This window comes from Pristiophorus japonicus, chromosome 8 (genome assembly GCF_044704955.1).
Source record: "Pristiophorus japonicus isolate sPriJap1 chromosome 8, sPriJap1.hap1, whole genome shotgun sequence".
Taxonomy (NCBI): domain Eukaryota; kingdom Metazoa; phylum Chordata; class Chondrichthyes; family Pristiophoridae; genus Pristiophorus; species Pristiophorus japonicus.
The window spans coordinates 63,033,604-63,105,692 of NC_091984.1; the positions used below are offsets into that span (position 1 = coordinate 63,033,604).

Here is a 72,089-nt window from a genome sequence, read left to right on the forward strand (position 1 = left end):
CATTGCAAACTCATGCTGTGGCTGCTTTTCCTTCGGCATTATGATTGTATAAAGCTTCCATGTGCTGACAGCTTCTTATTTTCTCTCATCATCATAGCCAGTCCCTCGGAATTGAGGAAGACTTGCTTCCACTCTAAAAATGAGTTCCTACGTGACTGAACAGTCCAATACGGGGAGAGGGCGGGTAAGCGGAGCTGAGTCCACGACCAGATCAGCCATGATCTTGTTGAATGGCGGAGCAGGCTCGAGGAGCTAGATGGCCTACTCCTGTTCCTAATTCTTATGTTCTTTAATACGAGAATTACAATTGTTGTCACAGGTGGGACAGCCAGTCGTTGAGGGAAAGGTTGGGTGGGACAGGTTTGCCGCATGCTCTTTCCGCTGCCTGCGCTTGGTTTCTGCATGCTCTCGGCGATGAGACTCAAGGTGCTCAGCGCCCTCCCGGATGCACTTCCTTTACTTAGGGCGGTCTTTGGCCAGGGACTCCAAGGTGTCGGTGGGGATGTTGCATTTTATCAGGGAGGCTTTGAGGGTGTCCTTGAAATGTTTCCTCTGCCCACCTTGGGCTCGTTTGCTGTGAAGGAGTTCCGAGTAGAGCGCTTACTTTGGGAGTCTTGTGTTTGGCATGCGAACAATGTGGCCCACCCAGCAGAACTGATCGAGTGTGGTCAGTGCTTCACTGCTGGCTACCTTTTTGCTCGCCTTCAGTTTGCACCAGTGCAGCTTTTCATCAACCCCAAACTTGCATTGTTTCTATTGCCCCTCCAGTTGCTCTTTTCCTCTGCTTCTAATCTGGTTAACTTCAGATCATATATAAACATCCTGTAATCATTCTAAACACTGCTATTTATTACAGCTAAATATCCTGTATCCTTTAAATGTAAAACTTTCAATCGCCTAATTTTGGTCTGATTGTGATATTCTGATCTCACACTGTTATATTTTTAAGCTTTTATTCAGATATTTCTCTTGCGTTCAACATCAATGGCCACTCCCATAAATCAGCCTTCACTTCCTATAAACCTATTTTATGCCCAATATCTGAAAATGTCGTGATCTCACAGGTTGAACCCTTGTCACCGTATTTAGCTCAGTGGATCTGTCCTAAGCCCTCGTGATTTCCTGGACCTCGAAAGGTGGTAGAATAAATGTTCTATCAGATCGCAGCTTAAACTAAAAACTAAAGAGTGGGTTTATTAATAATAGGTAAACATCAGAATATACAATACAGCAGATTACAGTAGTTTACAGAGCATATCTACTCCTCCATCAAACAATTAACACAGATGCGACATATTGCTAATATTCATATTAATACTCCCAGTTTTCTCTTTATAACCACAGAAGCACAGAAGAATTGATGCAGTGGGAGTGTGCTCCCGGAACTATATTCCCTTCGAAATTCAACCAGAAACAAAAGAAATCAAAGTATATCTTTCAAAATCAAGTAAAGCTGCCAATCATGCATACAATGAAAGACACCGAGAATATCTGCAGTTCCAGGAACTACAGACTGAAGTGACAGCAATGTTCACCTAATAGGTGTCAGAGACAAATCCATTTGTCAATTATTGCAAAATTCTTTTGGCTCAATGAATCAATCACAAAACAAAGCACAATGTTCTGCCAAATGGTGATCAATGGAACTACATATGATCTTAATTCGTTCTGCAAACAAAATGCATTCACAGGAAAATAACATTCCCTGTCAATTCAATTGAATATGAAAGCCATGCATTGTGTCTACAGAGTCTTACATATTTTGAGCCAAATACTGGCCATGGTTGTAACAAACATTTAAAGGGCTAAAAATGTGGTTGCTTAGTGCCACCCATTAATGCCACAGAGAGAGACGCTAACGGGCTGCTCAGCTCTTACCGACTGAGCAGCGCACTGGCAGTACCTCCCGCGACCTTCAGTGGAGGTCTACTGGTGGCACTAAGAGTTAGCGCTGCGCATTATAGCGCCACCCACTTGGTGACGTCAACAACGTGACTGCTTTCGACTGGCGTTACTTCCGACAGGGAAAGCAGGCATCACGGAAAAGCTGCCAGGGTGATATGTCTGACGGGGAGCAGGTGGGCAGTTAAAATGTTTTTTCCCATTAATGCATCTCTCCTACATGCTGCACACTGTTGTTTATCTGCCGTAGCTTTTCTATAACTTTTCGGATGGTCCAGCTAACTTCCCCTTTAGGCGCTAGGATGCCGGTTTCCTAGCGCCAGAACTTCAGCAGCACTCCCACGATAGCACCCCAGGAATCAGGGTTAGCACCCTAAGAGGAGTGTGTAACGCTTCCCTTGGTGCTCCATTCCACTCTTGGGGCACTAAAAGTGAATATCCCATTTGGAGGCGGTAAACATCGCCCGGCGCTAAAGTTAGCGAGCAGGCGGTGTTACCGCCTCAAACCTGAATTTTTAGCCCATAGTATGCATCGATCAGAATTGTGACCCAAAATTCCAGGTTTATCAGAACTTAGCCCACCCATCTCCCAGACTAATCTGAATCTCTGGCAACTTTTCAGGGAATTGAAGAGAAATGAAAATAACTGAAATCATCAAACATCTTTCTCCTCCTTCATTTACTTAGCCTCGCCTTTAATCCTCTCTTGAACCATTATAGTTGCTATTGGAAAACCCTGGGCCATGATTGATGTCTCTCTTTGCTCGACAGTTTCCTTTCACTGTTTATGACATCAAATACATCCCCTCCATAAAATCTGTAGCAGTTACATTCAAAAACATTTTTAATAAAGTTGTTTGTAATCACAGTCTGAAACAGTATTATATTGTAAGACAATTGCACATACACAACTCGTACAATAATTTATTTTGGCAAATTCCAAAATAGAATGGCAAGAACTTCACGAGGAGTCTTGTATGTTAATTGTTGTGACAGTAGCTATGAAACATCTCTGGAACAGTCTGTCAGGTTCAGGTGGCTGATTGTCGCAATCTAATCTCCGACTCTGGAACTGCTTTCTGATTGTACTTGGCCCACTGGACTGATTTGGGATTTCTAAAGTTTGTTCAGTACCTGCAGAAAAACAAAACAGCCATGTAAATGGTTGAACAGTTTCTGGGGTGTCCTTGAAGACTGGGAGAAGCCCTTGTGGCAGGTTATGGGAGTTGAGGCAGTGGTTGTTAGCTAAAACAGTGCTTGAGCACTTTGAGGGGTTTATTTTTGTACTACTCAGCTTTCCTGACACATAGGTGTTGAGTCAGTATCGAGTGACAGCAATACAAGTGATAGATGTGTACTGGCACCAGCACCTACACTTAACTTTGCTAACCTTATGAGGTCATTGAACCTCTTCCTGTACTGTGTGGCAGTTCTTGGCAGATAAGTTGTTGTTGGGATGGTGACAGTAGCACTGACTCTCTCTGCAATGAATGAAGTGACTGTGTGATTACCAGTGAAACAGGTGCATAAACGCAATAGTAAACTCCCTCAAGGACAAATAGAAAAGATGTAGATCAGAAAATCACCTAGCATTTCTTTTTTGGAAAGAGTATCATATGTCATGAAATCCTTGAAAAAGATCACATCCATAAGATCAAAATATAAGTACCATCTTAATTCATCCTGAGAGATCTTTGTTGCACTCAGTTGCTTTTTTATTTTTTTCCAGGGTTTTTTGCCTCTATCACTCTACCTTGAAGTTTAACTCTATACATTGGTCCCTTGTTTTGTGAGGAAGGCTATCCTGATATCAGTCCTAATATTACCTTTTACTAGTTTCAACCCAATCTCCTAGTTCTATGCTCATATTTTAATTTAACTTCTTCTATATCCCTAACTACCTATATACCTCTAAAAGATCACCTCTCAGATACTTCCTTTACAAGCTGAATCCTCAGACTGCTGACACTAGGGATCAGCCTCGTGGCTTTTCTTTGCAATGATTCCAGCACTTGAATGTCTCTCTTATTTCTTGCCAAACACGGTATCCAAGGTGCAGGCCGACCAGAACATCATGAATTTTAATCATTATCTCCTCTGACTTATTTTCTGCTGTTTTTGCGATGCAGTTCAATATCCTATTGGTTTTGCTGATTACTTCTATGCATTGGTTGGACACATTTAGTGCTGTGTCGGCTAAGACTCCTAGCTCTTTTTCGGCTTCATTCTTAGCTATTTTGATACTATTGATGGAGTACATCTGTTGTCAATTTTTCCTTCCTGTGTGCAGTGCTTTATATTTGTCTGCATTAAAATTAATCTGCCATCGTTCTGCTTACTTATTTTATCCAATTTGTTTTATAATTTCGGAGCTGCCTCCTCCAGTTACACTGCCTTTTCTAGTTTGGTATCATCTGAAAATTGATTCAATCAATGATGCCCAGCTTTTAGTGATTGCCATTCTTCACATTTTACAACATGTATTCACACTCAGCAAGAATCAATAATACACAAGTAAATGATATATACTTGAATGATGTGGATGTAATTGGTATAAATCGCAGCTGAGGAGTCTCACAATATTGGTAGCCAGAATGTGGATAGCAGAATGACAATGCTGTGATCTCCATTCACACCTAATAAATTATAGCAAAAAGATTTGTCATGCAAAAACACCATACTGAAGACAATTACTTTGAAGAATTAAACACCCACTAACCTATACATTCACAAATGTTCAATTTTAGACAATTTATTTGGTGCAGCGTCCAGTATTTTGCAGTAATCTTTATTTAGATCTAATCATCTTGTCTATTGCTAAAAAGTGATTGAAGTATATATTAGAATCCACTGAGCAGAACAGCAAACCACAATCACAAATACCGGTTTGTCATGTTTTCAAATATTCAGGCCACCTGATGATTTATCCCCTTGTTTTATCTCCCAGTTTGTGTCAGCCGTGGCTCAGTTGGTAGCACTCTCACCTCTGAGTCAAAAGCTTTTGGGTTCAAGCCCCACTGGAAAAGTTCTGGGGAAAAGCTTGGGACCTGGAGAAGCTGGGGAGATCTTGTGACATAGAGGAGTATTGGAGGAGTGACCAACATCATTTTTTGAATGACTCCAGTCTTAGAGGAGTGACCAAGATCATTTTTTGAGTGACTCCAGTCTTAGAGGAGTGACCAAGATCATTTTTTGAGTGACTCCAGTCTTAGAGGAGTGACCAAGATCATTTTTTGAGTGACTCCAGTCTTAGAGGAGTGACCAAGATTATTTTTTGAGTGACTCCAGTCTTGGACGAGTGCACCTCCACATTCCAGCCTTCATGTTTCAGATCCACCCTCCGTGATATCTCCGTGATATTTAGCATTCTTCGAGCAAAATCTCCAGTGGGATCTGGAGGTGGCCTGGGGACCTGTATAAGGCCTGTCCAAGAACTCGGGTCCCAAAGTTAGCCTGAAGGAGAGCTCTGAACATGGGGGCAGTCCAGGAGAGCTTGGAACTTGGAGGATTCCGGGAGGAGGCCTTGAAAGACCTTTAATGTAGGAACCTGCAGGCAGCCTGGAGAAACAATTCAAAGGTGGAAGGTTATTTGAAATCAAAGCAATAGGCACCTAAAGGGAAAAAACAAGCCCTCCTTTTGACTCCATTCCCGATGTCAAAATGTGCAGTTATGTGACAGATGTATGCAATATATGAACACATACGAAAAATAACAGACTGGAAAAGACCTACTGGTCCATCCAGTCGCACACAATATATATACACCCCACCCCAACAGAAAGCCATGTAATCTCCTGGGAGAGGCAAAAAAACAGATAAAACCCAGGTCAATTAGAGAAAATATAACCTGAAAAATTCCCCTCCAACCCTTGTTAGGTGATTGAAACTAGTCCAGGAGATTAATCTTTCCCTAATTAATGTTATACAGTACCTACCTTTAATATGAAGTGATCTCCGCCCCAGCCAGAAACAAGTCCAGCTCTCGCTTGAGGAATTCAGTGAATCAGGGTTCACCGCACAAGCCGGCAATCTGTTCCACACGTCCATTATTCTCTGGGAAAAGAAGCAGCTCCTGTCATCTAATCTAGTTGACATCTAACTTTGAGTTTGTGACCCCTGATTCTCCCTAACCTATTTATCAGGAAAAAAATGATTTCACAAACACACCCTATTCCTCAGCATCACATAAACCTCGATCAAATCACCTATATGATTCTCTAAAGTGCTCTTTGAGCCTATCTTGGTAACTAAGATGCTTCAAACTAGGATTTAATCTTGTGGCCCTCCAAAGTCTCTATAACACAATTATAGCACCATTTATGGCAACTGAGAAGTCAGCATACGCTTGTCACCAAAAATGAAAAGTAGGTATGCAACGTATACATTTGACTACACCCTGCCGACAAAAATTGTGGGCGTGCTTACTAAAGGGCAAAAAAAGCAACTGACAGAAAAACTAGTGTTTGTAATACAGACAGATCTGCAGAGATGAAACTAACTGAGATTTGAGAAAAATAAAATACAGAGGTAAATAAAACCCAATTAAGTAATTAAATTTGAACAAAGAAAAGAGAGAAGGGAACGGAAAAGCGAAAGATATCACCTGTAATTATGTGACTAAAGGGCTCTTAAAGGAACATATTACGTGTTGCCGGACATTATGCAATTCTGTGGATTTACAGTTTATCCAACAGGAGCCTATGGCTATTATTTGCGAAGAACCTATCAGGTTGTTAAATAATAATCTACTGAATATATTAGCAGCAGATACAAAACCAAACACATATAATGAACATCTTCAAATAAAGTCAACTTACTGGGTGTTTGCAAATCTAATCCAGTATCCAGCCTGGACTGTGGCTTAGTGCAGATGAAAAGGTAGCACAGAACACAAACTGTGATGACAAAAGCTAGAAGAACCACTGCTGCTATCGACAGTCCCACCAGAGCCCCGATACTGAAACACAATGTGCAAGAAAAGATTTATTTTACATTTGATCCTAGGTTACATATCACTCTAATAAAAATTAATTTAGCTCAAGACTTTAGCAATAAGTACTACCTGAAACTCTTCTGCATTTGGATACATTCCTCCACATACAGGAATATAAGAAAATGTGAAATGAGAAAAGGATATCTGACCTATCAAGCCAGCTTCCTTCAACGATCATGTAGAAACTGTACAATTACGGACTCTATCCATTAATACCCTCTTTATCTTACAGGGTTGCTTCTAATGGTAAGTGGGACTATAGCATAAACAATTTGGTATATAGGTATGGCAAAATGCTTCCACCGGCAATGATAAATGACTTGCTACCAGCACTTACACAAGATGTACGATCTTGATTGTGACCACTTTTATCTTTGCTGATCTTTGTGGACTTTCTGAGCCTGACAATGAGGACATTTCTGACCACAGTGACAAATCCTGCTTTGCAGTAACCACTTTGTAATCGAATTTGCAACTTTTGAACAAAGATGCAGTAACAAATCCTATTTTCCTGATGTTGCCAAATCCAGCGCTCAGAATAAACAGGATGAATTTGGCAAAAGAGAATTGGCACAATTAGAGGTTTTACATAAATACTCCCTTTCCCCCCTTGTGTAATCAAGCAAAGCTCCAGGAGATTTTTCCATTGTCATACCTCTACTATTTAACCGTTGTAGTTCCAAAACAATTCTCTCCATCCCAGTATGATAGGAACCATTAAGGAGGATATGCCACTTTAGTTACACTAAGTAACACTCTAATAAAGAGCAAATAATTAATTTAGCGACAAATACTACCTGAGACTGTTCTGCATTTAGACACATTCCTCCACATATAGGCCAGAATCTTCACAACCCTGCGAGTGCGGATTTGGAGGTGGGTCCGCTGTTGAAATTACCCTGAATATCAGCGGGTCAGGATCCCGCTCTAAACCCGCCTCCGTGTGAGTTTCTGAACTGTCATATCTGCGTTCAGACCCGACAACAAGTGGCGGGACAGGTAATTTGAATAATGAAATGGTACTTAAATGGTAGTTAAGATGGTTAAAAGCAGGCACTTACAATTTTACCAACCTTTTGACAGGTTTGCCGTGCTTCGGGTTCACGGCAGGTAAGTGGAGTCGGGTTCTCAGTGACTCTCCATTATTTTGGCTAGCTGACAGCTGCAGAAGTTCTATAAAAGCTACCATTTTACAGCTGTTCACTTTCCAATATCAAAAGCTGAAGCCTTTAAGATTTGGAAGAGACTTTTGAGCTGTATGAAGGTTGGAAGTGTTTGCAGTGACCCCTCTATTCACTGTCAACTCCTTGGAGCAACCTCTCTCACCATTGACAGATCACTTCTGTCACCTCAACCTCACCTGCCATCTATTCTAACAGCATCGATGCCTTTGGAAAAAATCTCAGCTTGGTCCTTAGAATCTCACCACGATCAGCCCCAACACCAACATCACTAAACGCACCAGCATCACTAACAGCAACAGCAACCTTCTCTGCAATCACCTGATGCTGCACAGGACACAGGGCATCAGCACCCAACCATAGTGCTGCCCGGGAGGCCAGTGATGGCCTCACCATGGCCACATTTACTTCACTTCACGCTGTGCATCCTGACTGCCATTTGATGCACCAGGTTGGCACCACCCTACACCAGCACCACAAAGCATCCCTGCAATGCCCAAGCCATTCCTTTCACACTCATCGCCATTGTGGGGGTGCCTTAGGTCTCATCATTTACTACAACTAGCTAAACCACTTCCAAAGGGGCCCAAGAATGCAAAGTGCTACAAATAAAGATTTCAAGGTCTGACAACACATCAACATTAACTATACATGAACATTGGCCAAAGGATCCAAGTGCCTACCCTTGTTTGTTGTTAGTTGGTATGATTGGATAAGGATGAAGATGAGTATGAGGGATGGCTAGTGAAATGGGGAACTGATAATGTAGATAGAGAGAGGGATGGGTGGAGGTGCAAGGTAGTTGGTGTGAGAAAGGATGTGCAGGGGTAGAGTACGGAAGGCAGAGTGATAGGGATGTGATGAGTGGCACAGCAGGATGAGGTTGAGTGTGGCTTTACAGTAACATTTTGTGATCTACTGAGATCATTGAAAGGTTTGCCCCACTGCAGCTTGGTCCTCCAGACAACATCCCTGCTTGTGCCCTCCCGTGCAATATGCAACCAGGCTGCGTTGGTGTCCTGGGGAGATCTCTTCCATTCATGGGAAGGGAAGAGAACCTCCCTGCGTGCTGTGACTCATGGGAGAGCCTGGGTGCAGCCATGCACCTCTGCGCAGTGCTTGTCAGTGTTTGCAGCACCTCAATGCTGCAGAACAGTGACAGAAGAACTGTCAAAACCAGTGTGGGCATGGTCCCTTTAAGGAAACCAGCTGATGATGCGTCATCAAATGACGTTATCAGACCGGCTTCCTCTTAATTGGCCGGGAAGCCTGCAGGGCGGACTTAACAAGCCCAATCATCGGAAGATTCGGGAGAGCGGGCTCGAGTTAGGAGGGGGCTTTCCACATGCCACCAACCCTAGCCGCATCGATCCTGATGCGTGTGGAGAAATCGCGGCCATAGAGTTGCTAGGGTCAGCAAGGCCTTTTAAAAATTAAACAGCCCATCCCAGGTTGTGTAATCAACAAAAGGACAATTAATTTGCACTCTTGTCCAAGCACTTCACATTGGTTCTAATAGAGGTCACATGCTTTTCCCTAGCTTGAAGAAGGATAGCTCCTTTAAATACATTGGTGGACCCCCGTTGTTTTAAAAAAAAAATTGTTCATGGGATGTGGATGCCACTGGCAAGGCCCTTGAGAAGGTGGTGACAAGCTGCCTTCTTGAACTGCTGCAGTATTTTTTTGTAACGGGCAGTTAAGAGTCAACCACATTGGTCTAGCCCTGGAGTCACAAATAGGCCCAATAAGGACAGCAGATTTCCTTCCCTAAAGGACATTAGTGAACCAGATGGGGTGTTATGACAATCCAGTAGTTTCTTGGTCATCATTACTAATATTAGCTTTTTACTTCCAGATTTATTTAATCAACTGAATTCAAATTCCCCAGCTGTCGCAGGATTTGAACTCATGTCTCTGGATCATTAGTCCAGTAACATAAACACTATGGTACCAGTTCCACCTGCACTGCGGGAGCCCATCGGGGGAGAAGGGTTTACAGCAAATTCCTGCCACTGCAGGACTTCGACGCTTTGAATTTATCGCACCCCGGCAGGCTCCTCAGTGCAAGTGGAAACCCCACTGGGAGCCCACCAAAAACATGTGAATTAGGCTGGGCCCTGGTGAATTTATTAAACTCAGCAGCACCACTATTGGGTGGGCAGAACAGCCACCCCAGCACATTTGTAGTGCCATCGAAGTCAAAGAGAAAGATTTCAGTCATTGCACTATTTGATCATCTCAGACTATTCCTCTCCTTAAAACCTTCAATCCCATTCTCAAACAGATACTTATATAATAAAGGGTACAATATTCTTCGCTTCACACTGAGACAGTCAGCACACTGCCATATTCATGCCCACAGATTTTACGTTGGTCAATATTTGTTTATGCAATTTTGATTTAAATTTTCTGAATGTTGCCTATCAAAATTCAAATTAAAAATCTGACCTACCTCATTTATCACTTCTGCAAGTAGTAGCAGTCAGTTCTTATTACAATAATAATGAGTTTGCTTCATTGGATGAAAGGTGAGACATGTAAAACTAATTTCAAATTAAATAAATATTTTCAAAATAAACCTAATTTATAATGTCATATGAACATGTATTAAATGAGAAGTTGTTTAATTGAAGATAAGTTTGAAATCTTCAAATTTTATTAACAATGGGTTTGTAAGGAGCCATAAGCAATACGTATTATACCAGTATTGATTGTGTAGCAAAACTGAATATAGAAGTCCACTTATACATTAAAAGTAAATCAGCCTTCTTCCATCTCTGATTGTTATAAACAACCATTTGATAAACAATTTTCATAGAATGTTGTCAGTGATCACATCACAACCTAAGTCAACAGAATCTCACTCACTCCATTCCACTTTCACACAACAACTTGTATTTATATAGCACCTTTACCGCAGTAAAACGTCCCAAGGCGCTTCACAGAAGTGCTATAAAACAAAATTTGACACCGAGCCACATAAGTAGAAATTAGGGCAGATGACCAAAGGTCAAAGAGGTCGGTTTTAAGGAACGTTTTAAAGGAGGAAAGTGAGGTAGAGAGGCGGAGAGATTTAGGGAGAGAATTCCAGATCTTAGGGTCCAGGCAGCTGAAGGCACAGCCACAATGGTTGAGCAATTAAAACTAGGGATGCTCAAGAGAAAGAAAGACTTGCATTTATATAGTGCCTTTCACGACCACCGGACATCCCAAAGCGCTTTACAGCCAATGAAATACTTTTGGAGTGTGGTAACTGTTGTAATGTGGGAAACGCGGCAGCCAATTTGCACATAGCAAGCTCCCACAAACAGTAATGTGATAATGACCAGATAATCTGTTTTTGTTATGTCGCTTGAGGGGTAAATCTTGGCCCCAGGACACCAGGGATAAATCCCCTGCTCTTCTTCCAAATAATGCCATGGGAGCTTTTACGTCCATCTGAGAAGGCAGACTTGGTTTAATGTCTCATCTGAAAATGGCCAGAATTAGAAGAGATTATAGACATAGGGTGGGGCGAGGCCATGTAGAGATTTGAAAACAAGATGGAAATTTTAAATTGAGCGTTGCTTAACCTGGAGCCGATGTAGGTCAGCTAGCACAGGGGAGATGGGTGAGTGGGACTTGGTATAACTTAGGACATGGGCAGCCAAGTTTTGGATCACCTCTAGTTTACATAGGGTAGAACATGCAAGGCCAGCCAGGAGTGCATTGGAATAGTCAAATCTAGAGGTAAAAAAGGCATGGATGAGGGTTTTAGCAGCAGATGAGCTGAGGCAAGGGCGGAGACGGGCATTGTTATGGAGGTGGAAATAGACGGTCTTAGTTATAGCGCGGATATGTGTCGGATGCACGCAAAAGATGGAATGAGAAAAGGCTATTCAGCATTGGATGTCTGATTATCTTCAGCGAGGCAGGAGTGAAGGCCAATGTTCCCTCATTATTTTTGGGTGTGTGGCCCCTTCAAGGGGCTATGCGGCCCATTCACAGTTTGACACCTGCGCAAAACTTTACATTGAGAAAGCCGGTTGCGGACTGCGCGGAACCAGCAGAAAGGTGCACGATGGTGAAGATGCTATGGCCTCGAAATTCGATAAGGCCTGAAACTGGGCGATATATCCATGGGGTGGAGATTTGTTCACACCCGTAAAAAAATCACAGGCAACACTATTACTTTGGTGCTGCCTGCTGATTTGAATCATTTCAGCACACAGCTGAGCGACCAATGCGTTGCTTCAGGTTGTGAGCTCAGCAGAAGGCTGTCACTTTGGAAAGCTAGCCCTTAAAGGGGAACTGCCTACTGAAAAAAATAATTCCAAAATAGGCAGTCTCTAGCCCTTAGAGCTCAATTGCCTTCTGGGAAAAATAACATTAAAAATCATTCCCAACGAGGCAGTCTTCAGCTCTTAAAATTGAACTGCTTTCTGCACATAAAATATGGTAAAAGTGCTTCAGCACTAACACAAATGGCTCAACAAGCCAGGGAAAGGGCACCCAGAGTCTCAGACACAGCATTCCAGCTTTGTGCAGGGGGTCAACACTGGAAGAGAGGTTGTCTACCCACAGGGGGCCAGGAGGACCTCCAGAAAGAAGGATGTGGGACCAGATCGCCTAGGCCGTCACTGCCAGCAGTGTCACCCCACAACCTGGCTCCAGTGCCCAAAGAAGCTTCATGATCTTAGATCATTAGTCAAGGTCAGTGAATGCATCTTCAAAAGTCGTCTGCTACCAACTGCACCGCCAGTCTCACACACTGCTGAATGCACAGCCCTGCCCCGCCCCGCCCCCCGCACCATCACTCACCTACCAACAATCTGTACCAAACATGAGGCACACCTCCAATTCCTAGCTTCACCTCACCCCCTTGGAGGAGACAGTGCCAGCAATTCTTGGCAGGGACATGGCTGAGCCCTTGGCCAGTGGCGGGGCTAAAAGATGCTGGTTAACTCATACGTTATCTTGCTACTCACATTCCACTTCCCCCCTCATTCCACAATATCTCAATATCTTCTGAAGGTGTAAGCATGCAGCTCTTGTTTTCCGGGGGTGGGGGGGAGGGGGAGAGAGAGAAGACGAGGACGAGGAGGAGGAGGAAGAACACTATCAATCAATTTCACACTTCCAAACACCAGCTCCTCGAGGTTGTCCTGCAAGGCTATCTGTAGTCCCCCCCCATTGAAAATCATCAGCCTTCCACCAGCCATACTGCAGCCACTGAGGTAGCACAGTGTGACATCACTAGGATAGACAAAGGCAGACACAAGACAGTCACTAAGGGAATGCAGAATGGTGATTAGTTGATTTTTTGACATCGTATTGGATGCATATATGGATAAAGTGGGATTGGAAAGTTTGCTTTGTGGTTGCTTTTATTTCAGCATTGTGGTCAAGAGGACAGTGTGATGGTCAGTAACAGAAGGAAGGTCAGGTGTGGGACAAATGCTGAAAGGGGAATTGAGGTTGTGGTCACTGGTACCGCAGGCGGATGATTCGATCCCTGATTTCCTGGCCAGAAAGCGACTGTCTGGGTTGCATCCTTTGTTCCATTTTTTCCTCTTCTGCTTCTCCCTCCTCCCTTTGCGAGCAGCTTATCCCCTTTGCTGCCCCTGCTTCATCTCCATGCGCCCCAGGACTGTGAGTAAGAGTTCTTCTCAGAGGCCAAATACTACGGATGCTGGAAATCTGAAACAAGAACAGAAAATGCTGGAAATACTCAGCAAGTCAGGCAGCATCTGTGGGGAGAGAAGACTTGCATACCACCTTTCATGACTACCAGCCATCCCAAAGCGCTTTATAGCCAATGAAGTACTTTTTGAAGTGAAGTCACTGTTGTAATGTAGGAAACACGGCAGCCAATTTGCACACAGCAAGTTCCCATAAACAGCAATGTGATAATAACCAGATAAGCTGTTTTAGTGATGTTGATTGAGGGATACATATTGGCCAGGACAATTGGTCGATGACCTGAAACGTTAACTCTGTTTCTCTCTCTTGACAGATGCTGCCTGACCTGCTGAGTATTTCCAGCATTTTCTGCCTTCTCAGAGTCCTTCCTTTAACATCCAAAGAATAAGGGGTCGCCCATATAAAACTGAGATGAGGAGGAATTGTTTCTCTCAGAGGGTCGTAAATCTTTGGAATTCTCTACCCCAGAGAGCTGTGGAGGCTGGGTCTTTGAATATATCTAAGGTGGAGATAGACAGATTTTTGAATGATAAGGGAGTCAAGGATTATGGGGAGCGGGCAGGGAAGTGGAGTTGAGGCCAAGATCAGATCAGCCATGATCTTATTGAATGGTGGAACAGGCTCGAGGAGCCAAATGGCCTACTCCTGCTCCTATTTCTTATATTCTTATGTTCAAGCGCCCAGCAGCACTCCCTGCACACTTTAACAAGTTTTTAAATGTATTGCGCCAAGCCATTGCTTCAATAAAATATGAAAGCAGAAATTGAAACTTACCCGAAAGAAGTGTGTGTCCCTTTAATAAGCGCTGACAGTGTATCTGTAGTACTGCTGCATGCACGATCTTCCATGCGTGGTTAGGGGAGGACGTTTTGGCGGCGGTGACATCCAAAATCACAGTTGTGCGACAAATCAGGCGTTGCATGCCGATTGACATCACAATCTGCACATCTGCATTGGAGAGGCGAGCGATGAAGCGGACTGAAGCGAGGCGGCCACCATTTTTTGAAGAAATATGATGTTAACGGTCAGCGCTAAGGTAGGGAATTTCCCAGCCTATATTTTTTCTAAATTGAACTAAGTTAATATGTATTAATATGCAGCTTCAAGCGCATCAAAGCAATATTAATGACTGGAATATATATATTCTGAAGGAGCAAAGACAATCAAGACTTCACTATACGGGATTGTTTATGGTGAAGACAAAACCACAAACTAGTGCATTCATAGAACACTCAGCAAGAAAGGCTGACAGTCAAGCTTGTGTGACTATAAAAATAGTGTAGCAGCAATAATGGGCTACAATCAACAAGAAAATGAAGCTGATATTATGAGAATTTATTTCTACATGAGTCATTCCTACAAGTATTCACACTACAAGCATGTCAGGGTACATTCTGATCTTAGCAATAATGATTTTGTCTGAGGACACTTACAACACAGGAGCCGATTTTCCTGTCCCCACCTCCCTGCGGTTGGCTGTCAGACAGGTGGAGTGTACTCAAAATTACCTGAAGTAACTTGTATTTCCAGATTCAAGTCACTCAAATAGACCAGACATTCCACTAGCAGGGCCTGACGTCTGGACATGGTAAAGATGATATTGGCATCAGGGCCTTCTGGCTGCTGATCAAAAACTGTATCCAGAAAGCCTCCTGTGCTGATCCATGTCCCTTAAAAAAAAAAGAGACTTACTTTGGCCCCTATTGTCTTTGAGTTTGATTGCAGAGAGGCTTGGAAAAGGGTCTTAAGCCCACTTCTTCTGGCTACTCCTCAAATTAGGTACCTTTCTGGCACTGGGCAGATAAATTAGGCAGAAAGGCCAGGAATACTCCCTTTCTCCTCATTACAATGGCAACTATTAGCCTTTGGCTATCCGGGGGCAACAAGAAGGGGCAGAGATCCAGCATTATGAATTTCTGCCCCTTTTTCCTGTACTTGGAATAAGCATTCTTCAGGCACAAAGCACAGGAAAATCAGCCCCATTATCTGGCTTTAGACAGAGATTATCGTCCTCAGCAATTTCAGGTGGGGTGAAATTGTGAAGTTATGAGTGCAAACTTTCTGTAAAAAAAGGATAAGTTAAAACTAGCACAGCAGCATCAATAAAGGAAACACAAGAACATAAGAATTAGGAGCAGCAGTAGGCCAGTTGGCCTCTTGAGCTGCTCTGCCATTCAATAAGATCATGGCTGATCTTCTACCTCAACTCCACTTTCCTGCACTATCCCCATATCCCTTAAATCCCTTAATATCCAAAAATCTATCGATCTCTGTTTTGAATAAACTCAACGATTGAGCATTCACAGCCCTCTGGTATAGAGAATTCCAAAGATTCACAACCCTCTAAGTGAAGACATTTCTCCTCATCTCAGTCCTAAATGGCCGACCCCTTATTCTGAGAATGTGACCCTTGGTTCTAGACTCCCCAATCAGGGAAAACATCCTCCCTCCATCTACCCTGTCGAGCCCAGTAAGAATTTTGTATGTTTCAATGAGATCACCTCTCATTCTTCTAAACTCTAGAGAATATAGGACTAAAATCTACTCAATCTAGGACAATCTCTCCATCCCAGGAATCAGTCTGGAGCCTTCATTGCACTCCCTCTATGGCAAGTATATCCTTCCTTCGGTAAGGAGACCAAAACTGTGCGCAATACTCCAGGTATGGTCTCATCAGGGCCCTAAATAATTGCAAAATAAGACATCTTTACTCTTATACTCAGATCCTCTTGTAATAAAGGCCATTTGCTTTCTTAATTGCTTGTTGTACCTGAATGTTAACTTTCACTGACTCGTGTACACAGACAACCAAGTCCCTCTGAACACCAACATTTTAAAATCTCTCACCATTTAAAAAAGAATCTGCTTTTCTATTGTTTCTACCAAAGTGGATAACTTCACATTTCACCACATTATATTCCATTTGCCATGTTCTTGTCCACTCACTTAGCCTGTCTACATCCCCTTGAAGTCTCTTTACAACCTCCTCACAACTTACATTCTCACTTAGCTTTGTATCATCAGCAAACTTAGATATAGTACAGTTTGTCCCCTCATCCAAATCATTGATATAAGAACATAAGAACATAAGTGTTATGTCTTGAATAAAGAATCTGACCAGATACTGTGAGCTCAAAGTAAAGTGTGACTGTAGTCCTTTATTACAGGTTTCCAGAGTGCCTCTCCAGCTTGTGAGACCTCCTTATGTACAGGTGCTCCCAAGGGATTGTGGGATCCCTTGGGACTTCAGGGGATGAGCCCTCTGATGGTTAAACAGGTATTTACAGGTTTACATATATAACGCTCCCCCAAAAGTCAATAATGTAACTATTTACAATGTGAGTCGATCTGGGACCTTCCTTTCCCTGGTTGGTCGTCTCGGTGCAAATGCTGGTTTTGGTGAGTCGTTTTTTGAGCCCTCGCTGGGCTGCTGCGCAACTGGCCTTGCAGAGCTGCTGGGTATGGTGAGTCCTGCTGGGCTGCTACGGGTGATGGATTCTGCTTCGTGGTCAACCACTGGGTCGGTTACCACTTGTGTGTGTGTTGGGGGGTCGAAAAAGGTAGTCTATTGTGGGTTGCTCTGGATAGTCCGTGAACCTGAGTTTGGTTTGGTCCAAGTGTTTTCTACAGGTGAGCCCATTTGAAAGTTTGACCAGAAACACCCTACTCCCCTCTTTGGCCACGACAGTGCCGGGAAGCCACTTGGGACCTAGTCCATAGTTCAACACAAATACAGGATCATTAATCTCGATTTCACATGACACATTTGCACGATCATGATATGTATTCTGTTGAAGCCACCTGCTCTCTACCTGTTCATGTAGATCAGGGTGGACTAATGAGAGCCTTGTCTTAAGTGCCCTTTTCATGAGCAGTTCAGCAGGGGGAACCCCAGTGAGCGAGTGGGGTCTTGCGCGGTAACTAAGCAAGACTCGGGATAGGCGAATCTGCAGTGAGCTTTCAGTTATCCTCTTCAAGTTCTGCTTGATTGTTTGCACTGCTCGCTCTGCCTGACCACTGGACGTTGGTTTAAACAGGGCAGATGTGACATGTTTGATCCCATTGCGGGTCATGAACTCTTTGAACTCGGCACTAGTGAAGCACGGCCCATTGTCACTCACAAGGATGTCAGGCAGGCCGTGCATGGAAAACATGGCCCGCAGGCTTTCAATGGTGGCAGCGGACGTGCTTGCCGACATTATCTCACATTCAATGCATTTGGAGTACGCATCTACAACCACGAGGAACATTTTTCCCAAGAATGGGCCCGCAGAGTCGACATGGACCCTGGACCACGGTTTGGAGGGCCAGGACCATAAACTTAGTGGCACCTCCCTGGGTGCATTGCTTAACTGTGAACATGTGTTGCATTTGTGCACGCAGGACTCTAAGTTTGCATCGATACTGGGCCACCACACGTGGGATCTGGCTATCGCTTTCATCATTACAATGCCTGGGTGGGTGCTGTGGAGATTACTAATGAAAGTGTCCCTGCCCTTTTTTGGCACCACTACCCGATTACCCCATAGGAGGCAGTCTGCCTGTATGGACATTTCATCTCTGCGCCGCTGGTACGGCTTTATTTCTTCCTGCATCTCTAACGGGACACTAGATCAACTCCCGTGGAGCACACAGTTTTTTACTAAGGACAGTAAGGGGTCTGGCTCGTCCAGGTTCCAATGTGTCGGGCGGTAACAGGTGATTGCTCACTCTCGAATGCTTCCATTACCATAACTAAATCTGCGGGCTGTGCCATCTCCAACCCTGTGGTGGGCAATGGCAGCCTACTGAGAACATCGGCACAGTTTTTTGTGCCTGGTCTGTGGCGGATGGCGTAGTTGTATGCAGACAACGTGAGCGCCCATCTCTGGATGCAGGCCGATGCATTCGCATTTATCCCCTTACTTTCAGAAAAGAGGGATATAAATGGCTTATGGTCGGTTTCCAATTCAAATTTGAGCCCAAACAGATATTGATGCATTTTCTTTATCCCATAAACACACGCTAACGCTTCTTTTTCGATCATACTGTAGGCCCTCTCAGCCTTAGATAGACTTCTGAATGTATCAGCAACCGGTTGCAATTTCCCAGATTCATTAGCTTGTTGCAATACACACCCGACGCTGTACGGCGACGCATCACATGTTAGTACCAAACGCTTACATGAATCATACAACATAAGCAATTTGTTTGAGCATAACAATTTCTTAGCTTTCTCAAAGGCATTTTCTTGGCTTTTACCCCATACCCATTCATCCCACTTACGCAGTAAGGAGTGCAGTGGTTCTAACGGTGTGCTAAGACCTCGGTAAGAAGTTACCAAAGTAGTTCAGGAGACCTAGAAATGACCGCAGCTCCGTCTCGTTCTGTGGTCTCGGTGCATTCTTGATTGCCTCCGTCTTCGAATCGGTGGGCTTGATGCCGTCCGCCGCGATTCTTCTCCCCAGGATCTCCATTTTAGGCACCAGGAAAACGCACTTCGATCGTTTTAGCCTGAGCCCCACAGATTAAGCCGACAAAGAACCTCCTCCAGGTTCTGCAGATGCTCGATGGTGTCCCGACCTGTAACCAAGATGTCATCCTGAAAGACCACGGTGCGCGGGACCGACTTCAGCAAGCTTTCCATGTTCCTCTGGAATATCACCGCGGCTGACTGAATCTCAAACGGGCATCTGTTGTAAATGAAGAGACGTTTGTGCGTGTTGATGCAGGTGAGACCCAGCTCCTGCGTCATGTAGGCCGAGGTCAAGTCCAGCTTCGTGAACGTTTTTCCTTCCACCAGCGTCACAAATAGGTTGTCTGCCTTTGGTTGCGGGTATTGATCCTGCAGGGAGAAACAATTGATAGTTACTTTATAATCACCACAGATTCTGGCGGGGCCATCTTCCTTGAGGACTGGAATGATCGGACTGGCCCACTCGTTGAATTCGATCGGCGAAATGATGCCCTCTTCTTGCAGCCAGTCCAGCTTGATCTCCACCCACTCTCTCATCATGTACGGTACCGCTCTCGTCTTGTGATGGATGGGTCGCACCCCGGAATCAAGTGGATTTGCACTTTTGCTCCTTGGAACTTCTCGATGCCCGGTTCGCACAGCGAGTGGAGCTTGTTTAGAACCTGGGCACACAAAGTGTCGTCGACGGACGAGAGCACTCGGACGTCGTCCCAGTTCCAGTGTATTTTTCCCAGCCAACTCCTGCCGAACAGCGTGGGGCCATCGCCCGTTACCACCCAGAATGTTAAATTGTGCACAGCTCCATCGTAGGAGACCTTTACGGTAGCACTGCCGATTACGGGAATCAGTTCCTTTGTGTATGTTCTCAGTTTAGTACGGATGGGAGTCAGGACTGGCCTTGAGGCCTTGCTGCACCACAATTTATTGAAAGGCTTTTTGCTCATTATGGACTGGCTCGCGCCTGTGTCCAGCTCCATTGACATCAGGAGTCCATTTAATTCAACCTTCAGCATTATCGGGGGACACTTTGTGGTAAATGTGTGCACCCCATATACCTCTGCCTCCTCAGTCTAAGGCTCTGGTTCGTCGTGATCCACAGTGGATCTGTTCTCCTCTGCAATGGTGGTTTGCAGGATTAGCAGGGTTTGCAGCTCGCCTGCACATATGTTGGAGGTATCCCATTGTTCCACAGCCTTTGCAAATGTATCCTTTGAAGCGGCATGAATGGAAACGATGATCACCCCCACAGCACCAACAAGGTGTAAATGGCCCTGCATTCATCACCCTTGATGGTGGACTCTGAGACATCTGCGGACATGCAGCTGCAGGCATGTGTGACCTGCCCTGTACATTGCAATTTAAAAACAACGTTACTTTGTTCACAGTACTTGCAGCAGCACTCATGTGCTGAGAGGTTTGTTTGATATTGTCACTGATGGCGATGAATGCCTGGGCTATCACTATAGCTTTACTCAAGGTTGGGGTCTCTACATTCAAAAGTTTGAGACGTATTACTTCATAGCCAATGCCAAGTACAAAGAAGTCCCTGAGCATGTGCTCCAAGTGTCCTTCAAATTCGCAATGTCGTGCAAGGCGCCTTAGCTCGGCGACTAGCTTTCAGACCTCTTGTACGTGTAGAATCGGTACTTTGCCATCAGAACGCTTTCCTTCAGGTTTAGATGCTCCCGGACCAGTGTGCACAAATCATCGTATGACTTCTCTGTGGGCTTCGCTGGAGCAAACAGATTTTTCATGAGGCCATACGTTGGTACCCCGCAAACGTTGAGGAGGGTCGCCCTTCATTTGGCAGCGTTCGCTTCTCCTTCCAACTCATTGGCCACGAAGTATTGGTCGAGTCACTCCACGAAAGTTTCCCAATCATCTCCCTACGAAAATTTCTCCAAGATGCCCACTGTTCTCTGCATCGTTGTGGTGGGGTTCGTCATCTGTATCTCGTCGCCAGTTGTTATGTCTTGAATAAAGAATCCGACCGGATGCTGTGAGCTCAAAGTAAAGTATGACCGTAGTCCTTTATTACAGGTCTCAGAGTGCCTCTCCAGCCTGTGAGGCATCCTTATGTACAGATGCTTCCTAGGGATTGTGGGATCCCTTGGGACTCCAGGGGATGAGCCCTCTGGTGGTTAAATAAGGTATTTATAGGTTTACATATATAACAATAAGAACATAAGAACATAAGAAATAGGAGCAGGAGAAGGCCATATGGCCCCTCGAGCCTGCTCCGCCATTTAATACGATCATGGCTGATCTGATCATGGACTCAGATCCACTTCCCTGCCCGCTCTCCATAACCCCTTATTCCCTTATCGTTTAAGAAACTGTCTATTTCTGTCTTAAAGTTATTCAATGTCCCAGCTTCCACAGCTCTCTGAGGCAGCAAATTCCACAGATCCACAACCCTCTGAGATAAGAAATTTCTCCTCATCTCAGTTTTAAATGGGCGGCCTCTTATTCTAAGATTATGCCCTCTAGTTCTAGTCTCCCCTATCAGCGGAAACATCCTCTCTGCATCCACCTTGTTAAGCCCCGTCATAAGCTTATAAGTTTCGATAAGCTCCCCTCTCATTCTTCTGAATTCCAATGAGTAGAGGCCCAACCTACTCAACCTTTCCTCATAAGTCAACCCCCTTACCTCTGGAATCAACCTTGTGAACATTCTCTGAACTGCCTCCAAAGCAAGTACATCCTTTCGTAAATATGGAAACCAAAACTGCACACAGTATTCCAGGTGTGGCCTCACCAAAACCCTTTCAACTGTAGCAAGACTTCCCTGCTTTTATACTCCATCCCCTTTACAATAAAGGCCAAGATTCCATTGGCCTTCCTGATCACTTGCTGTACCTGCATACTAACCTTTTGTGTTTCATGCACAAATAACCCCAGGTCCTGCTGTACTGCAGCACTTTGCAATCTTTCTCCATTTAAATAATAACTTGCTCTTTGATTTTTTCTGCCAAAGTGCATAACCTCACACTTTCCAACATTATACTCCATCTGACAAATTTTTGCCCACTCATTCAGCCTGTCTATGTCCTTTTGCAGATTTTGTGCGTCCTCCTCACACATTGCTTTTCCTCCCATCTTTGTATCATCGGCAAACTTGGCTATGTTACACTCCGTCCCTTCCTCCAAGTCATTAATACAGATTGTAAATAGTTGGGGTCCCAGCACTGATCCTTGCGGCATCCCACTGGTTACTGATTGCCAACCCGAGAATGAACCATTTATCCCTACTCTCTGTTTCTTGTCCATTAACCAATTCTCAATCCATGCCAGTATTACCCCTAATCTCATGAGCCCTAATTTTATTACCCGCCACCATCTCAGCAAAACCCCAGCCCTGCACGAGGTAGGAAAGACCATCTGCCAGCTCAAGAACAAGGCAATGGGAGCGGATGGAATCCCCGCTGAGGCACTAAAGTATGGCGGAGAGGCACTATTGGCACAAATGCATGACCTCATCTCTCTCATCTGGAAGGAGGAGAGCATGCCAGGAGATCTCAGAGATGCAGTAATCGTGACCATCTTTAAAAAAGGGGATAAGTCCAATTGTGGCAACTTCAGAGGAATCTCCCTATTATCAGCCACTGGGAAAGTTGTCGCTAGAATCCTCCTCAACCGTCTTCTCACTGTGGCTGAGGAGCTCCTCCCGGAGTCACAGTGCGGATTTCGTCCCCTACGGGGTACAACGGACATGATTTTTACGGCGCGAAAGCTGCAAGAAAAATGCAGGGAACAGCACCAACCCTTGCACATGGCCTTCTGTGACCTCACAAAGGCCTTTGACACTGTCAGCCACGCGGGACTACGGAGGGTCCTCCTCCATTTTGGTTGCTCCCAAAAGATGGTCACCATCCTCCGCCTGTTCCACAATGACATGCAAGCCGTGATCCTGACCAACGGATCCATCACAGACCCAATCCACGTCCGGACTGGGGTCAAGCAGGGCTGTGTCGTCACACCAACCCTCTTCTCCATCTTCCTTGCTGCAATGCTCCAGCTTACACTCAACAAGCTCCCTGCTGGAGTGGAACTAAACTACAGAACCAGTGGGAACCTGTTCAACCTTCGTCGGCTCCAAGCCAGGACCAAGACCACCCCAACCTCTGTCGTTGAACTACAGTACGCGGACGATGCTTGCGTCTGCGCCCATACAGAGGCTGAACTCCAAGTCATAGACAACATCTTCACTGAGGCGTACGAAAGCATGGGCCTTACACTAAACATCCGTAAGACAAGGGTCCTGCACCAACTTGATCCCACCACACAGCACTGCTCCCCATCATCAAGATCCACGGCGCGGCCCTGGACAACGTGGACCACTTTCCATACCTCGGGAGCCTATTATCAGCAAGGGCAGACATCGACGACGAGGTTCAACACCGCCTCCAGTGCGCCAGCGCCGCCTGAGAAAAAGAGTGTTCGAGGATCAGGCCCTCAAATCAGCCACCAAGCTCATGGTCTACAGGGCTATAATGATACCCGCCCTCCTGTATGGCTCAGAGATGTGGACCATATACAGTAGACACCCCAAATTGCTGGAGAAATACCACCAACGATGCTTCCGCAAGATCCTGCAAATCCCCTGGGAGGACAGACGCACCAACGTTAGCGTCCTCGGTCAGGCCAACATCCCCAGCAACGAAGCACTGACCACACTCGACCAGCTCCGTTGGGCGGGCTACATTGTTCGCATGCCTGACACAAGACTTCCAAAGCAAGCGCTCTACTCGGAACTCCTACATGGCAAGCGAGCCCAAGGTGGACAGAGGAAATGTTTCAAGGACGCCCTCAAGCCTCCCTGATAAAATGCAGCATCCCCACCAACACCTGGGAGTCCCTGGCCAAAGACTGCCCTAAGTGGAGGAAAAACATCCGGGAGGGCGCTGAGCACCTTGAGTCTCATCGCCGAGAGCATGCAGAAAGCAAGCACAGGCAGCAGAAGGAGCGTGCGGCAAACCAGTCCCACCCACCCTTTCCCTCAACGACGATCTGTCCCACCTGTGACAGAGACTGTAATTCCCGTATTGGACTGTTCAGTCACCTAAGAACTCACGTTTAGAGTCTTCCTCGATTTCGAAGGACTGCATATGATGATGAATTTTGTTTACCTACTGGGAAAGATTGAAGGTTGACTAATACAATTCACACGTGCAGCTGACAATCACAAAACACTTGATCACTCCTGTGAGAAATGAAGGAGGAGTGCAGAACGCGTAAAGCGAGATTTACCGATCAAGATTTCCTGCAAAGCTAAGGAGAAAACCGCCAAGGTGAAGCAGATGTTTCAGGCTATCACTCAAGTCAATGTGGGGTCATGTATTTAAAAAGCGCCTGCACTATACTTGGAAGAATAAATCAAACTTGAAGAAAAGTGCAAGGTGAGAAATGAGGATGAGCTTGAACAAATGTATCTTGCCATATATGATAGTTGCTGCTGATGAAAAACAAATTAAAGGTTTTAAGACACGTCTGCTTGAGTTTCTAAATATAGTTAAACTGAATGGATCCATTACCCTGCTGCAAATGCAACACAAAGGGAGTTAATGAGCATTATTCAGAACTAGCACAGCAAGAGCAATAAAAGGAAAGCCAGAATGAAGCAACTGAGAAGATTGATGGCTGATTATAATCATTCACACATAAAGCTCACAATTGCAATGCATTCATTTCTCACAAAGCTTCTGTCGATAAGCAATGTTACGTTCAGGTAAACTATGCATAAAGCTCTAAAACTATGCTGTTGACTAAAGTAGACAACACAAAATATTTTCTCATTCAATGCATAGTAATCTTCCCCTTACATAAAAAAGCTGCCTTCAAAGGAAGGCAAGGAGTACAGATGAGAAATGGAAATTTCAGAGAGGCTATCGGCTATGAAGCTGCACATCGTAGGTGGCTGCATGCAGGACGAGAGGAATTCACTCCAGCTTTATGTAATTGTGATCATCTTCCTTTTCTGTGCAAATGCGATTTACCAGCTGTAAAACAGTGACTATATAGCATCATAACCTGTGCTATGTACAATATGCCGAACTATGAGCACTGAATTAGCTTGTTGCATTTTCTTCTTACAGATATATCGCAGCCCAGAAACAGTAAATTGCCACAGTATTCAGCATCACCAGTAGTTCAAGCACACCCAGATAAACTAATTCCAGAGGGTCTTGGTGATTTAGAAGAGGAAGCACAGAGTGAGTCCTCTTTCATAGGCAAGGAAGGGGCAGAGGTAGAGTCTGAAGAAAGACTGTCTACTCTTGAGTAAAGGCATGGCATTGGCACAGGCCTTGCTGAATCATTTTGTGGTTCCAACCTCATGTGGGCAGCCAGCATCAGGAACACAAACAGGTGCAGGAGTCTCTTGCCTCCTTGCAGAGCATAATGTAAACAGCTGGTACACAGCTGGCCAACGATTCACTGCTCTGCAAGCTGCCATTGAGCAACGTGAAATATCATGGGAGGTTTCAGGCACAGGAGTAGTGAGCACAGTTCCATGAACACTTGCAAAAAGTTCAGGATCTGGAATATTAGGTCCTTCATTGAAACACCTGTGAACTCATTGAACACATTCCTTTTTGGTGTGGAAGCAAGTCATCCTCGATTTGAGGGACCGCCTAAGAAGAATTGTTTCTTTAATCAATACTGCGACCCCCTCGTTTTTTATCCCCCTCTCTATCCCATCTGAAAACCCTGTAACCAGAAATGTTCAGCTGCCATATCTGTCCTTCTTTCAGCCATGTCTCAGTAGTAGTGAAAATATCATACTCCCAAGTGTCTATCTGTGCTCCCAGCTCATCTGCCTTATTTCCTATACTCCTTGCATTGAAGAATATACCATTTAGTATTACCAAACTCCCCTGTTGTCTATTTTCCAGCCCTTTTTTCCTCTGTCTTCCAAATTCACTTTCTACTTCTCTGCTGCCCAATTCCAGCTTTGCTTCTCTCCCCACTGAATCTATTCTCCGGTTCCCATCCCCCTGCCAATATAGTTTAAACCCTTCCCAGCAGCACTAGCAAACCCTCCCGCGAGGATACTGGACCCGGCTCTGTTGAGGCTTGTAAGGGTCCCACCTCCCCCAATGCCTCAGGAATCTAAAGGCCTCCCGCCTGCACCATCTCTCCAGCACAAATTCATCTGCTCTATCCTCCTATTTCTGTACTCATTAGCACATGGCACCGGGAGTAATCCGGAGATTACTACCTTTGAGGTCCTGCTTTTTAATCTCTCTCCTAGCTCCCTAAACTCTGCCTGCAGGACCTCATCCCTCTTTCTACCTATGTCATTGGTACCGATATGGACCACGACCTCTGGCTGTTCTCCCTCTCCCCCCCCAGAATGTCTTGCAGCCGCTCGGTGACATCCTTGACCCTGGCACAGGGAGGCAACATATCATCCTGGAGTCATGTCTGTGGTCACAGAAATGCCTGTCTGCTCCCCTACTATTGAATACCCTACCACTAGTGCTCTTCCTCTTTCCTTTACCTACAGTAACACTGCATATAGCTTCACAGCTCCAAGATATTACCAACATTCACAACCTTCCTCCTGGTAAACAAAATTTTGGAATAACTTTCCTTTTTCTTTTTCCTTTACTTCAGATTCACCTTTTTCTATGTTTAAAGTAAACGATTCATGAAACTTTGCTAAGTTCTTTTCTTGCTGAAAGATTGATTCTACACCTGCCACCTCCCCAGCCTCACTTCCATCCTTCCCAGGATTCCTGCTGCTCCTAGATGCCTTTTAAAATGCTTCACCTTGTAGGTTTTCTCTCTTTAGACACTGGTTCCATAGACTATTTCCGATGCTTCCCTTCACGCCTGCAGTTGCACAATTCTACCACAATGATTGTGCGGTTATTGCTGCACATCTATTGAATCACAAGCTAATGTTGATCATTGGAAGGTAATGCAGGCATTATATTATAAATTATTTTAAAAGTGTAATTTATTAGATGTGACTGGAAATCTTAACGCGGATTATGCTGTTGACATATTCACTAATGTATACTTATTTACACTCCATTAGAATTCATCACATATAAGTGATATATTCTGAAACAAAAATATACACTTGAATTCAATGCATATAATTAATGCATATTATACCTGAGTACCCTCATAATATTGATATTCAATATGTCAACAGCATAATCCGCGTTAAGATTTCCAGTCACATCTAATAAATTACACTTTTAAAATAATTTATAATATAATGCCTGCATTATCTTCCAATGATCAACATTAGCCTGTGATTCAATAGATGTGCAGCAATAACCGCACAATCATTGTGCAATTGCGATTATTAATCAACTAGATCACTGACCTCCGCCTCAATGGGACGCAAAACTAAACAGACCCTTTGCTGTAAATTATATAGTTTATATATTATTAGAAAAACATAGAAATATACAGGATTAATCTTAACAATAACAACATGTATTTATATAGTGTCTTTAATTTAGTGAAACGTCCCAAAACGCTTCACAGGAATATTATGTGATAAAAAATTTGACACTGAGCCGCATAAGTAGAAATGAGCTCAAGTGACCAAAAGCTTGGTCAAAGAGGTAGGTTTTAAGGAGTGTCTTGAAGGAGGAATAAGAGGTGTAGAGGGGGAGAGGTTTAGGCATGGAGTTCCAGAGCTTGGGGCCTAGGCAACAGAAGACACGGCCACTGATGGTTGAGCAATTATAATCAGGGATGCTCAAGAGGAGCGCAGACAGCTCAGGGGGTTGTGGGGCTGGAGGAGATTACAGAGATAGGGAGGGGCAAGGCCATGGAGAGATTTGAAAATAATGATGATAATTTTGAAATCAAGGCATTGCTTAACTGGAAGCCAATGTAGGTCAGCGAGCACAGGGGTGATGAGTGAGCGGGACTTGTTGCGAGTTAGGACACGGGCAGCTGAGTTTTGGATCACCTCTAGTTTACATAGGGTAGATTATTGGAAGGAGTGCATTGTAATAATCAAGTCTAGAGGTAAAAAACGCACGGATCAGGGCTTCAGCAGCGGTTCAGCTGAGGCAAGGGTGGAGACGGGCGATGTTACAGAGATGGAAATAGGTGGTCATAGTTATGCTGCGGGTATGTGGTCGAAAGCTCATTTCAGGGTCAAATATGACACCAAGGTTGCAAACAGTGTGGTTCAGCGTCAGATAGAAGTTGGGGAGAGGGATGTAGTCGGTGGCTAATGAACGGAGTTTGTGGCGGGGGCCGAAAACAATGACTTCGGTCTTCCCAATATTCAACTGGAGAAAATTTCTGCTCATCCAATACTGGATGTCGGACAAACAGTCTGACAATTTAAAGACCGTGGAGGGGTTGAGAAATGTGGTAGTGAGGTAGAGCTGGGTGTGATCAGCGTACATGTGGAAACTGATGCTGTGTTTCCGGATGATATCGCCAAGGGACAGCATGTAGATGAGAAATAAGAGGGGACCAAGGATAGATCCTTGGGGGTTACTAGAGGTAACGATGGGGGTGGGGTGGGTGGGGGGGGTGCGTGAAGGGATTCCGTTGCAGGTGATTCTCTGGCTACGATTAGATAGATAAGAATGGAACCAGGCGAGTGCTGTCACACCCAGCTGGACAACGGTGCAGAGGCGTTGGAGAAGGATGGAGTGGTCAACTATGTCAAAGGCTGCAGACAAGTCAAGAAGGATGAGGAGGGATAGTTTACCTTTGCCACAGTCACAAAGTCAATAAACACATCTCAGAGTTCAGATGATACACAGATCATGTTCCTTTCTAGCGGTTTATCGCATCACTGGAACAGCTTGTCGCCTAGTAACCCGGTGTTCATTATTCTCTATATAAAATACATTGATTTTATTATAATGAAGTACCACCCGTGGATCATCATTCCATAACCTTTCAATGATTATGTTGTAATCATGAAACTTTCTTCTTAGGTACCAGCAAGCACAATGCCACAACTACTATAATTAATATAATGTACGAAGTTAAAATAATGCTATCAACCTCATCCAACTATCTATACAAATAAATATAAAAGACCTGTTATTAGCACATGCAGAATTCTGTCACACAAAAAATACCAACTGGCTCAAATTTCCCAGAAAGTCATCAAAAAACACAAAGGCTTTCTTCACTGTCTGAATCTATTTTGTGAAAAGCTTCTTTCCAGAATCCTGCATCTTCACTCATCCCAATAAACGTCACTATGAATAGATATTACTTAAAAAAATCACAAATATTAAATGAATCTCAAAGCAATAAACTACGCAGCAACAACAACTTGTATTTATGTAGCACCTTTAACATAGTAAAACATCCCAAGGCGCTTCACAGGAGTGTAATATGACAAAAATTTGACACCGATGCACATGAGAAGAAATTATGGCACATGACCAAAAGATTGGTCAAAGAAGTAGGTTTTAAAGGGTGTCTGAAAGGAGGAAAGAGAAGAAGAGAGGTTTAGGGAGGGAGTTCGAGAGCTTATGGCCCAGGCAGCTGAAGGCACGGCCACCAATGGTTGAGCGATTATAATCAGGGATGCTCAAGAGGGCAGAATTGGAGGAGCACAGATATCTCAGGGGGCTTGTGGGGCTGGAGGAGATTACAGAGATAGGGAGGGGAGAGGCCATGGAGGGATTTGAAAATAAGGATGAGAATCGAGGCGTTGCTTAACCGGGAATGTAGGTCGGCGAACACAGGGGTGATGGGTGAACAGGACTTGGTGCGAGTTAGGACAGAGGCTGCCGAGTTTACTCATATATTTACTCAATTCACCTTAAAAAAATGATCCCAACCATTACCCCCTCTACCCCCTTACCCGCACCCTCCCCTCTCTCTCTCTCGAAATCTCCCATTGCATGCTCCTCCATTCATGTACCTCTGTTTTTTCTCCGGGTCCTTCCTCACACTGCACTGAGATTGTGACCAAAGATGGAATCTGGGTCCGTATCGCGAGGCCCATGGGTAGCGAACAAACACATTTTCCTCAGCAACAGCTTTGCCACCAGAACTCAGGTGGGCTGGCTTTCCGCCCAAACCGAAAGCCATCAAATAATACAGTGGCTTACTTCACTGTCTGAATCTATTTTGTGCAAAATGCCCAAACCTGGCATTGATTTTGGTGAACTTCACTGTCTGAATCTATTTAGTCAGTTTCATGGGCCAAGGAGGCCTTGGGCACCTGCAGCAGCAGAGCAGGGAAGACTACCTGTGAAGCAGTACAAGGAGACAGAGGTTTTGATGCTCAAGTGTAACTTTTACGGAGGGAGAATTTAAATTTTAAATAACTTTTTTGCCGCATGAGCAGTATTGGGCTTCAGTAGAGTGCAACAATGCTAGAGTGGTACTGATTAATGTGGTGTATGTTATCACCCTGCCTTTAGCATCTATTTTGAATATGCCCACCCATATTTGGACAGGCATGTACAGTATTCACTGTCCTTTCCACCAGAAACCCCTGATAGCTGCAGCAATTGACAAGGAGCTGGAGGACGTGCTCCACGGCAATTTCCAGCCTCTGCTTGCCCCAATACTGCCCCAAATCAGGAAGAACAATGAAGAAAATCCAGGTGATTATGAAGGTGCTGAAGAAATATGTTTTCAGTGGTGAAAGAATCAGAGACCAAGTTATAGAAGACTGCAGAAGTCCTTGACATGCAGCTCCTTCAACACCACACTCTAGATTCCACCAAATTCTCCCGCACTCTAGCCCACCAAAGTTATGCCATAACAGCTTCCCAGCATGGAGAATAGAGACAGAAACATAGATACATACAAAAACATGAACAAAGAAAGAGAACCACAGATAAACACAGTGACAGATAGAGAGGGAGAGAGAGAGATAGATGTACAGAGAAAGATTGGGCCACAGAAAAAGAAAAAAAGAGAAAAACAAAAATATGGAGAAAACAGTAGAAATAAAGAAAGAGACAAGCAGAAGCAGAGATAGAAAATGTTTCTAGTCATTTACTATCAACCATGAACATGTAATTTGAGCAACCCATGTGAAGGCAGACCTGGAAAATATAAAAACAAGGCTCAACAGCTTCAGTATTTTTGATCCAATGTAATATTTAATGTAATAATGATCCAATATTCCCTGCATAATAAAAAAATACAGTGCCTGGAGTGATAAAAAATACTTTCAATTTACTGAGATGTTATTTGTGTCTGTGTTTGTAGCTTTATTCTTGTAAGATGCATGTTTTTCCTGATGTTTGTGTAATTGAAGTTAGTTCTACTTTAATCATTAATTCGCATTGCTGAACTTCAAGCAATATTTATTCTGTGATGCAGAATTAACAGGCTCCGTTTCGCAGTGGATTACATGGAGATAAATTCACTACCATCTGTACATTACAACATGGGAAAAAGTCATTACGATCGATACATTACAACAGGAGAAAAATTCATTACAACAACAACAACTTGTATTTATATTGTGTCTTTAATGTAGTGAATCGTCCCAAGGCGTTTCACAGGAGTATTATGAGATTAAAAAGTTTAACACTGAGCCGCATAAGTAGAAATTAGCGCAGGTGATCAAAAGCTTGGTCAAAGAGGTATGTTTTAAGGAGTATCTTGAAGGAGGAATGAGAGGTAGAGAGGCGGAGAGGTTTAGGCAGGGAAATCCAGAGCTTGGGGCCTAGGCAACAGAAGGCACCGTCAACAATGGTTGGGCGATTATAATCAGGGATGCTCAAGAGGGCAAAATTCGAGGAGCGCAGACATCTCGGGCGGGGGGGGGGTGGTGGCGGGGGTTGGAGGAGATGACAAAGATAGGGAGGGGCGAAGCCATGGAGGGATTTGAAAATAAGGATGATAATTTTGAAATCAAGGTGTTGTTTAACCAGAAAACAATGTAGGTCATTGAGCACCGTGGTGATGGGTGAGCGGGACTTGGTGCGAGTTAGGGCACGGGTAGCTGAATTTTGGATCACGTCGAGTTTACATAGAATGTGGGAGGCCAGCCAGGAGTGCGTTAGAACAGTCAAGTCTAGAGGTAACAAAGGCATGGATGAGGGCTTCAGCGGCGGATGAGCTGAGGCAGGGACGGAGACGGGCAATGTTGCGGAGGTGGAAATAGACGGTCTTAGTTATGCTGTGGATATGTGGTCGAAAGCTCATTTAAGGGTCAAATATGCGAAAAGTCTGGTTCAGCCTCAGACAGAAGTTGGGGAAAGGGATGCAGTCAGTGGCTAGAGAACGGAGTTGGTGACAGGGACCGAATATAAAGGCTTCGGTCTTCCCAATATTCAATTGGAGAAAATTTCTCGTCATTCAGAATTGGAAGTCGGACAAGCAGACTGGCAATTTAAAGACTGTGGAAGGGTCGAGAGAAGTGGTAGTGAGGTAGAGCTGGGTGTCATCAGCACACATGCGGAAACTGATGCTGTGTTTCCAGATTATGTTGCCACGGGGCAACATGTAGTTGGGACCCAATTAACGTCCGGACGGCGGTCAAGCAGGGCTGCGTCATTGCGCCAATCCTCTTCTCGATCTTCCTCGCTGCAATGCTCCATCTCACACTCAACAAGCTCCCCGCTGGAGTGGAACTAAACTATAGAATCAGTGGGAAGCTGTTCAACCTTCGTCGTCTCCAGGCTAGATCCAAGACCGTCCCATCCTCTGTCGTCGAGCTACAATACGCGGACGACACTTGCGTCTGCGCACATTCAGAGGCTGAACTCCAAGTCATCGTCAACATCTTCACCGAGGCATACAAAAGCATGAGCCTTACACTAAACATCCATAAGACAAAGGTCCTCCACCAACCTGACCCCGCCACACGACACTGCCCACCAGTCATCAAGATCCACGGCGCAGTCCTGGACAACACGGACCACTTTCCATACCTTGGGAGCCTATTATCAGCAAGGGCAGACATCAACGAGGTTCAACATCACCTCCAGTGCACCAGCGCAGCCTTTGGCTGCCTGAGGAAAAGAGTGTTCGAAGATCAGGCCCTCAAATCTGACACCAAGCTTATGGTCTACAGGGCTGTAGTGATATCCGTCCTCCTGTATGGCTCACAGACATGGACCATATACAATAGACACCTCAAATCGCTGGAGAAATACCACCAATGATGCCTCTGTAAGATCCTGCAAATCCCCTGGGAGGACAGACGCACTGACCACACTCGACCAGCTCCATTGGGCGGGCCACATGTTCGGCATGCTCGACACGAGACTCCCAAAGCAAGCGTTCTACTCGGAACTCCTACACGGCAAGCGGGCCCCAGGTGGGCAGAGGAAACATTTCAAAGATACCCTCAAAGCCTCCTTGATAAAGTGCAACATCCCCACCGACAGCTGGGAGTCCCTGGCCAAAGACTGTCCTAAGTGGAGGAAGAGCATCCGGGAGGGTGCTGAGCACCTCAAGTCTCATCGCCGAGAGCATGCAGAAAACAAGCGCAGGCAGCGGAAGGAGCGTGCGGCAAACCAGACTCCCCACCCACCCTTTCCTCCTCCGACTGTCTGTCCCACCTGTGACAGAGACTGTAATTCTCATATTGGACTGTTCAGTCACCGGAGAACTCACTTTTGGAGTGGAAGCAACTCTTCTTTGATTTCGAGGGACTGCCTATGATGATGATGTAGTTGAGAAAAAGGAGTGGGTCAAGGATAGATCCTTGGGGGGCACCAGAGATAACGATGGGGGGCAGGGAGGAGAAGCCGTTGCAGGTGATTCTCTGACTACGATTAGATAGATAAGAATGGAACCAGGCGCGTGCTGCCCCACCCAGCTGGACGACAGTGGCGAGGCGTTGGAGAAGGATAGAGCGGTCAACCGTGTCAAAGGCTGCAGACAAGTCAAGAAGGACAAAGAGGGATAGGTTGCCTTTGTCACAGTCACAAAGGATATCATTTGTGGCTTTGATAAGAGCTGTTTCGGTACTGTGGCAGGCACGGAAACCGGATTGGAGGGATTCAAACATGGAATTGCAGGAAAGATGGGCACAGATTTGGGAGGCAACAACACATTCAAGGACTTTGGAGAGGAAAAGGAGGTTGGAGATAGAGCGGTAGTTTGCAAGGACGGAGGGATCGAGTGTTGGATTTTTGAGTAGAGGGGTGATGACGGCAGATTTGAGGGAGAGGGGGACAGTACCTGAGGAGAGAGAACCATTCACAATGTCAGCTAATATTGGAGCCAGAAAAGGAATTTGGGTGATCAGCAATTTGGTGGGAATAGGGTCAAGGGAGCAGGAAGTGGGTCTCATGGAAAGGTCATGAAGGGAGATCGAAAAGAAACTTGAGAAAGATGTGAAGTCAGAGTTAGGGCAGCAGGCTTCCTTAGAGGAAGTTTGGCCCGGTGGGCTAGGAGAAGGATAGTAAGAGGCAGAGACAGCCGAACGGATGGTCCCAATCTTAGAGACAAAGAAGTCCATGAGCTCCTCACACTTATTGTCGGAGGTGAGGGTGGAGACTGGGGAGAGGGGTTTAAAAAGACTGTTAGTAAATAAAAGTCGGGGTTTATCTTTACATTCCAGAATGATTCTGGAATAGTGAGCGATTTTGGCAGACAAGAGCAGGACCCAATAGTGCTTTATGTGGCCCAGCCAGATCTGGCAGTGAATGGCTAAACCAGTTGTCCGCCATATCCATTCAATTCTGTGCCCCTTGGACTTAAGGGAGCGAAGATCAAGGCTGTACCAGGGGGAATGGCCGGGGTGAGAGAGAGTAATTGTTTTAACAGGGACTACGGCATCAAAGGTGGTGGTGAGGGTGTGATTGAGCAGATCAGTAGCTGCAGAAATGTCATGATGAATGGAGGACCTATGGCTGGACAGTTGGGAGTTGATAAGTGCAGTTGTAAGAGAGTCGGGAGAGATTACCATCTATACACTGCAACATGGGAAAATTTAATACCACCTACATATTACAACATGGGGAAAATTCACTACCAGTTATAAATGACAACATTGATCATGAAATGTGTGCTTCCCATGACTCTCCCACAACAGTGCAGCTTTTAACAGATCTCACGGTGGTCAGTCATATGCTGCATTTACGTTGTGGCCCCTCTGCCAATAGTAGTCCCAGTTTCAGCAGCACTGGTGTGAGGTAAACAAGCTGTGTTGGTTATAAGAACATAAGAACATAAGAAATAGGAGCGGGAGTAGGCCATAGAGCCCCTCGAGCCTGATCCGCCATTTAATACGATCATGGCTGATCCGATCATGGACTCAGCTCCACTTCCCCGCCAGCTCCCCATAATCCCTTAATCCCTTATCGGTTAAGAAACTGTCTATCTCTGTCTTAAATTTATTCAATGTCCCGGCTTCCACAGCTCTCTGAGGCAGCAAATTCCACAAGTTCACAACCCTCTGAGAAAAGAAATTCCTCCTCATCTCAGTTTTAAATGGGCAGCCCCTTATTCTAAGATTATGCCACTAGTTCTAGTCTCCCCTATCAGTGGAAACATCCTCTCTGCATCCATCTTGTCAAGCCCCCTCATAATCTTATATGTTTTGATAAGATCACCTCTCATTCTTCTGAATTCCAATGAGGCCCAACCTACTCAACCAGTGGGAGGACAGAAGATTGGGAAGCTTTTAAAAGCCAGCAAAGAATGAATAAAAAATGATTAAGAAAGGGAAGATAGACTATGAAAGTAAACGAGCATGAAATATAAAAACAGATAGCAAGAGTTTCTATAGGTATTTAAAAAGGAAAAGAGTGGCTAAAGTAAATGTTGGTCCCTTAGAGGACGAGACCGGAGAATTAGTGATGGGGAACATGGAGATGGCAGAAACTCTGAACAAATATTTTGTATCAGTCTTTACAGTAGAGGACACTAACAATACTCCAACAGTGGATAGTCAAGGGGCTATGGGGGGGAGGGACTTAACACAATCACAATCACTAAGAAAGTGCTAAGATAATGGGACTAAAGGCAGATAAATCCCCTGGACCTGATGGCTTGCATGCTAGGGTCTTAAGAGAAGTAGCGGCAGGGATTGTGGATGCATTGGTTGTAATTTACCAAAATTTCCTGGATTCTGGGGAGGTCCCAGCAGATTGGAAAACTGCAAATGTAACGCCCCTATTTAAAAAAGGAGGCAGACAAAAAGCAGGAAACTATAGACCAGTTAGCCTAACATCTGTGGTTGGGAAAATGTTGGAGCCCATTATTAAAGAAGCAGTAGCAGGACATTTGAAAAAGCAAAATTCGGTCAGGCAGAGTCAGCATGGATTTATGAAGGGGAAGTCATGTTTGACAAATTTGCTGGAATTCTTTGAGGATGTAACGAACAGGGTGGATAAAGGGCATCCAGTGGATGTGGTGTATTTTGACTTCCAGAAGGCATTTGACAAGGTGCCACATAAAAGGTTACTGCACAAGATAAAAGTTCACGGGGTTGGGAGTAATATATTAGAGGATTGGCTAACTAACAGAAAACAGAGAGTAGGGATAAATGGTTCATTCTCTGGTTGGCAATCAGTAACTAGTGGGGTGCCGCAGGGATCAGTGCTGGGACTCCAACTATTTACAATCTATATTAACGACTTGGAAGAGGGGACTGAGTGTAACATGGCCAAGTTTGCTGATGATATAAGATTGGGAGGAAAAGCAATGTGTGAGGTGGACACAAAAAATCTGAAAAAGTACATAGACAGGCTAAGTGAATGGGCAAAAATTTGGCAGATGGAGTATAATGTTGGAAAGTGTGAGGTCATGCACTTTGGCAGAAAAAAATCAAAGAGCAAGTTATTATTTAAATGGAGAAAGATTGCAAAGTGCTGCAGTACAGCGGGACCTGGGGGTACTTGTGCATGAAACACAAAAGGATAATATGCAGGTACAGCAAGTGATCAGGACAGCCAATGGAATCTTGGCCTTTATTGCAAAGGGGATGGAATATAAAAGCAGGGAAGTCTTGCTACAGTTGTGTGCAGTTTTGGTTTCTATATTTACAAAAGGATATACTTGCTTTGGAGGCGGTTCAGAGAAGGTTCACTAGTTTGATTCCGGAGATGAGGGGGTTGACTTATAAGGAAAGGTTGAGTAAGTTGGGCCTCTACTCATTGGAATTCAGAAGAATGAGAAGTGATCTTATCGAAACGTATAAGCTTATGAGGGGGCTTGACAAGTTGGATGCAGAGAGGATGTTTCCACTGATAGGGGAGACTACAACTAGAGGGCATGATCTTAGAATAAGGGGCCGCCTATTTAAGTCTGAGATAAGGAGAAATTTCTTCTCTCAGAGGGTTAAAAATCTGTGGAATTCGCTGCGTCAGAGAGCTGTGGAATCTGGATCATTGAATAAATTTAAGACAGTTTCTTAACCAATAAGGGGATAAGTGGTTATAGGGAGTGGGCGGGGAAGTGGAGCTGAGTCCATGATCGGATCAGCCATGATCTTATTGAATAGCGGAGCAGGCTCGAGGGGCCGTATGGTCTACTCCTGCTCCTATTTCTTGTTCTTATGTTAGAAACATAGAAACATAGAAAATAGGTGCAGGAGTAGGCCATTCGGCCCTTCGAGCCTGCACCGCCATTCAATGAATTCATGGCTGAACATGCAATTTCAGTACCCCATTCCTGCTTTCTCGCCATACCCCTTGATCCCCCTGGTAGTAAGGACTACATCTAACTCCTTTTTGAATATATTCTTATGTAAACTTTGCTCATAAGTCAACCCCCTCATCTCCGGAATCAATCTAGTGAACCTGGTGTTGCTGCCTTTAAAAGATCCAAGCCCGACCTAAAAAACTTTTATTTTTAACAGTGGCTTCAAAAGTGCCCTGTCAGCAATATACACACTGACAGCTAGCATGCATGTTTCTATCTTTTCTGGCTGCCCAATCAAGCCTGTAAGACATGTTTTCACTTGTCGGCCTGTTAAACTGAGAGACAATACGATTACTCCCCCCCACATCCCGCACACACAGCTGAAGGCCAGAAATTGAGTTGTGAACTGTGTGGTGTTCCTGCTGCCCTGGCTGTGGTAGTATCCATGCCACAACAGTGCCGGCCGATCCACCTTACCCTGACGCATACAATACTGCAGACACTTTTTGAAAGTGGTTCGGCATTATAAGTGAAGTTTTAGTGAATGCTCTCTAGAATACAACGGAAGCTTACCAGCTTCTGCAAAAAAAATTCCCCCATAAATATAGCCGGCATTATATGAAAATTAATGTATTTCTTTAGTTTTTCAGTGTAGGTGAATGTATGTTTAAGTGCCTGCATTGTATGTGTGTATTTACATGGGCGCAAGTAGATTTATTTGTGTCTGTGTAGAAATACAAGAGTATGCATTTATGAATTGCTTTTACATTGCACAAGATTCATTCGTGTCACTACTTCCTTCAACTATGGCTTGGGGCAATCAATGGGTTGCAAACCAAATGTAAAACTGCCAAGACTCAGTCAGACCGACTGGCCGCCATAAAACCCGCTAAAAACAGTGTAAGTTGACACTCGGCTTGCAGCCAGTTGCCCAAGAGCTACGCTCCGGGGAGATGGCTGGAGTGAGGTGAAGGGCTCGCATGATGGATGGCAAAGGACTTTTAACTGGAGGGAGTGCCGGCGGCAGAAACAGATTCCCACCGCCCGTGGCACTGACAAATGCAGAATAAACTCGATTCTCAGCTGGAAGCCTGCTCGAGTTTACAAGCTACTTGCTGACAGGATAAGCTCAATGTTTCTGTGGGGTTTACAACGAATTTCTAACCTCCGCGTAAAATAATCTTCGGCTCACCAATAGTGCCACTCAGAGTAAAGGAGTGGGTCAGTAGTGCGCCAGTTGTCTTTGCGTGCGCTGGCTGCTCTATACTGAGGGTATGTTTGAATTTAGTCACAAATGTCGCTGCTGTGACTCTGCTATTAAAGCTCAAACCGGCACAGTTACTTGTTCTTCACATCCTATTTAAAGAGGGAGTATTAGCAACGGCTAAACTGAGTTGGTCTCCACTTGCCAGCATTTGCTGGAGCATGCGTTTGTGGAGCTTTTGTTAGATACTGCTGCTTAAAAAAAGAATTTTTTTTTAAAGAAATGACACTTTGCAGATGATATTGTAAAGCACAATGAATGACTTGTCTTACCTCAACCACCACATGTAGCTATACGGGTAAGGGAAGAAGCTGTTGGGGTCATCGCAGCAGTATTTCATGTCATTGAAGCCGCAGCAATACTTGGCGCCTGGGTTGCTGTCCGATTTGGGACAAGTGAAGTTGGGAAGCAATGCGTTGTCGGTGCTGTAATAGCCACTGCAATCCGCGCTCATGGTGAGCTCACAGTGAAAACTCGGCCAACAACCGGGAGCCCAGCGACCGCACAAAAGCTGCAAAGACACGAGTGCGCGGGGAGGTTCGAGCAAAGTTAGAAACCAAGGGAGAGCCGCCGATTGATGCCAAACAAAGTCAGACAAACTGGTCCCGCCGATCGCCGCCGGCCAGATGATCCGCTAAATAACAAGTTGCTTCGGAGCCGGTTAAAAATCTCACTCTGGGGAGCAATGTGGAGCAAAACTGTTGCCGTGATTTGCTCCGGGAAACCGCTGGCGCTCTGCGGTGTGCAACGTGCATTCGACAACAAGACGACCCACAGGGTCCTCCAAGCAACTGTGAGAGCTTCAGCAGGGATCCGCACCTCGGCGTCTAACAGGAAATACTGAAACGACTAACTTTATCTAACAGACGGTATTCTGATTCCCACAGATAGTCCGGTCAGAGTTGGAACTTGCTGTATTGGAATAATCCGACTGAAGCAAAGTGAATTCATAATAACTAATCAACATAACAAAAACAGATTATCTGGTCATTATCATATTGCTGTTTGTAGTTGAGTGCGGTCAGTGCTTCATGCTGGGGAGGTTGGCCTGAGCGAGAACACTAACGTTGGTGTGTCTATTCTCCCAGAGGATTTAGCTACAGGACGCGGACGACGCCTGCGTCTGCGCACATACAGAGGCTGAACTCCACGACATAGTCGACGTATTTACTGCGGCGTACAAAAGCATGGGCCTTACGCTAAACATCCGTAAGACAAAGGTCCTCCACCAGCCTGTCCTCGCCGCACAGCACTGCCCCCCAGTCATCAAGATTCATGGCGCGGCCCTGGACAACGTGGACCATTTCACATACCTCGGGAGCCTCTTCCAACAAGAGCCGACATTAACCACGAGATCCAACACTGCCGCCAGTGCAGCCTTTGGCCGCCTGAGGAAAAGAGTGTTCAAAGACCAGGCCCTCAAAACTGTCACCAAGCCCATGGTCTACAGGGCTGTAATAATACCCACCCTCCTGTATGGCTCAGAGACATGAACCATGGACAGTAGACACCTCAAGTCGCTGGAGAAATACCACCAACGATGTCTCCGTAAGATCCTACAAATCCCCTGGGAGGACAGACGCACCAACATTCACGTCCTCGACCAGGCTAACATCCCCAGTATTGAAGCACTGACCACACATGATCAGCTCCGCTGGGCAGGCCACATTGTTCGCACGCAAGCGCTCTACTCAGAACTCCTTCACGGCAAACGAGCCAAAGGTGGGCAGAGGAAATGTTACAAGGACACCCTCAAAGCCTCCCTGATAAAGTGCAACATCCCCACTGACACCTGGGAGTCCCTGGCCAAAGACTGCCCTAAGAGGAGAAAGTGCATCCGGGAGGGCGCTGAGCGGTGAGTAGGCAAATGCATGGCAGATGCAGTATAATGTGGATAAATGTGAGGTTATCCATTTTGGGGGGAAAACACGAAGGCAGAATATTATCTGAATGGCGGCAGATTAGGAAAAGGGGAGGTGCAACGAGACCTGGGTGTCATGGTTCATCAGTCATTGAAAGTTGGCATGCAGGTATAGCAGGCGGTGAAGAAGGCAAATGGTATGTTGGCCTTCATAGCTAGGGGATGTGAGTATAGGAGCAGGGAGGTCTTACTACAGTTGCATGAAGTGGGGAGGCCTCACTTGGAATATTGTGTTCAGTTTTGGTCTCCTAATCTGAGGAAGGGCGTTCTTGCTATTGAGGGAGTGCAGCGAAGGTTCACCAGACTGATTCCAGGGATGGCTGGACTGACATATGAGGAGAGACTGGATCAACTGGGCCTTTATTCACTGGAGTTTAGAAGGATGAGACGGTATCTCATAGAAACGTATAAGATTCTGATGGGACTGGACAGGTTAGATGCGGGAAGAATGTTCCCGATGTTGGGGAAGTCTGGAACCAGGGGACATAGTCTTAGGATAAGGGGTAGACCATTTAGGACTGAGATGAGGAGAAACTTCTTCACTCAGAGAGTTGTTAACCTGTGGAATTCCCTGCCGCAGAGAGTTGTTGATGCCAGTTCATTAGATATATTCAAGAGGGAGTTAGATATGGCCCTTACGGCTAAAGAGATCAAGGGGTATGGAGAGAAAGCATGAAAGGGGTACTGAGGGAATGATCAGCCATGATCTTATTGAATGGTTGTGCAGACGCGAAGGGCCGAATGGCCTACTCCTGCACCTATTTTCTATGTTTCAATGTTTCTATGTAATGTAAATGGAACCAAATTCACAATTGCCACATATTATAGAATTAATGCTCCTTGTAATTTATAAGAAGTATCATACTATCCCCCTGTGTGCTGACTTTTGCAAGTTACAATTATTCCGTCTTTGCTACAGTATCTGTTACTTGAAAAGCACTACTGTTTTATTTTTAAAAGTAGAAAATTAAGTTTTCTGTCATATCACCATGGGGACATCAACTAACTGCCTCAGTATTAATTTCACCAACTGCCAATTACTATATCTCAGTACAGCAATCCTGCAGCATCAGGTACACAACAGTTCCCATGGAGTACACTTAAAAAGCCAAAATTTATAAAGTTAACGAACATGTTAAAAACATTGACTCTTAACTGCCCATGTAATGGCCTAGCAAGCCATTCAGTTGTAATAAGCGGCTACGAAAATCAATAATAAGAATAAAACTGGATGAACCACCTGGTTTTGATCTGGGCACCACCTTTGGATACGACAACAGCACATCCAGCCCAGTCAACCCTGCAAAGTCCTCCTCACTAACCCCTATGGACTTGTGTCAAAATTGGGAGAACTGTCCCACAGACTAGTCAAGCAACAGCCTGACATAGTCATGCTCACAGAATCTTACCGTCAGCCAATGTCCCCGACTCCTCCATCACCATCCCTGTCCCACCGGCAGGACAGACCCAGTTGGGAGGGAGTGGCCCTGGAAATCCTCAACATTGACTCTGGGCCCCATGAAGTCTCATGGCTTCAGGTCAAGCATGGGCAAGGAAATCTCCTGCTGATTATTACCTACCACCTCCCTTTGCTGATTATTACCTATCCACTCCCCCCCAACCCTGTCAGCTGATGAATCAGTACTCCTCCATGTTGAACACCACTTGGAAGAAGCACTGAGGGTAGCAAGGGCACAGAATGTACTCTGGGAGGGGGACTTCATCGTCCATCATCACAAGGGGCTCGGTAGCACCACTACTGACCGAGCTGGCCGAGCCCTCAAGGACATAGAAGGCAAAAAAGAAGTAGAAAGAAACAGAAAGGTGACGTCACAGCCAAGGGGGTAAGTGATTGGCTGGTGATTGGTGAGTAGTTTTTCTTTTTTCTCTTCGATAACAGTGAGTAAACTTTAGCATTGTTGTTGCTTATCAAAGGGTTAAGTCATGGCAGGACAGCTCGGTCACGTGATATGCTCCTCCTGTACCATGTGGGAACTCAGGGACGACACCAGTGTTCCTGACGACTACGTGTGCGGGAAGTGTATCCGCCTCCAGCTCCTGATGGACCACGTTGCGGAGTTGGAGCTGAGGGTGGATTCACTCTGAAGCATCCACGATGCTGAGAATAACGTGAGTAGCATGTGTAGCGAGTTGGTCGTACCGCAGGGAAAGGGTCCGCAGCCAGATAGGGAATGGAAGACCAGCAGGAAGAGCAGTGCAAGGAAGGTAGTGCAGGGGTCCCCTGTGGTCATCCCCCTGCAAAACAGATACACCGCTTTGGGTACTGTTGGGGGGGATGACTCATCAGGGGAGGCAGCAGCAGCCAAGTTCATGGCACCGTGGCTGGCTCTGTTGCACAGGAGGGCAGGAAAAAGAGCGGGAGAGCGATAGTGATAGGGGATTCAATTGTAAGGGGAATAGATAGGCGTTTCTGCAGCCGCAACCGAGACTCCAGGATGGTATGTTGCCTCCCTGGTGCAAGGGTCAAGGATGTCTCGGAGCGGGTGCAGGACATTCTAAAAAGGGAGGGAGAACAGCCAGTTGTCATGGTGCACATTGGTACCAACGACATAGGTAAAAAAAGGGATGAGGTCCTACGAAACGAATTTAAGGAGCTAGGAGCTAAATTAAAAAGTAGGACTTCAAAAGTAGTAATCTCGGGATTGCTACCAGTGCCACGTGCTAGTCAGAGTAGGAATCGCAGGATAGCGCAGATGAATACGTGGCTTGAGCAGTGGTGCAGCAGGGAGGGATTCAAATTCCTGGGGCATTGGAACAGGTTCTGGGGGAGGTGGGACCAGTACAAACCAGACAGTCTGCACCTGGGCAGGACCGGAACCAATGTCTTAGGGGGAGTGTTTGCTAGTGCTGTTGGGGAGGAGTTAAACTAATATGGCAGGTGGATGGGAACCAATGCAGGGAGACAGAGGGAAACAAAAAGGAGACAAAAGCAAAAGACAGAAAGGAGATGAGGAAAAGTGGAGAGCAGAGAAACCCAAGGCAAAGAACAAAAAGGGCCACTGTACAGCAAAATTCTAAAAGGACAAAGGGTGTTAAAAAAACAAGCCTGAAGGCTTTGTGTCTTAATGCAAGGAGTATCTGTAATAAGGTGATGAATTAACTGTGCAAATAGATGTTAACAAATATGATGTGATTGGGATTACAGAGACGTGGCTCCAGGATGATCAGGGCTGGGAACTCAACATCCAGGGGTATTCAACATTCAGGAAGGATAGAATAAAAGGAAAAGGAGGTGGGGTAGCATTGCTGGTTAAGGAGGAGATTAATGCAATAGTTAGGAAGGACATTAGCTTGGATGATGTGGAATCTATATGGGTAAAGCTGCAGAACACCAAAGGGCAAAAAACTTTAGTGGGAGTTGTGTACAGATCTCCAAACACTAGTAGTGATGTTGGGGAGGGCATCAAACAGGAAATTAGGGGTGCATGCAATAAGGGTGCAGCAATTATAATGGGTGACTTTAATATGCACATAGATTAGGCTAACCAAATTGGAAGCAATACGGTGGAGGAGGATTTCCTGGAGTGCATAAGGGATGGTTTAATAGACCAATATGTCGAGGAACCAACTAGGGGGGAGGCCATCTTAGACTGGGTGTTGTGTAATGAGAGAGGATTAATTAGCAATCTCGTTGTGCGAGGCCCCTTGGGGAAGAGTGACCATAATATGGTGGAATTCTGCATTAGGATGGAGAATGAAACAGTTAATTCAGAGACCATGGTCCAGAACTTAAAGAAGGGTAACTTTGAAGGTATGAGGCGTGAATTGGCTAGGATAGATTGGCGAATGATACTTAAGGGGTTGACTGTGAATGGGCAATGGCAGACATTTAGAGACCGCATGGATGAACTACAACAATTGTACATTCCTGTCTGGCGTAAAAATAAAAAAGGTAAGGTGGCTCAACCGTGGATATCTAGGGAAATCAGGGATAGTATTAAAGCCAAGGAAGTGGCATACAAATTGGCCAGAAATAGCAGCGAACCCGGGGTGTGGGAGAAATTTAGAACTCAGCAGAGGAGGACAAAGGGTTTGATTAGGGCAGGGAAAATGGAGTACGAGAAGAAGCTTGCAGGGAACATTAAGACGGATTGCAAAAGTTTCTATAGATATGTAAAGAGAAAAAGGTTAGTAAAGACAAACGTAGGTCCCCTGCAGTCAGAATCAGGGGAAGTCATAACGGGGAACAAAGAAATGGCGGACCAATTGAACAAGTACTTTGGTTCGGTATTCACTAAGGAGGACACAAACAACCTTCCGGATATAAAAGGGGTCAGAGGGTCTAGTAAGGAGGAACTGAGGGAAATCCTTATTAGTCGGGAAATTGTATTGGGGAAATTGATGGGATTGAAGGCCGATAAATCCCCAGGGCCTGATGGACTGCATCCCAGAATACTTAAGGAGGTGGCCTTGGAAATAGCGGATGCATTGACAGTCATTTTCCAACATTCCATTGACTCTGGATCAGTTCCTATCGAGTGGAGGGTAGCCAATGTAACCCCACTTTTAAAAAAAGTAGAGAGAGAGAAAACAGGGAATTATAGACCGGTCAGCCTGACATCGGTAGTGGGTAAAATGATGGAATCAATTATTAAGGATGTCATAGCAGCGCATTTGGAAAAAGGTGACATGATAGGTCCAAGTCAGCATGGATTTGTGAAAGGGAAATCATGCTTGACAAATCTTCTGGAATTTTTTGAGGATGTTTCCAGTAGAGTGGACAAGGGAGAACCAGTTGATGTGGTGTATTTGGACTTTCAGAAGGCTTTCGACAAGGTCCCACACAAGAGATTAATGTGCAAAGTTAAAGCACATGGGATTGGGGGTAGTGTGCTGACATGGATTGAGAACTGGTTGTCAGACAGGAAGAAAGAGTAGAAGTAAATGGGGACATTTCAGAATGGCAGGCAGTGACTAGTGGGGTACCGCAAGGTTCTGTGCTGGGGCCCCAGCTGTTTACATTGTACATTAATGATTTAGACGAGGGGATTAAATGTAGTATCTCCAAATTTGTGGACTACACTAAGTTGGGTGGCAGTGTGAGTTGCGAGGAGGATGCTATGAGGCTGCAGAGCGACTTGGATAGGTTAGGTGAGTGGGCAAATGCATGGCAGATGAAGTATAATGTGGATAAATTATCTGAATGGTGACAGATTAGGAAAAGGGGCGGTGCAACGAGACCTGGGTGTCATGGTACATCAGTCATTGAAGGTTGGCATGCAGGTACAGCAGGCGGTTAAGAAAGCAAATGGCATGTTGGCCTTCATAGCGAGGGGATTTGAGTACTACAACTTTTGTAGTGTTGCTACAGTTGTACAGGGCTTTGGTGAGGCCACACCTGGAGTATTGTGTACAGTTTTGGTCTCCTAACCTGAGGAAGGACATTCTTGCTATTGAGGGAGTGCAGCGAAGGTTCACCAGACTGATTCCCGGGATGACGGGACTGGCCTATCAAGAAAGACTGGATCAACTGAGCTTGTATTCACCGGAGTTCAGAAGAATGAGAGGGGACCTCATAGAAACGTTTAAAATTCTGATGGGTTTAGACAGGTTAGATGCAGGAAGAATGTTCCCAATGTTGGGGAAGTCCAGAACCAGGGGTAACAGTCTAAGGATAAGGGGTAAGCCATTTAGGACCGAGACGAGGAGAAACTTCTTCACCCAGAGAGTGGTGAACCTGTGGAATTCTCTACCCCAGAAAGTTGTTGAGGCCAATTCACTAAATATATTCAAAAGGGAGTTAGATGAAGTCCTTACTACTAGGGGGATCAAGGGGTATGGTGAGAAAGCAGGAATGGGGTACTGAAGTTGCATGTTCAGCCTGAACTCATTGAATGGCGGTGCAGGCTAGAAGGGCCGAATGGCCTACTCCTGCACCTATTTTCTATGTTTCTATGTCTATAGTTGCCAGACTGTGTTAGAAATTAGGGTTACCTGAAAATGATACTGTGTTTAACTGTCTCTTCCATTATTACTAATAACCAATTATAAAGCTAAGGTAGAACTTGCAGTTTGTTTAATAGAGCTGCTTGCAAATATAATTAAAAATGAATTGGTATAAAAGACATAGGGCTAGATTGTCCATTATTTTTGCATCGATACCGCCCACTTAACATCCATTTTAACGCTGAGATGAAATATACTGCCCAGATATTGCCCATTTAGCAACAAAATGGAAACTAACGCCCATGTATCGCTCACTTATCGTCCAGCGTTACTTTCGGCATATAGTTAACGCCGAGAATTAATAATACCGCCCGTCCACTTTTTTTGCCGTAAAGATCAGAATGGGCGAAACTAACTCCTATAATATCGGCAAGCGTTACTTTCGGCATCTCGCCCACATACTGCCGAAAATATCACTCGCCGAAAAAATTGCCGAGAAAAAGTTGCTCTCACTTGAACTAAACCCAGCGGTATGGACGCCATTTTGTAAATCGGAGGTCAGTTCATATAAAAGGCTACTTCAACTTCTGGGGAGTTTTGATGTACTGTGGAGTTCTTTTAAGGTGATTTGAACATCTGAACAAACATCTTATCATACTGTGGATGATTTGATTTATTTTAGGTGTTTTAGTAGGTAAATTTATTGTTTGTGAACAATAGGTATAATACTAATTGTGATTGTAATGGGGCCTGTAATTTCTCAGCCTGTCTTGATGACTACGCGCATGATGCAGACTAGAGATGACAGAAGGTATATTTAAGAGCATTATGTGCCCAATAAAAGAGATGGCAGACTGCTGAGGAGGATGAGAACTTACACCCCATGCACTTACAGGGAGAAGCGATCTTATCTGGACTTGTCCGATAACGCTTGCCTTAGGAGACTGCGCTTCCGGAAAGAGGTTATCAGTGAGATTTGCCAGCTCATCAGGGGAGATGTGCAGCCTGCCAGCACCATCAGGATCGCACTGTCTGTTGAGGTCAAGGTCACTGCGGCACTTGCCTTCTAAACATCGGGTTCCTTTCAGGCCTCAGCTGGTGACATTTGCGCTATATCTCAGCATGCCACACATTGCTGCATTCGACAGGTGACTGAAGCCCTTTATGCACGCAGGATGGACATGATCAACTTCTCTATTGTTATGTATTTAACCCTTTGTAACCTGCATGACACCTGACCACCAGAGGGCCTACCTTTTGGAGTCCCTAGGGATCCCAGAATTCCTTGGGAGCACAATATATATGCAGGCCACCCACCGCACTCTGGAATCTTATTAAAGGAGCTAAGATCACACTTGCTGATTGTACACAGTACTCAGTTTCACCCTTTATTATGAGCGTACCAATTGGCGACGAGGTAACAAACAACCGCGCGAAAATGCAAAGTTGGCATCCTGGAGAAGTTCTCAGAAGGGGACGATTGGAAGGCCTTCGTGGAGAGATTCGACCAATACTTCATGGCCAATGAGCTGGAAGAGGTCGAGAACGCTACCAAACGAAGGGCGATCCTCCTAACTCTCTGCGAGGCAACAACCTATGATCTCATGAAAAAATATCCTGGCCCCGGAAAAACCAACAAAGAAATCCTACGAAGAACTGTGTACGCTGGTCCGGGAGCACTAAATCCTAAGGAAAGCATTTTGATGGCGAGATATTGATTCGACACATGTCAACGATCGGAGGGCCAGGAAGTGGCGAACTACGTCGCCAAACTAAGGTGCCTCGGAGGACATTGTGTGTTTGGGGGATTCCTAGAACAAATGCTCAGAGACTTTTTTGTACTGGGCATTGGACATGAGACAATCCTTCGCAAACTGTTGACTGTAGAAACTCCAAATCTAAGTAAAGCCATAACAATAGCCCAAGCATTTATGTCCACCAACAGCAACACCAAGCAGATTTCGCAGAATAAAGAAGTTTCAGCCAGTACTGTGCATAAAGTAACTTCGGTCTCGAGCAGAAATGTACATGGCAGAATGTACATGCCGGCTGCTGCAGCCCGACCTCAGATAACCCAGAGTCCGCCATCAATTGTTAATGCGAGGCAGTTAACACCCTCTTGCCGCTGCGGAGGTGATCATCGGCCCCATCAGTGCCGCTTTAAGCACTATGCGTGCAATGGTTGCAGAACAATGGGACACCTCCAATGCATGTGCAGGCGAGCTTCAAACCCTGCAAACCGTACAAAAGTGGAAATTGAGCTGGACAGGCTGCAATGTGATGGCATCATCGCGCCGGTGGAATTTAACGAGTGGGCCAATCCGATTGTCCCGGTATTTAAGGAGGACAGCACGATTAGAATTTGTGGGGACTATAAAGTAATGATTAACCGTTTTTCGTTGCAGGACCAGTACCCGCTACCAAGGCAGACGACCTATTTGCAACCCTAGCTGGAGGGAAGACGTTCACCAAGCTGGACCTGACCTCGGCCTACATGACGCAGGAGCTGGCGGAGTCTTCAAAAGGTCTCACCTGCATCAACACGCACAAAGGTCTGTTCATCTATAACCGGTGCCCATTCGGGATTCGGTCGTCCGCAGCGATCTTCCAGCGGAACATGGAGAGCCTGCTGAAGTCGGTTCCTTGCACAGTTGTCTTCCAGGACGACATATTGGTTACAGGTCGGGACACCTTAGAGCACTTGAAGAATCTGGACAAGGTTCTTAGTCAGTTGGATCGCGTGGGGCTCAGGTTGAAACGCTGGAAGTGTGTTTTCCTGGCATAAGACGTCGAATCCTTGGGAAGGAGAATCACAGCAGATGGCATCAGACCCACCAACGCCAAGACGGAGGCCATCAAGAATGCGCCGAGACCACAGAATGTGATGGAGCTGCAGCCGTTTCTGGGACTTGTTAACTATTTCAGTAATTTCCTACCTGGGTTAAGCACCCTGCTAGAACCCCTACATGCACTACTATGCAAGAAAGATGACTGGGTATGGGGGAATTCACAAGAGGCTACCTTTAAGAAAACCAGAAATCAGTTGTGTTCTAACAAACTGCTTGTCCTGTACAACCCTTGTAAACGATTAGTGTTAGCTTGCGATGAGTCGTCATATGGTGTCGGGTGTGTGTTACAACAGGCTAATGAATCGGGGATTTTGCAATCGGTCGCTTATGCAGCCAGGAGTTTGTCCAAGGCCGAAAGGGGCTACAGCATGATTGAAAAAGAGGCTCTGGCGTGCGTCTACCGGGTAAAAAAAATACACCAGTACGTATTTGGCCTCAAGTTTGAGCTTGAAACTGACCACAAGCCGTTCATATCGCTGTTCTCTGAGAGCAAAAGGATTAATAACAATGTCTCTGCCCTCATCCAAAAATGGGCGCTCCCGTTGTTGGCATACAAGCACAGAGAACTGTGCAGATGCTCTCAGTCGGCTGCCATTGCCCACCACCGGGGTGGAAATGACACAGCCAACGGACTTGCGCATGGTCATGGAGGCATTCGAGAATGAGAAGTCCCCCGTTACGGCCCGCCAGATCAGGACCTGGACCAGCCAGGATCCTTTACTGTCCTTGGTAAAAAACTGTGTCCTCCATGGGAGCTGGTCCGGTGTCCCAGTGGAGATGCAGGAGGTGATTAAGCTATTCCACAGACGCAAAGACGAGTTCTCCCTGCAGGCGGACTGTCTATTGTGGGGCAATCGCATGGTCTTGCCCAAGAAAGGCAGAGACACATTCATATGTGAACTGCACAGCACCCACCCAGGCATTGTAATGATGAAAGCCATAGCCAGATCCCATGTGTGGTGGCCCGGCATCGACTCAGATTTAGAGTCATGCGTGCGCCAGTGCAACACTTGCTCTCAGCTGAGCAATGCACCCAGAGAAGCACCGCTAAGTTTTTGGTCGTGGCCCTCAAAACCGTGGTCGAGAATCCACGTAAACTATGTGGGCCCATTTCGAGGCAAAATGTTTTTGGTTGTCGTGGACGCTTACTCAAAATGGATTGAATGTGCGATAATGTCTGTAAATATGTCCACGGCCACCATTGAAAGCCTACGAGCCATGTTTTCCACGCACGGCCTGCCTGATGTCCTAGTCAGCGACAATGGGCCGTGTTTCACCAGTGCTGAATTCAAGGAAGCCATGACCTGCAATGGGATCAAACACGTCACATCTGCCCCGTTCAAGCCCGCATCCAATGGCCAGGCAGAACGGGCAGTTCAGACCATCAAGCAAAGCTTGAAATGTGTGTGGGAAGGCTCCCTGCAGACCCAGGTGTCCCAAGTGCTGCTCAGCTACCGCACCAGACCCCACTCACTCACTGGGGTTTCTCCAGCCGAGCTGCTCATGAAAAGGGCACTTAAAACAAGGCTCTTGCTTGTCCACCCTGATCTCCATGATCATGTGGAGGGCAAGCGGCATCAACAAAGTGTGTACCATGACCGCGCAAATTTGTCACACGATATTGAGATCAATGATCCTGTGTTTGTGCTCAATTATGGACATGGTCCCAAACGGCTCGCTGGCATGGTCACAGCCAAAGAGGGGAGTAGGGTGTTTCAGTTCAAATTGGCCAATGGACAAATGCGCAGAAAACATTTGGACCAAATCAAATTGCGGTTCACCAACAGCTACGAACAGCCCGAAGAGGACATCACCAACTTTGACCCTCCAACATGCACACAAGTGGCAACTGACATCATGGTTGACCACGAAACCGAACTCATCATCCCCAGCAGCCCGGCAAGGCCGGCTGCCCAGCAGCCCAGTGAAGAACCCACCCACACCCGCATTTGTACCAAGACGATCGACAAGGGAGCATAAAGCCCCAGATCGTCTCACTTTGCAAATAAGTGTACTGTTGACTTCATGGGGGAGTGATGTTGTATATTTAACCCTTTGTAACCTGCATGACACCTGACCTCCAGAGGGCCCACCTGTTGGAGTCCCAAGGGATCCCAGCATCCTTTGGGAGCACAGTATATAAGCAGGCCACCCACAAGGTACCTGCACTCTGAAATCTTAATAAAGGAGCTAAGGTTACACTTGCTCATTGTACACAGTACTCAGTTTCACCCTTTATTATGAGTGTACCATCTATGACCAGGAAGGAACAGACTGAGAGGACTCTCGGAGTCTCCAGAATTGCAAACTCCCCCAAGGTGCAGGGAGCAATAGATTGTATGCACATCGCCATGCAGGCACCTTTTCAGGATACAGAGATTTTTCGGAACTGAAAGGGATACCACTTCCTGAATGTGCAACTTGTTGTCGATCGCCAGCAAATTATAATGGCAGTAAATGCAAAATTTCCAGGCAGTATCCATGATACTCACATCCTGCATGAGAGCGCTGTATCTGACATGTTTACCAGTCAGCCACAAGGTCAATGCTGGATGCTTGGTGACAAAGGATATGGCCCCTCCACCTGGCTGATGACCCCTCTGCGTAACACCCAGACAGAAGCCGAGAGGCGATACAACGAGAGCCATATAGCCACATCGTTGAGAATACCATTGTAGTACTTAAGCAGCGCTTTAGATGCTTGGACTACTCAGAAGGCGAGCTACAATACCAGCCTAAGCAGGTAGCTCAATTCCTGGTGGTGTGCTGCATGCTGCACAACTTGGCTATCAGGCGGGGACAAGAATTTCCAGAAGGGACTGCCACTCCAATTCAGGAGAAAGAGGAAGAGGAGGATGAGGAAGTGGACGCTGACCTCAGGCCAGACAATCAGGCTGATGATGAAACTATGCCCCCGTCCCCCCCCCCCCCTAGACCGCAGGAAAGGGCCCATGGTGGCTACATAGCTGCAAGACTCTCACGTCAGGAGCTCATAAATGAGCACTTTGCTTGAAATAACGTTGGTGGTATTTACAAAACTGCAAGATTGCTGTGTCTGCAGCTCATACATGAATGGTGTGCATTACCATGGTGACAGTTAAAGTTTAAGTTGATTCAAGTGACGTGGAATTATCCCCTTTCATGTTAAGGAATCACCAGTGTGTAACGGTGCAGCTATCTGAGACAATGCACAACAAGGTTATGTGAAATAAAAAACAATTCATGAGAACATTTGTATAAAATCATAATTATAACTAAAAAAACAACCCACAACAAATTTATAACATTTATATCATTCATTAAATTTTTAACATTTCCAACACTTCATAAACTTAGAACACAAATGCAAAAAAGCAAGATACCACCCCCCGCCCCCGCTCCCCCTCCAACCCCCCAACCTCCTAACAAAATTGCAACAACACCATAAAAATACTGTGGCCAATACAACTCCTGCGGCCATGCACCTCACTTTCCTTTCCCCCCCGCTTCTCCTCCCCACCTCTACTCCTTCCCCTCCCAACTCCAAGCCGCCTTGCCGAAGAGCTCCTCAGCGCTGCTTCATTGGGGGGGATGACGGCAGATCCGCTGGTTGGCCGGATACAGGAAAGGACGGTCCTGAGGAGGGAACGTTCTCTGAGCTAGAAGCAAGACCTTCCTCCTGGCTCGCATGTGTCGTTGGCAATGGAGGTGCGGCATCTTGGGGTGCAGTGCCGCGCTCCGGGACCACTGGTAGCCCTCTGGCACCAGTGTTCCTAGCTATTACCTCCAGTGCCTCCGCCCTCCACGGCATGCACTGGGTCATGGTGGTGGACATGCTGGCCAGCTGTTGGGATATGTCCCCCATTGTCTGGAGGATCTGCTGACCTATGTCAACACTCCTCCTGGACAAGTGTACCATGTCCCCGCCCAGATCTGCCACTCGTGGAGCAGTCCTGCTGCGTCGAACCAACTTCCGCGGGGTCGGCGCCATCATGGAGACATTTGGGGTGCCCTGCAGCAAGGTGCTTGGGCCCGCTACCTCCACGGTGGAGGAGGACATGGCCGCAGGAGCACTAGATGTCATCGGGGTTGCATAGATGATGGAGCTTGTCGATGCAGGCTCCTCAAAGTCAGCACTGTCATCAGTGGAGAAGGCAACCTGCAGCTCCACGGACGAGATTTGGGGCTCCGCAGCACCAGATTGACGATCCCCCGGTGAGGCCGCTGCTGGATCCGCATCTTGCCTCGTTGGTGTTGCCTGGGGCCATGCTGCTGGCTGAGCTACAAAACATAAATTAGATTATTAGAGGAGAAGGGGGTGCTAGGGTCACAAGGTGATTCAAACGCTACACACAGTATATGCACGACAAAAGCACTACCACTATCAAAATCATCACAGACATCACATTTCATGACCATGACCAAATTCTGCATTACAATGCTTTTCATGAGGCCATCATTATTTAGATAACAATTTTATCAATCATCTATCATATATTATTGTTTGGATATGAGTGGGTGTGGCATCTATTGAATTTACATCATGCAATGGTGTATACATTACTCACGTGGCATCACATCAGGTTCTGCTGCTGCATGCATGGCCGACCGGGGTTGGCTCCCTCTAGTGCCAGCACCCGCTCCTCAATGTCGGTCAGCTCACTGATGACTGATGGCCTGCCACCCGTGCGCTGCTGCTCGGCCCTATTCTTCGATAGCTTCTTCTGTGAAAGGTAACAACAGCACAACATGGCATGAGATCATTGCGTGATATCATTGCTAGGTACTGTCACAGAGACTGATACAACACATAACCGATAAATGTAACCATGATTATTAAGATAATTTTCATTATTTACCTAAAGACATACACAGTAAACACAGGCTTTGAGTAAAACATTCCGGGTATAAGTGCAAGACATAACATCTGATTTTAATCACTCATTACACTTACAATTCAAATTATATAAATATATAAGTAAATGTAAATAAATGTAATATTTACTCTGGCAGATCCGACAAGGCCGTTCCAGCACTTGCGGCACTGATTGCCCTCACGCACTTTGTGCGTCGCCAATGAGACCACCTCAGCTATGTCAGCTCAATTCTTCTGGTAAATCTTTGGGGTGGGCTTCCCACGCCCACCTCGGGTCAATTGACCCCAGCATGACTTCACCTCCTGCAGGAGGGAGGTATTTGCCTCGTTGGAGAATCTCCAAGCTCATTTTCATCCTCCCACTTATAGTTCCTCTCCTACCTCACTGCTTTCACCAATGTCCTCACCCACCCTCCAAATCATGCTGTCTCGCCTCCTCTATGTCTTCCATTTTAATTTAATTTTTTTCCCAAAATCTACATGCAAAGAAAGTTATTTGTGTTCCCAATTCTTTTTACTGATGCTAAATCTTTTTCCTGCCTCCCACAACAGCCAAACAAGCACACACCACATCCACACACGCTTTCAGTTCCTCTCTGCTCCCTCGCTCTCTCTTCTCTTCTACAAATGTATTGATGACCCCTGACCTCCTAAAACGCGGAAATGACCGTTGCCATGGCGTTGCTATGGTCACCGACATTTTATGGCAGAAGGGCAAAAAATTTACCACTAATGCCCATTTCACATCGCTCCCAGTAATACCCATTTTATAAAGTGTAAAGTTGGGGTTTTGAAAATGGGTGATAATCCGGCTGTCTCAAAACCCATAATAAACGCTAACGCTGGAAATAATGCCCATTTTTGGGTGATCTGCACAATGATGGAAAGTCTAGCCCATACAATAGAAGGCATGGGAGTTAGGGTATCCATGACGGCTAGCCTAAGGTTACGCCTGAGACATGCACCGGTTGGAGCAGGGAGGATAAGACAGGATGAGATAGAGACTATAGCTATGAGGGAAGAGGGATTGACGAGATAAGGGGGGTCCAGATGGATGGATTGGCCTTGAAAACTATAACAAGAAAATCTGTGTAATGGTTGTAAAGATCCCTCCTTCGGGGAGGATGTTCATTGACAAGTTGGGACAAAGAACTAGAAATACTTTTGGAAATGAGTTTTTAAAGAGAGCCGCCATAGGTCGAATAGTCCTGTCATTAATTCAATCCCAGGCCCACCCTTAAAAAGAGGATAAAAGAAACACCATTAGGGTACTTTCAGGCAGATCAGGAAGGTGAGCTGGTTGAACGCTCTTTCAAGAGTGGACCCTGCTCATTGAAGTCAATCACTGGGGTTCTAGACGAAAGGAGGAGATGCCATAAGCCGGAGAACTGCTTTTCACGGTCGCATGTTTTTGCTGTATAACTCATGTGTTATGCTCTGAATATACACAATATATCCACCATATTGGTTTGCGCTCGAAGCTGATTATTAAGGTGACCAGAGATAGCCTGAAAGGCCATTTCTAACATTGGTGAGCCGAGCCAACAGTGCAAAAGGGTTATTGTGGTCAAGTTAAGGACGGTTTCGATTAATAAAGATAACAGGCATTGATATCGGGATAGCAGCTGTGTATATTAGAGATAAAGTTGTGAACAATCTCTCGGATAAGTTAAGGGCCCGGGGGCCCAAGCCGTAATCAAAATAGCGCAGGATGACGAGAAGAACGGGAAGAGTCACTCTGAGGTTTGGGACGAGATAACGTCCCAGATAGATGCGAAGAAATGTAGGGCTAGACTTTACACTTTGCTGGCTGTAAGGGAAATAAGTTCCACACCGAGTCCAAGTACAGTGAAAGAAAACGTCACAGTTTATTCGTACAGAGCGCTCTGGGGAAACTCCGCAGCTTCGCCACACCCTTCTCTCCGAGCGAAGTTTTCAAGTTACAATTATATCTTTGGGGGCAGTCCAGCCCCCTTACACCATTGTCCAATTATCTAACATTTTTGTAACGTCTTACCCTATATGGTAATGCTATGACAATCTATCTTTACATTGTGGTAAGTCAAAGGTTAACTAGCATACGCACACATAAGTGGGGTTAGTTCCCCGTTTCAACAGAAAAACAAGGAACTGTCTTTCTGTTATGACATAAAGCGAGGTACATCTGTTTGCATCTCCAACTGTTCGTTGTTCTACTTCCCCTATCTTCATGACTCGGGGTCAACGAACGTTGGGGTCTAAATGTGTCTTTTGTACAGAAACAAGAATATTATAAACTTAAGAAATAATTCTCCCCCAACACTGGCTATCGCCCAAAAAATGGGCGATGTTCCAGCGATGGTCAATGTCTCAGCCTTACCGATTGTTGGAACATCGGCCATTTTTTGGATCGCGATTTTCCACTCGGCGATAGGCCAGCAATGTGAAATTGGTAATGCAAAAGGTCAGCGATGTAACGTGGGCCCAGCGATCGGCCAGCGACGTGGAAGGCAAAAGCTTCCCTAGCAACAGCCTTCTACGCATGCGATTTTTTTTTTGTGATCGGTTTTCCTGCATTTCAGGTGGTCAGGGGTCATCCACACATGCGCAGAAGGCTGTTGGGAAAGAGAGAGAGAGACAGAGTGGAGAAAGAAAGGAGAGGAGGGGTGTAGTGTCCTTACACCTTACTATAGAATCACATGAGGCATGTACTGCAGACAAGATCACTACGTGACCTGAACCTTTATTCCCAGGACCAAGAAGTGCTGATCCTGCGTGGGACCTCCCTTTATATACCTGGCTGACCTGGTAAGTGTCTCCCACAAGTTCACCCTGTGGTCAAGGTGTGCATTTCTCAGGTGTATACAGTGTACAGTGTTGTTACATAAAGGTTACAGTTATGTGAAGGTTACAAACATGACATCACCCCCCCCCCCAACGCCTCTGGGTCAAAGATTGAGTCTTTCAGGCGGTCGACGCTCTCTCGTGGAGCGCCGCAGTTGGGGCTCTGGTGGTTGAGACTTGGCATGCGTCTCTGTCGCCTGAGGTGATTCCGGCCTGTCCGGGCTGGCCGCAGGGACTGTGCATGCTGGTGAATGTCCTTGTTGCTCGTTCACTGACAGTGGTGTGGGTAACATCTCATAATCTTCCTCAGGTTCCTCAGTGTCCATGCTGAACCTTTTTTTCACTTGGTCCAGATGTTTGCGGCATATCTGCCCATTGTTAAGTCTGACCACTATGACCCTATTCCCCTCTTTGCCAATTACAGTACCCTCAAGCCACTTGGGTCCCAAAGCATGATTGAGAACGAATACCGGGTCATCGATTTCTATGCATCTCCCCACTGAGTTGCGATCATGGCACTCGATTTGGGACTGGCGCTTGCCCTCAACAATGTCTGACAGGGCTGGATGAATGAGGGACAGCCGCGTTTTAAGCGTGCGTTTCATGAGTAGTTCCGCGGGCGGGACTCCCGTGAGCGAATGCGGGTGGGACCTATAGGCCAGCAGGAGGCGCGATAGGCGGTACTGAAGGGAGGGTCCTTGAATCCGGAACTTGCCCTGTTTTATGATTTGAACCGCACGTTCTGCCTGGTCATTGGAAGCCGGCTTGAACGATGCTGTCCTGCCGTGTTTGATACCATTACCCGACATAAACTCCTGGAATTCATAGCTAGTGAAACACGGGCCATTGTCACTAACCAGGATTCCGGCAAGCTGTGGGTCGCAAAGACCGTATGCAGACTCTCCACAGTGGTGGATGACGTGCACAAATTCAATATGATGCACTCGATCCATTTTGAGTATGCATCGACAACAATCAGGAATATTTTTCCCATGAACAGGCCCGCGTAGTCTACGTGAATACGTGATCATGGCCTGGTGAGCCAGGGCCACGGGCTGAGTGGGGCTTCCCTGGGGGCATTGCCCAGCTGGGCACACGTCATGCACCTGCGAACCCAGTGTTCCAGGTCTGAGTCAATCCCCGGCCACCATACATGTGACCGGGCAATGGCCTTCATTAACATGATGCCAGGGTGCTCGCTGTGGAGTTCCCCGATGAACGCTTCCCTTCCTTTCTGGGGCTTGACTACCCGGCTTCCCCATAACAGGCAGTCGGCTTGGATGGAGAGCTCATCCATCCGTCTGTGAAATGGTCTGACCTCCTCGGGGCATGCTCCGTGTGCGGGCGCCCAATCCCCAGTCAGGACACATTTCTTTATCAGGGATAGGAGTGGATCTCTGTTGGTCCAGATTTTGATCTGGCGGGCTGTGATGGAGGAGCCTGCGGTGTCGAAAGCTTTAACAGCCATGACCAGCTCCGCACTTTGCTCCGACGCCCCCTCAGTGGTCGCCAGTGGGAGCCTGCTGAGCGCGTCAGCGCAATTTTCGGTGCCTGGCCGGTGTAGTCATACGCAGCCACTGCTGTATGCGAGCTGACGCATTGGCATTGACAGCCTTGCTGTCGGACAACAGGGATGTTAACGGCTTGTGGTCCGTTTCTAACTCGAACCTTCTGCCGAAAAGGTATTGGTGCATCTTTTTCACCCCATTAACACATGCGAGTGCTTCCTTTTCAACCATCCCATATCCCCGTTCTGCCTGGGAGAGCGACCTGGAGGCATAAGCCACAGGTTGGAGTTGGCCCTCATCATTACTCTGCTGCAACACGCACTCAACCCTATAGGATGATACATCACACGTTAAAACCAATTTCTTACAGGGGTTGTACAAGGTCAACAGCTTGTTCGAACAAAGCAGGTTCCGCGCCCGATTGAAAGCCCGTTCTTGACAGTCCCCCCGCAAAACCATTCACAACCCTTACGCAGGAGCATGTGTAGCGGCTCCAACAATGTGCTTAAGTTCAGCAGAAAGTTCCTGAAGTAGTTCAAGAGTTCAAGTGTTGCCGGGCCTGGGCGCACGACGGATCGCCTCCGTTTTGGATTCGGTAGGCCGGATCCCGTCTGCGGCAACCCTCCCGCCCAAAAACTCGACCTCTGGGGCCAAAAACACACACTTGGACTTCATTAGTCGCAAGCCTACCCGGACCAGTCGGCGTAGCACCTCCTCCAGGTTGTGGAGGTGTTCCTCGGTGCCTCGACCCGTGATTAGGATGTCATCTTGGAATACGATTGTTCCAGGAATGGATTTAAGCAAGCTTTCCATCTTCCTCTGGAAGATAGCGGCCGCTGAACGAATGCCAAACGGACACCTGTTGTAAACAAATAGCTCCTTGTGCGTAGTGATGGTGGTCAGAAGCTTGGATTCTTCAGCCAGTTCCTGAGTCATGTAGGCTGAAGTGAGGTCCAACTTGGTGAACAGCTTGCCACCTGCCAGCGTGGCAAAAAGATCCTCCGCTCTCGGAAGCGGGTATTGGTCCTGTAGTGACACTCGGTTGATGATGGCCTTGTAGTCGCCACAAATCCTGATTGAGCCATCCGCTTTAAGGACAGGAACGATGGGGCTTGCCCAGTCACTGAATTCAACAGGCGATATTATGCCCTCTCTTAGCAGCCTGTCCAACTCACTCTCAATTCTCTCATGCATCACATACAGCATGGCTCTGGCTTTGTGGTGCACTGGTCTGGCGTTTGGGGTGATGTGTATCACTACTTTGGTGCCCTTAAAAGTCCTGACATTTGGTTGAAAAAGTGACTCGAATTTCTGTAGGACCTGTGAGCATGAACTTCGCTCCACAGATGAAATGGCGTGCACATCCCCCTATTTCCAGTTCATCTCGGCTAACCAACTCCTCCCCAAGAGCGCGGGACCATTCCCCGAGACAATCCAGAGTGGCAGCCAGTTCTCCGATCCATTGTGTGTGACCACCAAGTTTGCACTGCCTAGCACTGGGATGATCTCTCTGGTGTACGTCTGTAAATGCGTGTCAATGCGTTCTAGTTTGGGCCTGTTAGCTTTGAGTGCCCATAGTTTTTCAAATTGTTGGGCACTCATAAGTGACTGGCTGGCTCCTGTGTCCAGCTCCATGTGTACCGGGATGCCATTTAATCGGACTTTCATCATCATAGGTGGCGTTTTGGTGTACGAGCTGTGGATGTCCGCCACATGAACCCGCTGGACTTCGGGCTTCCATAGCTTTGCCCCAAGCATCAACCTGCCTTGCAGACCCCTCGTCTGGTTCCTCTGCCTCGTAAATTAGCCTCGCTACGGGCTTTCTGCACATTCTGGCCAAATGTCCACTGAAGTCCACTGACCAATGCCCTCAATGAAAAAATCCCTTAACATCTCCCCCCTGCAAGCGTCTGTGAACTTACAGAGGCTGGTCAAACGCCGAAGGTCCGCAACGAAGTCCGATATGCTTTGTCCCAAACACCGGTGTGTATAGAACCGGTGCCGGGCCATGTGTATACTGCTCGCCGGTTTGAGGTGCTCACTGATCAGTGTGCTGAGCTCTTCAAAGGACTTGTCCACCGGCTTCTCGGGTGCGAGCAGGTCTTTCATCAGCGCATACGTCTTGGATCCACAGCTGGTCAGTAGATGCGCCCTCCGTTGGTCAGCCACTTCCTCTCCCAGCCAGTCCTTCGTGACAAAGCTCTGCTGGAGCCCCTCAACGAAATCGTCCCTGTCCTCACCAACACAGTACCATTCCTCTGTGCTACCAGTAGCCATCCTCGTGGGTCGTTGATTCCCGTTTCTCGTTGCCAAATGTAGTTTCCTTACACCTTACTATAGAATCACATGAGGCATGTACTGCAGACAAGATCATTACATGACCTGAACCTTTATTCACAGGACCAAGAAGTGCTGACCCTGCATGGGACCTTCCTTTATATACCTGGATGACCAGGTGAGGAGTGTCTCCCACAAGTTCACCCCCTATGGTCAAGGTGTGCATTTCTCAGGTGTATACAGTGTATAGTGTTGTTACATAAAGGTTACAGTTATGTGAAGGTTACAAACATGACAAGGGGAGTAAAGCTGAGATCGAGAGAATAATACTATTTAATCTCCTATTTAAAAAATGTAAATAATTGTAATAAGGAGATGTCTTCCGTTGAAAATGTGGAGGGTGATCGGAAGAGTCAAAGCCCTTTTCCGACGAAGCTAATGAGGTCCTCGTACAAGACGTCCAAACAAGGTGGGTTGAATTAACCCGGGGTGGCAGTGGGAAACCTCCACCCCAGGTGTACAGAAAGATTTGGGCACAAATAGCCGACGCCGTCTCCTTGGTGTCCCATGAGGCGAGGGGGCCTGACCAGTGCCACAAATGCTGGAACAGCCTAGTGTCATCAGCAAGAGTAAGTACAGGTTTTATATTGTATTGATTTATTGATTTATTGATTTAATTAATTGTTGTAAATGTTGTAAATTATTTACATACATACATACACATATATATATATTCCCTGCTAGTGTCTGGACAGGGCAATGAACCTGTGCCCTTTTTAAGTTTCTCTGGCTGCTGCAGGATAGAGAGATGTATGTGTCAAGCTGTAGCTCCTAAACATGCTGAACTTTGTTTCAACAATGCATAATCCTATTTGCATGTAACGTTTTAAACTATTGTGTTTCCATGAAACTACCTAGTCAATTAGCTTATGCTATGCTCTTTTCTCGTTTGCAGAAGAAGATATCTAGCAACCGCAGTAAGCAGAGGCACACTGGAGGTGGCACTGCTCAGCTGCAAACCTTTCCTGACCTCGATGAGCCCTTCGCTTGTCGGCCAATGCATCCCCCAGCCATTCTTTCGTAACGAAGCTTTGCTGAAACCTCTCGACAAAATCGTCCCAGTCTTCCCCAACACAGTACCGTTCCTCTGTGCTACCGGTGGCCATTCTCGTGGGTCGTGAATTCTCGTTTCTCGTCGCCAATGTAAAGTCCTTACTCTACAGTATGAAACCACACGAGGCACATTCTGGGGACAAGGTCACTCTGTGATCTTAACTCTATATTCACAGGACTCCAAAGACGATGACCCTACGTGGGGCCTCCCTTTTTATACCTGTGTGATCAGGTAAGGAGTGTCTCCCACAAGTTCACCCCCTTGTGGTCAAGGTGTGCATCTAGGTTGAGTGTATACAGTAATACAGTGGTGTTACATTGTGGTTACATACATGACACAAGGCTTTAGAAATTAAAAATGAATCCTTGATCTCACAACTTGAGGACGCCAGGGGTGCCTTGAGAGAATTGCTCGACAAGCCCTTGGGCGAGCGCTGAGCATACTCACTGTGAATTACAAATCCATGAATTGAAAAGGAAACGGGGGAGACAAAATGCTGCTGTTGCAAGGCGAGGGCCCAGGGGCAGCACAGGCCAGCCCACACCGCGATATGGGTGCGCACTAGGTCCGTGCAGCAGAGCTGGTCTCCAGTCATCTTGAGTAATCCTCGCCACTGGACCAAGACCTAGCTTTGTCAAGCCATGTGGTGGCTGGGGTACAACGGCCACCACATATTAAAAAAATCCATGCACAGGCATCTTCCACCCTTCAAGATGTAGTTCGGGACCTGGAATATTAGGTCCTTCATTGAAACACCTATGAACTTTTTGGGGTGGAAGCAAATCATCCTCGCTTCGAGGGACTGCCTATGATGATGATAGTCACCTTAAACCAGGAAATCCCATTATTAATTTTGACGATCGAACAGGAAAAGTCCAGTGCAATAATAACCCCATTTACCAAAATAGTCCCTCACCCTCTGCACCGCCCCCTCCCTACCCAGGACAAGCTGCCTGGGTAGAAACCAAGCAGGTCAATATAGTTACTACTACCACTCGATTTGGTGACCTTACCCCTCGGACAATTAATTTGATAATGATACCTCCTTTGTAACCTACAACCTGCCTCCAACTGAGGAAATATCCAATACCAGTAGAAGTTTGACACCGCCAAAGTGCAAAGCATTGGCCGAAGAATGGGGCCAATAAACTGGGGGACAAACCCATCGACCTAACAAGGGACTGGGGTGATTTCAGTCGCTGTCACCCTGAGTTAGAGTTGACAGACTTAAAACAAATTCTGTTGGCATGTGCCAACAGAAACCTATGATAAGGGTTGGTGGAATCTCATGGATGCAATTTCTACACGTTTAAGCATGAACTCAGTCAATTTCACACACGCAGTTGGGGATGCCCGGCAAGAAACTAACGAACACTCCATGGCCTTTGCAAATCAAGCCTATGACCATGACGGTCAAGAGTTTTGGGAAACTGAGGGATTTAAGCTAATATTCACCAACACTCTCTTACCTGCCACCCCCCCAACCCCGCCAACCCCCCCAACCCCCGTCCCCGTAAGGAACATTCTTGGCATTACCGTTCATCAGGGAACCCCGTGAGCTGATCTGATGGACTCTTGCATTCGAGCTTGGGACCAAGTTAAATCATCCCTCGCCCCTACTGAGTCCAAAGTGTTGGCCATGGAGTGTCCTCTGATTCCACAAATGCCACTCCAGTCAGGAGACAAAAATAGTGTAATTTGTTATAACTATCATAAGCTTGGACACTATGCTCACAACTGCCATGATAGACATCCGTGTAATGGCCCATGTTACCAATCTCCGTGAGCTTAACGAGCTTGAAGTGAAAGCTTTGCAGCAGGAGGTGGAACACCTTTTGGCGTTATTTGAAACCATGAAGCACAGTCAGGTGGTGGGGGGGTGTGCAAAACATTTCGGCTGTTTCTTATAGCGGAGATGTGCTCCCAGCCTCATGGCCCCAGTGGCGGTCACCGGCCTCTGCGGTAACCATGCCTTCTCCTGTCTGGTGTAGGAAGGATAGATGACCTTTTGTCCGGGCCACTGATCATTGAGGCCGCCACCATGTTTTGCTAGTGGATTCCAGTTCTGCCATGACTTTTTAACATGACCCCGATCCTTTAGAGCTGTGTCAAATACTAGGGGAGAAAGCCATCAAGATTACCAGTGGCAGTAATCAGTACAGAATTGGATTCAATAGAAAACATCAGAAATTGAAAATTGGCTTATGGGAGAAATTATAGAATAGTTATGATGGAATAAAGGAGAAGAGGGAAGATCATGTCTCTGATGTTTTACAGTTTATATTTTGCTTTCAGTACGAATGTTAATGTATTTTTACACGGCATGTATGAATGTTTAAAAAGCTACAGTATTCCTTACTGAAAGCTGTCTTTAAAAAAAAGCGTCTGTTATGTTTGTTTTAGTTCCACCCACTTTTCTGTACAGAGCTCAAAGCCGTTTAACCGTTTGTAATCTTGTTTTGGTCTTAAGAAGTTTTAAGAATGTGTGAAAATGAGTTAAGCTGGTAGAAAAATTGAGAAAAACAAAATTTTGTTTAACAAGAGATTGCATTTCAGCCGAAGATATAACCTTGGAGTTGCGCTTGTTCTAGCAATTTCTAAAGCAGTTTGATTCAATTTGTTTAAATTTTATCTGCTCTGTATTGTGTTTAGTTAATAAGATTGAAGTTAACTAACATATTAAATTGTGAAAAACCTGACTTACATTGTGACCACAGTGAAATTCTGGTTATTTTAAATACTAAAAAATTTAGCAACCTAAAATGTTGCTTTTTCTGATGAGAGTCAAGTGCTCAAGGTGGGGAGTCAAGATAAGATATGGATGTTACCTTGTAAACGAATTGCGAGCACTTGTGTCTCTAATGTAAAGACACAATTGATGTGTAAAATGGAGAGAGGAAGTTTTGAAGGTACAAAGAAATGGGGAAAAAAAATTTTATCGGGAAAGGTTATTAAAACATTTTTAACATAAAGTGACGCAATTGCATGCATCTGACAATATTTGTTCCGCCTTCTTACAAACCTGCAAAGGAGTTGCCCTTTCCGCTGACAGCTGTTTTTTTTTGTTCACCAAACAAGTTTAGTATCGCTGAATGAAATTTTAAAGATATTGGACATTATTAATTTAAGCTTCTTAATTTTAAGTTAATATTTTGGGCTCTTAAGCAGAGCTACAATTCAAACACTCGAGAAAGGAAAATTGAACTGAAGTTTAAGGGGATAATTGTTGTATATCAAGAGAAAGGTTTGTGGGGAAATAAAAATGAACATTGACAAAACCTGTCAGTGCAACAATACTGCTGTTTGGATTTGTGATAAGTTTGAAATGATGAAATGGATTCGGGCACAATTATCACTGGTTATAAAGAATTTTAAAAATTAAAATGCGTTGATAACTTGGACCAAGTGGGAACATTTGATCTGTTTTCTATCTTTAATATTGTATTGGACAGTAACGTTCCTCCAGAGCTCATGAATATGAATAGTAATTAATGGGATGCCCCACTTAAGATGCAAGATAGAAACAGGAAAAGTACACCAGTAAATGGGAATTTTTCTAACATTCAAATAAAAGTCAGGGAAGTATAGTTAAGAATAGTAAACCAATAGTTATCTCTTGGAGACATTTGTGTCCTTGCCTGTGTATCTTTTAAGAAAACTGCATTGATATCCTGGCCACTAACCAAGACATCGGGAATATGCAGTGGAAAATGAGCAAAGATCTCCAGACAATCTTTTGATAAGATCACCTGAAAGCCCGAGATGGCTCGTATCGGATGGCATCGAGATACTGTGCAGATGTGATTTATAGTATATGAAGCAATTAGCATGCGGAAATGTATGGTGAATTAGCACTGAAGAACGGTCTCAGACATGCTCAGTTACTTGACAACAGCAAGACATGAAATGATTAATGTGGCTCAGGAAGTGAGACAATTTTTAAAGCATTGACACATACTCATTCAAGAAACTATCTAATTAATTGAAGGCTAGGAAGAAAAACATTTACTAAGAATTATCTACAATGGTTGGATACAAGTAAAAGAGATCTGGAGAATCTTTTAAGTCTTGTTGATTAGATGTTAAACTTCAGCTTTCTTTACAATGTCTGTATACTTTGTCTGCATCATTGTCGCTCAAAATGTATGTACTTAGTTGACGTACTTGTGATTGCGAGACTGAATTATAACTTTAACTGTAATTGTATTTTGTAAGAAACAGAGTGTGGGAAAAGCCAGTACAAAGCCAGTATGAGGTGGTTTTAGTGGCGCCACTACCATGCTTTACAGGTCTAACAGAACCTGTCTCAAAACCTATATTTAAGTATAAGCTGCACATTGGTACAATATTTACACTGGTGGAATATTGGGCATAATATATCAGCACACCCTTAGGTTCATATTATTTCACACACTCTGGTTGTTCTCCAACTTGTAATTATAGTATATTTGATATATGTACCCTGCATAGCAAGACTTTGATGCATAAGCCAATGTCTATGACTAACCAGCAATAAAAAAAATCTAATTAATTGAGCACAACAAAAGATAAGATCCGAAACAAGGTAGAGTAGACCCCAGGTAGGGTAAATCAGGAAAGATACAAGCAGCAGAGATACCCCAGATGGGGCAGAATTGGAATATCAGAACAGTGAATTAAATTTGAGTAAGGGGTCACAGGTTGCTCCTGCCTCTCAAAGGAATGGACTGTAAGAAAGGGGGCAATCTTCATTTCTTAGTCTCCTTATTAACAATGCCCAAATTGAGAAGCAATAAGTAAGTTAGGGGACCATGGGGCTAGATTTTACACTTTTGTGCATATCGCCCAATAATGGGCATTATTTCTGGCGTGGGCGGTAAAAATGGGTTTTCAGATCACCGACTTGTCGCCCATTCTCAAAGCACCTAGTCTCCATTTTTGAAATTGGGCATTACCACGAGCGATATGAAATGGGCGGTAGCGTTAAATCTCGCTGACCTACTGCCGTAAAGTGTGGCCGTCCTTAGCAACGGCATGGCAACGCTCGATTCCCGCGATTCAGGAGGTCAAGGGTCATCATGACATGCACAGAAGAGGAGACAGAGAGAGGAGGGAGCTGAGAGGGCATGTGGTGTGGTTGCTTTGGGAGGAAGGATGGAGAGTTTAGAGCTTTAGAGCAAATAGGGGAACACAAATTAGCTGTTACCAGCCAGATATTTACCCGAATTTGGCCTATAATGGAGGAAGAGGAGGAGGCATCACAGCGACTGACGCTGGCGAGAGCAGTGAGGTGGGACAGGAGCACATTGGAGGGCACAAAAGAGCGAGGAGGTTCTCAGATGAGGCAACTGCCTCCCTCCGGCAGGAGGTCAAGTTATGCTGAGGTGATTTGACACAGGGAGGGTGTGGGAAGCCCACCCCAAAGGCCTACCAGAAGATATGGATCGAGATAGGAGAGGTGGTCTCGGCGGCGTGAGGGCAAACAATGCCACAAACGATGGAACGACCTTGTAAGTATTACATTGATTTACATGTACTTATGTATTTATATAATTTGATTTGTAACAGTCATGAGTGACTATCAGCAGATGTGAAGTTTTTCACTTTTACCGGGAATGTTTTACTCAAAGCCTGCGGTCACGGTGCATGTCTTTAGGTAAACGATGAAAATTATCATAATAATCATGATTACATCTGTCGGTTATGTGTTGTATCAGTCTCTGTGACAGTACCTAGCAATGATATCACGCAATGATCTCATGCCATGTCGTCCTGTCACCTTTTACAGAAGAAGCTGTCGACGATGAGGTCCATGCAGAGGCGAACAGGTGGAGGGCCACCAGTCCCCAGCGTCATCACAGAGATGGAGGAGCGGGTGCTCGCACTCGTGGGGAAGCACACCCAGACAACCACGGAAGTATTTGCAGACCCTGAAGTGATGCCACTTGAGTAAAGTTTACATCATTGCACGATGTAAAGTCAATAGATGACACACCTACTCATATCCGAAAAATCATATATGATAGATTATTTCTAAAATTGTCCTGGAAATAATGCTGGCCTAATGAAAATCATTGCAATGCAAATGAGTTGATGGTCATGAAATGTGATTGATGTGATGATTTTGAGAGCGGTGACGCTTTTGTCGTGCATATGCTGTGTGTAGCGCTGGACTCATCTTGTGACCCTAGCACCCCCTTCTCCTCTAATAACCTCATTTGTGTTTTGCAGCTCAGCCAGCAGCGCGACCCCAGGCAAGCTCACAAAGGCCAGAAGGCGGGGGCGTGGGGCCCGACTCTCTGGACGATCCTACATCTGGTGCTGAGGAGCTCCGATTCTCACCCGTCAATCCGCTGGGTCTGTTCTCTACAGATGAGAGCGTGGACTTCGAGGAACCTGCATCGCCACGCTTCAGAAGCCATTTCATCCTAAGGCCATCTAGTGGTCCTCCGGTCATTCTTGCCTCCACTTTGGAGGTACCGGCCCCAAGCACCTCGCCACAGGGCACCCCATTTGTTCCCAGGACGATGCCGACCCCGCGGAGGCCTTGTGGACGTGGCAGGTCTGGTCCACGAGCGCCACATGAGAGCTGAGAGATGGTACAGTTGTCCAGGAGGACTATAGACATTGGTGACCAGCTCATCGAAGCATTGGGGGAGCATATCCCGACAGCTGGCCACCATGACTGAGTACATTCCGCGGATGGAGGCCCTGGATGCGATAGCCAGGAACACTGCTGGCACAGGCCTCCCAGTGGTCCCAAAGCGCGGCACTCCACCCCTAGTTCCGCACCACCACTGCGAACGACAGATAAGAGGAAGGACCAAGATCCTGCTTCTGCATCAGTGAATGTTGCCCCCTCGGCACCCCCCTCGCTTCCATACCCGTGCAACCACCGCCTCTGCCCTCATTCCCCCCAATGAGGCACCGCCTGAGGAGCTCCTCGGCCAGGCACGGTGGAGCGAGGAAGGGAAGTGTAGAGGTGGGGAGAAGAAGGGGAGGGGGTAAGGAAAGTGAGGTGCATGTTTGCAGGTGCTGGCTGTGTTATATTTCCATCTGGGTGTATGCAATTTGTTGTAATGTATGGGGGGGAAGGGACCACCCTCCTGCTTTGCCTTTGTATTCTGTGTTGCTCAACATGTTGAACATTTGATTGATGTCAATGGTGGAAAAAGTGGGGTGTGGGCGGGGTTGGATGCTTTTGCCAGTGATACTTATGATTTCAGACCAATGTTGGTATAAAATGTTTTTTATTGAACATAACCTTGTTGTGCATTGTCTCAGATAGCTGGACCATTACACACTGGTAATTCCTTAACATGAAAGGATTAAATAAAACTTAACTTCAATCAACATAAACTTTAACTGGCACCAAGGTGATGGGCACCATTGATGTCTGCACACACAGCAGTGTGTCAGCATTGTCACTTACAGCATACTTCTTTCAGGCAAATCGTTCAGATATCAGCTCCTGACATAAGAGTCTTGCAGCTATGTGGGCATGGTTGTATAGCCAGCCTGATTGTCTGGTCCTAGGTCAGCATCCAGCCTCTCGTCGTCCTCTTCCTCTCTCTCCTGAGCTGGAGCATCAGTCCCTTCTGGCAATTCTTGGCCCCTCCTGATAGCCAGATTGTGCAGCATTGAGCACACGACCACGAATTTACCTACTTGCTCAGGGTTGTATTGTAGCTCCCCTCCTGAGTGGTCCTGAAGTGCTGCTTAAGCACAGTTATTGTTTTGTGGACCACATTGCGTGTATCTCTGTGGCTCCGGTTGTATCGCTTCTTGGCCTCGATGTGGGCGTCACGCAGGGAGGTCATCAGCCAGGTGGCTAGGCCATATCGGTTATCACCAAGCATCCAGCATTGTCCTTGTGGCTGACTCTTAAACATGTCAGAGACAGCGCTCTCATGCAGGATGTGAGCCTCATCGAAGCTGCCCGGACATTTGGCATTCACTGCCATTCTGATCTGGTTGTGGTCGACAACTATTTGGACCTTCAGGGAGTGAAATCCTTTCCTATTACGAAAACGCTCCGGGTCCAGAGAAGGTGCCCGCATGGCGATGTGAATGCACTGTATAGCTCCCTGCACCCTGGGGAACTTAGCAATGCAGCAGAATGCTCCAGCCCTGTCAGTCTGAGCCTCCATGGTCATGGGGAAGCTGATAAAGTACATCCTGCACGCGTACAAGGCCTCCATGACCTGTCTAATGCAGCGATGGGTGGCATGGTGAGACAGACGGGAAATCTCGACTGCAGAGGCCCGAAAGGAACCGGACGCGTAGAAAGACAGTGCCGCGGAGACCTTGACCTCGACCGACACTGATGTCCTGATGGCAGGCTGCATATGTGGCCTGATGAGCTCACATATTTCATTGGTCACCTTGTGGAAGCGCAAGGTGTGGTCGTACACGTTGAGGTAAGACCTCTTTTCCCGTGCGGGGTGTGTATGGTCTGGCCCTCCTCCTCATTCTTGTACGTCTTAATTTGGGGACATAATGATGCGCATCACACATTGAGACATCTGCACTCTGCATATTAATTGATGCAGGCTGAGAAATGGTTGGTCTCATTGCAATAAAAGTATAATAGCGATTGATCAGAAGCAATAATTTCCTCACTAGAATACACCTAGAGTAAACCACCAATAGTCCAGAGTCTGAAAATATGTCTGTTGTGATGGTCACTTCACCTGAGAAGAACTCCAGAGTCAATCCAAACTCCCCCGAAGTTGAAGTAGCTTTTTGAATGAAGCGACCTGCGATTTTAAAAATGGCAGCCACACAGCTGGCTTTAGTTCAGAACAGTTCCCACTTTTCCCGAACCGTTTTTCGGGCGAGCGATATTGTGGCCGATATGTGTGCGAGGTGGTGAAACTGATGGTGGGCGATCTCCTGGGCATTAGTTTTGCCAAATGTGCTCTTTACGACAAAAAAAAGTGGATGGGCGGTATTATTGAATCTCAGCGTTAATTCCATGCGGAAAGTAACGCTGGGCGATATTATGGGTGTTGATTTCGCCCATTCTGATGATTCCGCCCAAAAAAAGTGGGCGGGCGGTATTATTTTTTTCCCAGCGTTACGCACATGGGGAAAGTAATGCTCGACTATAAGTTTCCGAAAAATGCCCGTCAGTTTCCATTTTGTGGCTAAATGGGCGATATATGGGCATTACACGTAATTTCAGCGGTAAAATGGACGCTAAGTGGGTGTTAAGCATGCAAAAAATGTGGAAAATCTAGCCCCATGGTGGGAAGTAGAGTATAATGCCAGCCAGCATCCTTGGGCATGAATGATATCAGCAGCCCTGGTAATTTCTCAATGTCTGGTCTTAATAATTCTAATTATAATGTAATGTGAGGACGTGCCAAAATTGGGAGAGCTGTCCACAGACTAGTCAAGCAACAGCCTGACATTGTCATAATCACAGAATCAATCCTGTCAGCCAATGTCCCAGACTCCTCCATCACCATCCCTGTTCCTCCGGCAGGACAGACCCACCAGAGGTGGGTCCACAGTGGTATACAGTTGGGAGGGAGTGGCCCTGGGAATCCTCAACATTGACTCTGACCCCAAGAGGTCTCATGGCTTCAGGTCAAGCATGGGCAAGGAAATCTCCTGCTGATTATTACCTACCGGCTCCCCCCCCCCCCCCCCCCCGCCCCACCCCACTCCCTCAGCTGATGAATCAGTACTCCTCCATGTTGAACACCACTTGGAAAAAGCACTGAGGGTAGCAAGGGCACAGAATGTACTCTGGGAGGGGGACTTCAAAGTCCATCACCAAGAGTGGCTCGGTAGCACGACTACTGACCAAACTGGCCAAGTCCTCAAGGACAAAGTTGGCAGACTATTAGAAATTA

At 45.9% G+C, this 72,089-nt stretch overlaps 1 protein-coding gene across 1 annotated transcript; it reads right to left on the minus strand.

The window, feature by feature from the left end:
• Positions 1–2,863: 2,863 nt before the first annotated feature.
• LOC139268085 (protein shisa-like-2A) lies at positions 2,864–39,447 on the minus strand. The gene is made up of 3 exons (XM_070886099.1): positions 39,266–39,447; positions 6,720–6,859; positions 2,864–3,036 (listed from the first exon to the last, which is right to left on the minus strand). Exons 1-3 carry the CDS (start codon positions 39,445–39,447, stop codon positions 2,864–2,866), a joined length of 495 nt encoding a protein of 164 aa, XP_070742200.1.
• Positions 39,448–72,089: the final 32,642 nt, after the last annotated feature.

Bases quoted from the DNA above. Each gene is read 5' to 3' on its own strand.
- LOC139268085 (XM_070886099.1), bottom strand. From the start codon at position 39,447: ATGAGCGCGGATTGCAGTGGCTATTACAGCACCGACAACGCATTGCTT. The intron at 6,860-39,265 runs GTAAGACAAGTC...ATTGTGTTTCAG, and splicing joins AGCTACATGTGGTGGTTGAG to TATCGGGGCTCTGGTGGGAC. The intron at 3,037-6,719 runs GTAAGTTGACTT...GTTTTTCTGCAG, and splicing joins ATTAGATTTGCAAACACCCA to GTACTGAACAAACTTTAGAA.